The sequence below is a fragment of the Somniosus microcephalus genome, chromosome 3 (genome assembly GCF_052327205.1).
Source record: "Somniosus microcephalus isolate GS21.2 chromosome 3, FLI_Smic_1.0, whole genome shotgun sequence".
Lineage (NCBI taxonomy): Eukaryota > Metazoa > Chordata > Chondrichthyes > Squaliformes > Somniosidae > Somniosus > Somniosus microcephalus.
Window position 1 is genome coordinate 279,206,755 of NC_140989.1, and position 71,412 is coordinate 279,278,166.

Below are 71,412 nucleotides of genomic sequence, written 5' to 3' on the forward strand. Positions count from 1 at the left end.
CCCCTCTCCGACCGCGCTCTTTATTTACTGGCCTCTGCTCCGGTTCCCGGTTAGGTCTGCTCCTCCTCAGTTGCTCGCAGTGAGTTCAGGCCCCTCTCCGACCGCGCTCTTTATTTACTGGCCTCTGCTCCGGTTCCCGGTTAGGTCTGCTCCTCCTCGGCTGCTCGCAGTGAGTTCAGGCCCCTCTCCGACTGTGCTCTTTATTTACTGGCCTCTGCTCCGGTTCCCGGTTAGGTCTGCTCCTCCTCGGCTGCTCGCAGTGAGTTCAGGCCCCTCTCCGACCATGCTCTTTATTCTGGCCTCTGCTCCGGTTCACGGCTAGGTCCGCTCCTCGGCTGCTCGCAGTGAGTTCAGGCCCCTCTCCGACCGTGCTCTTTATTTACTGGCCTCTGCTCCGGTTCACGGCTAGGTCCGCTCCTCCTTGGTTGCTCGCAGTGAGTTCAGGCCCCTCTCCAACCGCGCTCTTTATTTACTGGCCTCTGCGCCGGTTCCCGGCTAGGTCTGCTCCTCCTCGGCTGCTCGCAGTGAGTTCAGGCCCCTCTCCGACCGCGCTCTTTATTTACTGGCCTCTGCTCCGGTTCCCGGCTAGGTCCGCTCCTCCTCGGCTGCTCGCAGTGAGTTCAGGCCCCTTTCCGACTGCACTCTTTATTTACTGGCCTCTGCTCCGGTTCCCGGCTAGGTCCGCTCCTCAGCTGCTTTGACAGAAGATGTACAACCCTCCATGGTTGGGAGTGAATATGAAGGCTGTTGTTTACTCCATGGGTTCTTAAACCAGTATTACACACTTGTTTTTGTTGAGCAGTATCTTACGTGAGGGAAAATCTCCAGAATGTGCTAACTTGCTGCACCCTAGAATGCAGGCCTGCGACCAAGACTCCCCACACACTGTGCTCCTAATTTCAGTTGCGTCATTGTGAGCAATTGCTAAATGGAAGCCAAGGACTTCCTCGAAATAGGGGAAAAATACTTTAGGACTAATACTTCTATTAAAATTACAGATCCCATAGTTTTACTGGAGCTCTCATTTGCTCTGTGGATGCTGGAATAGCTTTCTTTCACTAGATGGAAAAAGCAGCACTGATTTCTCAAAGCTGTTAATATCCCAAAGCTGGGAAGGCCATAAATGGAAGCTCAGAGCACATGGCTCAGCTCGTCTGCTGAGGGCCATGTGAACGGCTGCCAGTGACGTGTGGGTTAGAATATGAGAACTAAAGTATTAAACTAAGGCAGCAAAGATTGAGTGATCCTCTTTTTCTTCTCCCACCCACCCCCCACCCGCACACACACACCCACAATATTCAATCACACAAGGTCTTGGCTTTGAGGCGTAAAGAACCTGATATCATAATTCGCCAGTCTCCAGAAGGACTCAACTCAGCATGGACACTACTGTAAATGAACTAGTTTTAATGCATGGATTATACATATTTAGCTGAGGTTTGACTGAAATTTCTAAACAAGTTTTCAGATACAGTAGTGACCTGGGGTGGTTGTGTAGAAAAGGCATTAGAATCTGTCCAAAATACCAAAGTGGTTATAGAGTCAATTTCTCAATCACCGTTTTGCCTGCTGCAGAAAAGTTATGTTTATAATTTTTTGCTGGGCCACTAGGTGGAATGACTAACTGTTGACTTAAAACAAAGTTCTGTTTGTTCACTTGAGATTTAGTCTTCTGGTTATAATCATTTTATTCTTTAACTTCAGCATAAAAAGCAATTTACAAGCGGAGTAGTCACAGATAGAACATGTGAACCTAGGCATGAGTTTTTTCGTGCTCTCCGAATAAAGGAAATAGCTGACATTTATAGACTGCTTTCTTATCAAACTGGAACTGGCATTGCCTAATATGGTAGTCTCTGGTTACTGCATAGTCCAGAGACGCAAGTCTACATTTTCTTCAACATACATCAACAACGTTAGAAGCACATAAAAACATTGTGACCTTGCTGTGGTACCTTCCAGTCTCTAGACTTTCCCATCCTGACACAATATCTCTAATCTAAACATTCGATTCTATTCTATCCAAGGCTGGTTGGTTGCAAACACCAGCTGTTGCTGAGTGAAATCTCTCTCACTCTCTCGCCAATGACACCAACCACATTTTTTCCCCTATATCGAATGAACTAAACATGAACATCTTTCAGAAGCTGAATTAACCGAATTCCATATGCCAACACTAAATTTGGTGGGACAGTAACAGGTAAATCTAAAAAACGATACTGTTTTTGGCCTCCCAGTTAAATATGTGTGACATTTGGGACAAAGTTACCAAAATTGAAAAACATCCTTTTTTTTGCAGCTTTCTAACTTTTATTTTTTTTAATGAATTTTCTCTTCTCCAGAAGATACCAACTGTCAATGGGCTGTATTTTCACAAGTGGCAGAGCCCTCTGGCACCTCGGCCAGGTGTCCTTTTATCATCTGAGCCTGGATGGTGTCAGCAGGCTATTCTACCAAGAAGAGTATCACAGCCAAGCTTGCCCTCCTCCAGTGTCCACACCATGCATTTTCCAGCAGGGTGTCATTGGACAAAGAACAAGAGTAGGTATCCTGACTGATTTTTCCTCTCTGCGCAGTAGCACTGAAGCCAATTGCAGCGCCCCAAACATTACACATTAGCTAACTCAGCACAGACCAGGAATGGCCTTCAAGACCTTCCCAATCTGTTATCATTCTTTTCTTTGAATGGAGGTCACTCAAATCACGTTACAATCCAAACTTGGATTTATCCGTTCATGAAGGAAACCAACATCCATTATATAAACGGATTCGAAATTAATGCAATAAAATTTCAATATCACAGATAACGACCGGAATTTTCTGGGGTGGTAGCGGGCGCGATCGATGACGGGTCGGGTGTAAAGTTGTTATTTTTGACAGCGAGTTGGGAACCAGCTGTCATCTTGCCCCCACGCGCCTTTCCCCCAGGCGCGTTTGTCATCGTGGAGCTGACCCGATCGGCAGCGGTGGGCGACCCAATTGAAATCATTATCAGGTAGTTTACAGGCACTTAAAAGCCTTTTTTCACTTACTTTTTAAATTTCCCTGCACAGCCACGGGATTCACGCAGCTCGGGAACCACGTCTATCAACCTGAGGCGGGAGTTCCGTGGCCATTGCTCCAGCTGATTACTTGACAGCATCAAATGTACAGTAAAAGCTCCCACCTGACAGATCATCACTTTCCTCAGGCAGAAGCTGTTGCTCAGTCCATTTCCAGCACAGATTCTGCAGGTTGCAAGTGTTTCCAGCAAAGTCTCCATCCAGTGTCACTTCACTGGAAGAACTCTCTCACCATTGACAGATTGCTTCTGTCATCTGTACTTCACCTACCATCTATTCCATCAACATGGGCGCCATTAATACTGTCTCACCTTGGTCCTCAGAATCGGATCACGATTAGCCCCAACACCAGCAGCACCAACAACACCACCAACCTTCTCCACAATCACCTAATTCTGCACAGGACACAGGGCATCAACACCTGAGCACATTGCTGCCCAGGAGGCCAGGGATGGCCTCACCATGGCCAGATTTACTTCTCTTTACACTGTACACCCACATGGCTGTCACATGATGCGCCAGGTTGGCACCACCCCACACCAACACCATAAAGCATCCCTACAATGACCAAGCCATTCCTTTCACATTCATCACCGTTGCGGGGGGTACCGTTATGTCTCACCATTCACTGTAACTCGCTGAGCCACTTCCAAAGGTGCACACAGATCTGTCCAAGACCAGAAAATTTTGAAAATAAAGATTTTTATGTTTGACACCACATTAACAGAAACTTTACATAAATATTGGATAAAACACCCAAGTGGCTACCCGTGTGTGTTGTTAGTTGGTGTGATTGGACTAGGATGAGGGTGAGTGTGAGGGGTGACTGGTGAGATGGAGATGTGATAATGTAGATCGAGAGGGATGGGTGGAGGTGCAAGGTAAGTTGGTGTGAGTAAGGATGTGCAGGAGTAGGGTAGGGAAGGCAGAGTGATGGGGATGTGATGAGAGGCACAGTAGGATGCAGTTGAGTGTGGCTTTGTACTAACGTCTTCTGATCTAATGAGATCATTGAAATGTTTGCGGCACTGCACCCAGGTCCTCCTGACCACATCCCTGCTTGTGAGCTCCTCTGCAATCTGCAACCAGGCTGTCTTGGTCTCCTGGGGAGGTCTCTTCCACCCATCGGAAGGGAAGAGGGCAGACACGGTGGCATAGTGGTTAGCACTGTTGCCTCACAGCGCCAGGGACCCGGGTTCGAATCTGGCCTCGGGCGACTGTCTGTGTGGAGTTTGCACATTCTCCCCGTGTTTGCGTGGGTTTCCTCCGGGTGCTCTGGTTTCCTCCCACAGTCCAAAGCTGTGTGGGTTAGGTTGATTGGCTATGATAAATTGACCCTTAGTGTTAGGGGGATTAAATACGTGGGGTTACGGGGATAGGGTGGGATATGTGTTGGTGTAGGGGTTACGGGGATCGGGTGGGATAGCTGTCGGTGCAGGCTTGATGGGCCGAAATGGCCTTTATCTGCATTGTTGTGATTCTGTGTGACCTCCCTGCATGCTCTATAAGCATATGGAGGGAGTCAGCAGAGAACCTGGGTGCAGCCCTCTGGCTCTGTGCAGTCATTGTCAGTGTTTGCAGCACTCCAATGCTGTAGTGTACCGACAGCACTACATTACAATAAACTTCAAATCTAATGTGGCCATGGACCCTTTAAAGATCCCAGCTGAAAAAGTATCAATAATGACATCATCAGGCCGGCTCCATCTAATTGGGCCAGGTAAAACGCTGGGCAAGCTTAATAGGCCCCGTTAGACAAGTTGATTTTCAACAGCGGGATGGAGCCACGGACACGGCCCGCACCGGACCCGCCCAGGTAAGCAAAGTTCCGGCCAAAGTATTGCCAATCAGAACAAACCTTCTGAGCAGAACCCATGTTAAAGCTAGTGTAGGATCTCACTCCAAACAGGTTATTCTGACAATCCACACAGGACTACGAGCCTAGCAGTAGCATTTGTTACCAAGTAACCTGTAGGTAAACAGTTCAGGTTTCCTGTCTCTGTCTTAGGCCTGCCAATCTTCATGGCAAGACTTCTATTTTGGAAGAACTACGTTTTAAAGTACATGAATTTTGAATACAGTGCTGCTTATTAAGGTTGAGAGCTTGTACTGAAATGTGGATTCTTTTACACCAGATACTCAATGACAAGCAGTGTACATCTGGGGAAAATGCCAAGTTCAGTGGGACCATTCTTTTTGATCCTAATCAAAGTTTTAAACACTGCTTTTATACATGCGCTGACACTGCATCGGTTTCAGAATACTGTTGTCTGTGCACTGCTTCACTACTTTTACATTAGGAACTGGGTGACTGGTGCTCTGGCTTCTGTTTTATTAGCACGGCCCACGGAAGTAAAACATGGAGGACCAGATCTCCACATTTACATAACCAAAACCTTCTTGCTTATCCCAATGGCAGAATCACAAACCTACATACTGTCCCTATAAAGCAAAGATCCAACTCTTGTGTAGAACTCTAGTGAAGGCAGAGCTTAAAAGACGAGATTTTGAAAATTACTTCATTTTCAGAAATCATTCATTTTCTGCCACGTTGCTTTGACCACATCCTGCTTTTGCTCAGCTCTGCAGAAATTCAGCTCGTTACTTAATAAATGTTCACAAGGGTGATGTTATTCCTTCCGTTTTGCTCCTACAGCCTCAGTAGTTTATTAATGTGGTGGATATAGAATCGGAGGATACTAAACAGGACAGTGAGATCATACAACCAAATATCAGGAACTCTACCTCCCATCTGGGGATTTTATTACTGTTAATTTTGTCCATTATTGAATCAATTGCTCCTTCTATGTCTACAGAGTTCAGAGAGGATGAAAGTAATTGTTCTTACACCCATCCTAAAATGAGACTTGCTTGCTAAGGTTGTGTTTAAAGGTTCATCGTGTGGGAGGGCTGATGGTACCATCCCATTCAGCAGCCTCACTAGAGATTGGCACAGGCTTATTCAGGGGCACCAACTTGAGAAAACTGGGGGAGTATTATAGAGGCAGAGCTGAAGAATCCAATAGGTCTGCCTGAGTCATTCCTATTCAGACAATTCAATTATTAAATTCAATTTGTCATAGTGAACAAGGAGATAGTTGAGATACTGGATGGAATAAAAATTTATAAAGGAGGTACTAGAAAGTCTGGCTGTACTTAAAGCAGATAAATCACCAGGACCAGATGGGATGCATCCTAGGATGCTGAGGGAGGTAAGGGTGGAAATTGCAGCGATACTGGCCATAATCTTCCAATCCTCCTTAAATACCGGCGTGTTGCCAGAGGACTGGAGAATTGCAAATGTTATACCCTTGTTCAAAAAAGGGTGTGTGGTAAACCACTGTAGTTCACTGTGTTCACTGTTGTTGTTGTTGTTGTTGTCGTTCACTCTTGTTTCACTGTTGTGCCTGACTATGCCTCAGCTGACTCCGCCCCTGGGCTACCGAGTATAAGAGCGGCCGCATGGCAGCTCCTGGCATTCGGTCGTCCACTAGAGGCATAGTCCTGATCTGTCTGAAGTGCAATTCAGTAGTTAATAAAAGCCTGTTGTTCTGAACTCTGCCTAGCCTTTTATTAGAATTGATAGCGCATCAATTTTATTAACTACTGAAAAAAAAAACGATGCTGCAGATTCTTAAGATCAAGTGCCTGGAACTCGACCCGCAAGAACCGGACTCGACTGCTAAGTTCTCGCACTGGCTGCACTGTTTTGAGTCCTTTCTGACTGCATCCGGCGAGACCGTCGCCGCCGATGCCGACAAGCTCAGGGTGCTGAACTCTAAAGTAAACCACCGAGCTTTTGCCCTTATCCGGGACGCTACGAGCTACCAGGGGGCTATCGACATCTTGAAGGAGCAATACGCACGCCCGGTCAACTATGTTTACGCAAGACATCTCCTGGGGTCTCGCAAACAACAGCCCGGGGAACCCACAGAAGCATACATACGGGCGCTGAAGGAACTCGGCCGAGCCTGCGAATGCAAGCAAGTAACAGCCACGGAACATACGGAGGAGCTCATCCGGGACGCCCTCGTGGCGGGCCTCAGGTCCACTCACACACGGCAGCGACTGCTGGAAAGTAGCGAGCTCGACCTGAAGAAGGCGATTTCACTCACCCTCTCGTTGGACGTAGCCCACCGGAACATGGAGGCCTACTCCCCGGACCGCGCGGCCGCCTCATGGATGCCGCAGCCGCCGCCACCTTGGGACGTGGTGCCGCCACGGACCCTGGCCTCAACTGCTGCAGCGATGTCCCGCCCGAGCCAGAAATGTTATTTCTGTGGCCAAACCAAACACCCCAGGGCGCGCTGCCCGGCGAAAAACGCGGTCTGCTCTGCCTGCGGTAAGAAGGGACACTACGCTGGCGCCTGCAGAAGCCAGAAGACCCCTACCTCCAGCAGCGCCGCGTGCGATTCGTGGGAGCGGCCATCTTGCCTCCCTCCAGCCTCGTGGGGATCGGGATCGTCATGGGCGCCGCCATTTTGTCCTTCCTCTCCGACGCCGCCATCTTGTCCGCCATTCTGCCAACGGGCCCCCGACTCACCCACCGCCGCCTCACCGGGGTTCTACAGCGACGCTACCGACTCCACAGCGGCCTCCATCACGCTGGATCAATCCAGACCCCATCAGCTAGCCAGGTCCACGATGGACATCCAGGTAAATGGCCGCGCCACAACTTGCCTTTTCGATTCCGGGAGCACGGAGAGCTTCATACACCCTGATACAGTACGGCGCTATTCTCTCTCGGTCCGGCCAACGCGCCATCGGATCTCCATGGCCTCGAAATCCCACTCAGCAGACGTCGGCGGCTACTGCGTAGTGACCCTCTCGGTGAAGGGCTCCGTATATAAAAATGTAAAGCTATTCGTCCTGCCACATCTCTGCGCTGCCGTTCTACTGGGGTTGGACTTTCATTGTCACTTTAAGAGTGTCACCTTGACATACGGTGGACCTCTTCCCCCGCTCACTGTCTGCAACCAGCAGTTTTTAAATTGCCCACCGCGCCCCACCTGTAGTCTCTCCACCCTCAAAATCACCCCCCCCCCCCCCCGTTCGCCAACCTCACCCGCGACTGCAAGCCTATCGCCACAAAGAGCAGGCGATACAGCACCGGGGACAGATCCTTCATAAGATCTGAGGTGACGCGGCTCCTGAAAGAGGGGATTATTGAGGATAGTACCAGCCCCTGGCGAGCCCAGGTGGTAGTCGTTAAGACTGGCAACAAGCAGCGCCTAGTCATCGACTACAGCCAGACTATCAACAAGTACACCCAGTTGGACGCATACCCCCTCCCCCGCATAGCCGACATGGTTAATAAGATAGCGCAATACCGCGTTTTCTCGACCATTGACCTCAAGGCAGCATACCACCAAATCCCTATCCGCCCTGAGGACCGCCAGTACACAGCTTTCGAGGCAAACGGCCGCCTTTTTCACTTCCTCAGGGTTCCTTTTGGCGTCACCAACGGTGTCTCCGTCTTCCAGAGGGAGATGGACCGGATGGTCGACGAGAATGCGTTACAGGCCACGTTTCCCTACCTAGACAACGTGACCATCTGCGGCCATGACCTGCAGGACCATGACGCCAATCTTGATAAATTCCTCCGCACGGCCCAACTCCTAAACCTCACGTACAACAAGGAAAAGTGCATATTCCGCACAGCCCGCCTCGCTATCCTTGGTTGCGTGGTGAAGCACGGAGTCATCAGTCCTGACCCTGACCGGATGCGCCCGTTGATGGAACTTCCCCTGCCCCACTGTCTCAAGGCCCTCAAAAGGTGCCTGGGCTTCTTTTCCTACTCCGCCCAGTGGGTCCCTCATTATGCGGACAAAGCCCGTCCACTTATCAAGTCCACTTCCTTCCCCCTGACGGCGGAGGCCCGCTTAGCCTTTCACCGTATAAAAGATGACATTGCCAAGGCCACCATGCACTCGGTGGACGAGTCCATCCCCTTCCAGGTGGAGAGCGATGCATCCGACTTTGCCCTGGCCGCTACCCTTAACCAGGCGGGAAGACCCGTGGCCTTCTTTTCACGAACCCTCCAGGGCTCCGAACTCAGACACTCCTCTGTGGAAAAGGAGGCCCAGGCCATTGTGGAGGCGGTGCGCCACTGGCGGCACTACCTGGCTGGAAAACGATTTACCCTGCTTACTGACCAGCGTTCAGTTGCTTTCATGTTCAACAACAAGCAGAGGGGTAAAATCAAAAATGACAAGATTTTGAGGTGGAGAATCGAACTTTCCACCTACAATTATGACATCTTGTACCGGCCAGGGAAACTCAACGAACCCTCAGACGCTCTATCGCGAGGCACATGCGCCACCGCGCAGATCGATAGACTACGGGGCCTCCACAACGACCTCTGCCACCCGGGGGTCACCAGGTTCTTCCATTTCATTAAGGGCCGCAACCTGCCTTACTCCATCGAGGAGGTCAGGACCATGACCAGGAGCTGCCCAGTCTGTGCAGAGTGCAAGCCGCGCTTCTATAGGCCTGACAGAGCAAACCTGATCAAGGCCACCCGCCCTTTTGAGCGCCTGAGTATCGACTTTAAAGGGCCCCTCCCCTCCTCTGACCGCAATGTGTACTTCCTCAACATAGTTGATGAGTACTCCCGTTTCCCTTTTGCCATCCCCTGCCCGGACATGACCACCGCTACGGTCATTAAATGCCTGCACAACCTCTTTGCTCTGTTCGGTTTTCCCAGCTATATTCATAGCGACCGGGGCTCGTCCTTCATGAGCGACGAACTCCGTCAGTACCTGCTCATGAGAGGTATTGCCTCAAGCCGGACCACCAGCTACAACCCCCGGGGGAACGGACAGGTTGAAAGAGAGAACGCGACGGTCTGGAAGGCGGCCCTCCTAGCCTTAAAATCTAGGGGCCTTCCGACTTCCTGTTGGCAGGATGTCCGACCCGATGCGCTCCACTCCATCCGGTCACTGCTGTGTACAGCCACCAACGCAACCCCCCATGAGCGAATGTTTGTTTTTCCCCGGAGGTCCACATCCGGTAACTCACTACCACACTGGCTGACGTCCCCAGGGCCCGTCCTGCTGAGGAAGCATGTAAGGTCCCACAAAACGGCTCCCCTAGTAGAGAAGGTTCACCTCCTCCATGCCAACCCCCAGTACGCCTACGTGGCATACCCGGACGGGCGGGAGGACAGAGTCTCCATTAGAGATCTGGCACCCTCGGGGTCCACTGACCCGCCACCATTGCCCCCCACCACGACCCCCTGCGACACGGCCCAAAATTCAGTAGACCCAATTCTCACCCCTGTCCATTCCACCCCAGTAGACGGCATGCTGCGCCCCCAGGACCAGCCAGAGCCCACTCGCCCACCCAACACGAAAGGGGACGATACGCCGGTGCTGGACCCCGCTCAAGACGCGTCGTGGGAAGCTGTACCATCGCAACCGTCGCCACGAAGATCTCGACGGCAAACGAGGCCGCCCGACAGACTCGCCTACTCGAACTTTTGATACACTTCACCCCGCTGGACTTAATTTTAAACGAGGGGTGAATGTGGTAAACCACTGTAGTTCACTGTTGTGCCTGACTATGCCTCAGCTGACTCCGCCCCTGGGCTACCGAGTATAAGAGCGGCCGCATGGCAGCTCCTGGCATTCGGTCGTCCACTAGAGGCATAGTCCTGATCTGTCTGAAGTGCAATTCAGTAGTTAATAAAAGCCTGTTGTTCTGAACTCTGCCTAGCCTTTTATTAGAATTGATAGCGCATCAGGGTGCAAGTATAAACCCAGCAACTATAGGCCAGTCAATTTAATCTTGGTAGTGGGCAAGCTTTTAGACACGATAATCCAGGACAAAATTGTCACTTGGATAAGTGTGGATTAATTAAGGAAAGCCAGCACAGATTTGTCAAAGGCAAATTGTGCTTAACTAACGAGAGCTTTTTTGATGTGGTAACAGAGGGTTGATGTAATGTACATGGACTTCCAAAAGGCATTTGATGGAATCAAAAGGGACAGTGGCAGCATGGATAAGAAATTGGCTAATTTGAATTCCCTTCACGATCAGACCTCAAATCCCCACCCTCCTCCTACCTGTCAGCCACCAATTAGCTACAAATCTTTCCCAAGGAATATGTCAACATTAACATTGGGAGAGCAGTTGCAACCCAGTAGGTTGGCATCGATGTTGCTTTTAAACATTAAGTCATTGGACTCGCTGAATTCAGCTCCGAAGAAGTGAATAAACTACAGAATTAAGAGGAACAAGGTGTGTGAGAAAGTGACAAGCGAGTATCCTGCTGCCTAGGATAACAGATGGCACCAACAGTGCAAAACAATTTGCTCCATTTCACAATATGCACTAAAACTAATGACGCAGCATTGCCCAATGTGCTTTTATGTTTGCGTCCCAAGTGTAACATTGAAATTAACACATCTTTTACATTGCAATTAATATTGATTCTGCAAATTTGCAATGAAAGAAAGCCTCAGACAGAAAAATGGGATGTCAACACCATCTGGGTTAAAGATCTTTTCTTCTTCTCTATAGCTGAATTAGAGAAGTAACCAAGGAGTACTCTTACCACCCCCATGTTTATATTTGGGCAAATGTTTTGGATAAACAAAGATAACTCTTTCACACAGAGCATGAAAGAGGACTCTTTGAGCAATGAAATAGGACTGACTCATTAATGGGCTGATTCTGTGGGGTTTAGACCCAGATATTGCCATGGATAAAAAGCTCAGACTTAGTTTCTCATTTTTTAGTTTGACATTTAGAAGCACTGTGATGCTTATGCCTGTAAGTGTTACACTTGAGGAACAGCATTAACAGGGTAAGTAATGTCACTGTATAATAACTAGCCTTAGCACTCCCAATCATAGTAATGCTACAGATCAGGGCTGGGCTCTGTAGAGATTGTCCACATTCAAAAAACTCCACTAAAATCTGAAACTAACTTTAATGGGTTACTTTACTTTGGAGAAGTCTGTATAATCGACTTTGCTAAAAGTGTAAAAAACCTGGGATTTGCTCTTCATAAAGACTGAGCCTGGTGGGTAAATCAGCATTTTCTGAGTCATTATGTATTAAGTATGCACACTGCACAGCTGAATAACCAAACCTGTATCAACTTTACCAGCTAATTTAGTTAGCCATGTGTGGAAGGAATATTACTACAGGTGTGTCATGATTAACAAGAAACATAGTATAGATGGCACTAATGATGCAGCATTGCCCAATGTGCTTTTATGTTTGTGTCCCAAGTGTAATGCGGTATCAAGTCTCTAAGTATATTCGCAACCCAAGTTTCAAAAAGTATGAAGCACACCAATTCTGTGGTTTATTGTAAAATTAATTGAACCTCAGTTTAATTACACACTTAATTTAGCATGACAACAGATTGTTGAGGTACAGATCAGTCATGAACGAATTGAGTGGCGGAACAGGCTCAAGGGGCTGAAATGGCCTACTCCTGTTCCCATCTTGCCAAGAGGAGGAGGAATGCAGGTTCAATACCCACACTGAGTTCCTAATCTAAACCACTCCCCCACAAGGAGGGAGAAATTAAAATACTGTGCGTCACACCTGGTGGTCAGCTGGGAGTGGCATTGGCAGAGATTTGCAATCAGGTCGCTATCACCTGCAATTGGTGCCTGATCCAGGTAGTATTACAGAGAATTTACCCTCAAATTGAAGGTAAACCTGAGTGTATTGGTTTTAAATCCTGACCATGTAATAAAAAATTACAATAGCATTTTAATAATATTTTATTATCTTAAAAAAAGCAATAAAAAATCTTGGGAAATTTGATTAAAATAATACTTCCAACTATAACAGCAATCACTTGAACTTAAAATATTGATCACATTTAACATGTTTGTTTCAGGCATTTTAATTAGGTACAAAATAGTGGCTGAGCTATCAAAACACATTTATTTCACAATCAATAATGGGGTGTTTCATAATTCAATTATTTTGCAGACTTCCCTTAACCAGCGATTACATTTTTAACTGCTATTTAGCCCCTGTTTTACAATAGACATTGTTGCTATGGTCATAAAAAGTGAAACGGATTCTAAATCACTAAGTTTTGAGACAGAACACCACAGCCACTAATGGGTCTTCACTGATGTTTATAAATTTGTTAGTGTAAAACTAAGTTGTGCTCCTTAGTAAGCCTGTTATAATTGAATATACTAAGCACACTTCATTTGGGAGTACTAATAGTAGATATTAAACCCCGAGGTTAACAATGTTCAAGAATGGGTGAGAGTGGGAGGGGAAATCAGCCCCTGGCTAAAGGCACTAGCTTGTTAGACAACTAATAGGACAGTTGATCCACATTTAGATTTTCACTATGTGAACCCAACTTTTTTTTTTTAAATTAGTAATTTGCTGTGAAATTAAACATTAAAGTTCACCATCAGCTGAATACACCATTTTGAAATAATTACACTAGTTAGAACCTGTACACGTGGTACAAACCAAAAGGACATCAGTCATAAGCTTTCGTGCCATTTGGGAACAGAGTTCCTCAGTTAATGGACAGTAAATCCAATTGACAATTTCCATCTATTAAAAGCAGTGAAAACATTGTGTTTAAGTTTAATTCCTAAAGTAATAATTTGAAGCTTTATTTAGATATGTCTTATGTTCACTTATAATTCAGAACTGATATTAAGCCAGGCAAGTCAAGTCTGCAAAACTTGGATGAGATCATTGCTGACACGGTAGCAAAACTGACTGACCACGGTACTGTAAACCCCAGACATACTGATGCAGAAACTATCTGAATTTTGTTTGTTTGTGGTTGTTTTGGGTACTTCTGGTGCAATTCTTAATTTTAACTTAAAAATGCATTTTCAAAAACAAGTGAAACATGTTATACTGCACCTACAGATAGACAGGAAGCAATTATCTCCAAGGCCTGTTTATATCAGGATCACCCTTCATGCCAGGCATGCAAATTAATCCCCAGCATGTCAAAAACCTCACCATTCACTACCATTATCAACCGAGACATGATTTCAAACAGAAATATTTCTGGTGATTTTGTGTTTCAGCTACCATCACTCAACTACACATCCCAGCTTCAAATTTAAAACGCCCATGAACAGCTGTATGTGCGGCCAACTGCATCTGAATGCATCAAATTTTAGTCAATGGATTCACTGTCTGCATCACACATTCATATACTGTACCTTTATTCAATTAAACATTTTAAGTAAAAAAAGATACAATCAGTTTTCTGAAAAAAAAACACCCTCCAATTTCCTGGCAAGTCTGTATTTAAAAAAATAAAATAAAACGGCTTCGGAAATGTTCTTGTTTGGGTACAAAGATTGCACTAAATACTGATCTTATTAAACCAGATTGGATTGCACCTTAGATTCTGGTTAACAGACAAATGAACCACGCTAATAACAGACTGGTCATAAAAAGCAAGCCAAAAATTTTTTTTAAATGAAAGGAGGAGATTATATGACGCCAGTGTTGCACAAACTGGTTCTTTTGGTCTCGGCACCAGCAATTCCTCTGTACCAGACAGCTGCTCTTGGTTCCACTGCTTAAACAGTTTTCCTTGCTGTTAGCACTCTCACTACAGATCCCACTCCTCCAGCTGCTAACACCTAAGGAACAAGAGATTCAAAGTGGTAATAGCCGTCTCAACTACAATTTTGTTTTGAATTTTAAGCTCCAAACTTTGTGTGCGTGTGGGGGAAGGGGAGGAAACTGGTCATGGAAAAAAAGCACATAACCCTTAAAGTGCTAGTATCTTCAAATGTTTCTGTACCTCCTGACATAGGTTCTTTAAACATTTCTCCACATGGAGTGTGAGGTGCAGTTATTAATTTATATTGGTGATGATTTGAGTAACTACTACATTACTGTAACCATATTGTGCAACCTGCTACTTTTGGTCACCTCTATTGAGCAGTCGCTTTTGTATTGCAGATGCTTTTACTGGTCCTGAATAACTTCTAATCGATATTAATAGCAAATTTCCTCTATAAAACAGTGTGCTGAATATTTTAGCCATTTAATCTAAAAGCTACCCATTACTGGCTGGCTGCTTGGTTGCTCCACTGGTACTTGCTGGGATCTTTGAGCTAAAGGTTCCTTATTTGAGAGGAGTCCTATATCACTAGGCAAATAGTTACTTTCTTTGAGGATTCTATAAGACTACCTGGTTGGTCTGTGTCCTCTGATGCCAGTGGATCCCTCGTGTCAATTAAAGTTAGATTCCTTGGCAATATGGAATGCCAACTTTCATTCAGGGACCCCAAATGGGTGCGACTGGATTTCTTAGACTTACAGTACTCGTCTATCTTGCTCTGAATAATGCAACAAACATGGTGCAACTGTTGCTTATGGGCGTGTGTTGTGAACCAAGGCAAATTTGGCAAGTTGTGGTATATTTAAACAGCAAGCATTTTATGTAATGATTGTGAGCATCAACAAATGGTCTACAGTGGAATCCTGTTGTACAGATCACTGTTTGTAGTAGTCAACTATTTATAACAAAATAAAAATTGTTTGCCAAGACAAGGCATCTCAGTTTGTTACTGCAATTACTAATAGTTACATGTTCATTTCAACTGCAGTGATCCCTTTAGTGGCAGTTCCTGTTTAAGCGAAATCGCCTCGGTTATAACATTAAACTACTTGAATAGGCAATGACATTACTGATGGCCTACTAATTGTCCTTAGGTGATCCTAACTGGTTAAATGGTGAAGGATCCAGAGGACAATTCAAAAGCTTTTGCTTTTTGTGCTGCTTGCCCACATTGATGTCTAAACAATGAATGCAAACTTCCTGTGGACTGGGTGTGAGCATAATTGTGCATGTATGACAGTGCACATGCCTGAAGTACTGGTGTCATGATGACCTCAGCAAGTGGGCTTGACAAATCCGAAAACAGAATCCTCTCAATTCCTTTTATTAAATCATAGCAGCAAAATTAAAATCTGTAATGACAGATGTGTGGTTTCTCTGGTCACTTTACCTCATCTAGTTTAACAAAAACTTAAAATCAAAATTACTTAGCTAACTAAGTAAGCTCAATCAGAAATGCCAAATGAGAACTTGGGAGATTTTCCACTTGAGCGCTCCTAGCATATGGAAAACTGCACACCTTCAGCCTGTGATTTTTGGTCCATTCATTTACTACTTTTAAATTAAGGCTACAATATCCTCAGACAAGGATGCATATGTTAAATTGGGATCAACACTTTTACTGAGGATGGAAGATCGGCAGCAATGAAAATATGTCTCTTCCTAGCTGCCAGCCTTAACAAATCCATTAAGTTAATTTTGGAGTTTCCATTGCACTGCTAAGGTGCTTTAAACAGCTGAGCAATGCTTTCAGCATACCAGTTTTGGTTTAAAAGAAACCAAAGTAAAAGCATCAACATTCGGAGCAGTATTCAATCAGCTGTTTATAGTACTGATGAGTGCGGAGCAACACTGCAGTACACTTTAGATCATGGGATCAGTAGTCAGGGATTGTTACCCCCCATTATCAACTGAGCTTCTGGTTAAATTGATCACAATAGAATTCCATCATATTGCATTTTGCATAGTATTTAAAGCTTTTGACTGATATTACAGACACACCACCTACACTGTGTAGGCGTGCAATGTATTGGATGGATCAGCATGAAAGGGTACATGTAACAGCAGCCCAGCTGGGGCACGATTTGTGTTGGATGTAAAATTCCAAATAGTGCTGTATATAACCCATTGTTCATTAGTACTCTCATTTGTTTTGCTCATAATATTTTGCAAAAAAGTCATTTAGAGAGCATTGGATTAGTTGCTGGTGTTACCATACAACCCAAAAGCATAGCTTTCCTTTTAATGCTTCTGAAAATGATAGTCTAGTATATTTACTAATGGTTCATCACCAGATGCCATAATCTTAGGCTCCAGAGAAAAACAAAAAAAAGTCTGTCTAATCTAACGTACTCCTGAAGAGACCCGGTGACTTTGTCCCAAACTTTTAACAATGAAATATCCAACGTGGGGAGTAAAGAATTTTTAGTTGGAGAAAAATGAACGAGTGCAATGGTAGAAGTCAACAATATTTTCATATGTACACCAGACACGTAGGGGGAATTTTAACATGCAAGAATGGGTAGGTTGGGGTCAGGTGCATACTTAAAATTGGAGAAAAATGAAGCGCGACTGCAACCCCGCTCCAACCCCACCCCAAGGACTGAGGTGTTCGGATGTTGGCGAGAAACCTACTCGCCAAACTTTTTGCAAGCAGTCGGGTAGTCAGTGCAATTAGTGTCCTTAGGAGACGCAAGAGGTCTTTGGAAATTAATTTCAACTTCGCTCTAAATTTAACACGTGTAGCACGAGTTTCCCGGTGTTCAGGAAACTGACCAGTGAAAAGGAGGAATGTTTGAGCCGCAGTTCAGGTGGGTATTTAAAACTGGTCATTGCCCCATCTGAATAAAAGCTCATTTATTGCTGGCAAACATTTGGCAGAGCGTTCTTGTGTGAATGCAGCTTTTATCAACCTGGAAGGCTTTCAAACTAACAGGATCAGGATGGGAAACACACTGAATGCGTTTAACAGCACATAAGAGGATGACCATCACCATCCACGGCAGCGACGACATGCTGTAGTGGGATCAGTACGTGCACAGGGGAGAGGTGCACAAGAGGCGCCAAGGCTGCAGGAGGCACTTCCCACGTCACAGGGTTTACAGACAGAGTCTCAGCTTCCTTGACCTCTTGGAAGAGAAGTGCTTCCGCAGGCAGAGGTTGTCACGTCAGGTAGGGGTAGACATCTGCAGTCTCTTGGAGGAAGACCTGCTCCCTACTGGACCTGGTAGCCATGCATAACCAGTGGCTGTGAAAGCGACTACCGCCCTCAACATTTTTGCCTCTGGATCCTTCCAGGGTGCTACCAGACATATCCAGATCTCCCAGTCGGCTGCACATAAATGCATAAGGCAGGTCACCGATGGATTGTTTGCAACGGGCGGCAATTATGTAAATTTCCCTTGATGACAATAGCCAGAATAAGCAGGCACTCAGATTCACCTCTGGCTGGATTCCCACAGGTACAGGGTGGCATTGACTGCACACGTGGAAATCTAAGCACCACCACAGCAACCAGGAGTTTTTATAAACCACAAGGGATATTCGGCCATCAATGCGCAGCTGGTGTGCCACCACAAGAGTTTCATAGAGGAGTGCCAGATTCCCTGGGAGCCATCATGACACACAAACTGTGGCAGTCCAACATTTTAGTTCCAGGAAGGAGACTTAAGGGCTGGCTCGTGGGAGACAAGGGATACCGGACAAGGGAAACTTGGCTCATGACACCCGTGAGGAACCCCACCAATGAGGCGCAGGATCACTACAAGAGGCACATGGCCACTAGGTGTGTCATAGAACAAGTCATCAGAATTTTGAAGATGCTCTTCAGGTGCCAAGATAGGTCTGGAAGCGCCCTTCAATACTCGCCAGCAAGAGTGTCCAGAATAATACTGGTGTGCTGCGTCCTGTAAACATCGTGCAGCAGAGAGGATTGCAGGTGGAGGCGGGTGAAGGGTCTCATCATTCATCTTCGGACGAGGAGAATATAGAGGAAGATGGGGCACCCATCGCCAGACCAACCGCTTACATTGCTGCCCGGGATGCCCCAATATGTTTTACACTAGGTGAACCTTTGCTCCTACCACCAGGATCACCCCCACCTTTTCTTTTGCACTAAACAGTCCTTCAACCACTCATCCACCCATTGCATATCCACGCAACGGGTCCAGTCATGTATTGCCATTCATCATGAAAGTGAGAAGGCGAGTTGGCACTCGGGAAGCAATAATGGGCAAGACGTGAAAGTGGTGCTAAGCAATAAATTCTGCGGCATTATAAAAAAAGGAAACTTACATAACATTGTCAACCATGCTTGCGCATACCCTTGGTGAATTACAATTTCTTGAACTTGCGCTTCCTATCACTTCTACATAGTGCATCCCGTGTGGTTTCAGCAGAGATAGAGGCAGGCTGCTCAGATGCTTTTGGACTATGCCCTCTGGATTTTGGAGCCTAAGAGCCACGCCAAAGACTGTTCCACCTGCAACTGCACATGGGCAGACTCGGCCATGGGGAGACAAGGCAGCATGCCGTGTACTGGCTGAGGTTGGGAGGTGCCAACGGGCGAGAAGTGGGAGCGCTTCGAGTGGAGTGCTCACTTCCATGCCCTCTTTCGCCATCATCCCTCTCCTGGGCCAGCGCCACATTACTTCTACCACTCTGCTGCAGACCAGCTTGGTGGAGATCATGAGTGATACATCATAAGGCCATGGATAACGTATGTCATCCTGTTTTAAAAGGTGGCAATGAAGTTGGCATCCAAAATCTGTACGGCTATGGTCATAGCCTGCATGTACTCATTTCAAAGCCGTGCTTGAAGCTCCATGGAGGCTGCCACACTCTCCATGGCAGACGTCCTGCAATTCCGTGCGTCACCAATCCATTAGCGATCAAATTGAACTCCTCCATCCTCTCCACTATTGTGGAGTGTGTGCATGGCACGTCTGTCAGTACCTGGCTAAGTTGCTGATGCATCTCTAGCATTCTCCTTCTCCACAAAAGCCCCTGGGGTTCAGCATCTGTGTCCAGGTCACCACAGCTTGGAGGGGATTGCGCCCGAAGCAGATTCTCCACAGCTGTTCCTGCCCAGCTTGGAGACGCGAAACCCCGAAGTCAAGATTAATTGGTTCAATCAAGTTGAGATCGCAGATTCAGACCCGCTGAGTTGACCTCTGGGCTTTGCCCACGCAATTCCAGCACCCCGCCCAGAAGCTGCATTCATATTATCGGGGCCGTAGTTTCCACAGAACCTACCAAGCTGAGTTATACACCTGTGGTGTGGAAAATGCAAAAAAATTTGTCATGTTGATAAATACTATGTTATACGAACCTTTTCGTGCCACTGTAGTAAAATTGCACTGCTATTTTCTGATGGTTTTTCAAAACCTTTGTAGATGTACTTCATCAGGAGGTCAACGCTATTCTTGTCAAGGGATTGCACAGCCTTTTCAATATCATTACTTTTAAATGATGTCAAAACTTTAACAATGGTACTTTCTGCTCGATCCTGTAAAGAAAAAGCTTGGTCAGTGACATTTATATTAAATTTCAATTGTTATCGACTGCAGTTAAATGTTCCATTTGGATTTCTTTGCTTTAGACGTGGTCTGGGCAGAGGTGTTAGCTAACTGAACTACCACTGTATGAAATAGCTTGTACTGGCTAGCAAATTGTAAGTGAGGTCCCTAGATTTAGCCAACTTACGTGAATCGATGCAGTGGAAAGTTATATGGAATACTTTCAAGACAGCTCACAAAAACCTTTTTCCTCCCACTCGTGCCATGTATATACATCTGCTTGGGCAGACAGAACACGCAGTTAAATTGCATTGCAAGTATGAGGGGGATGCCAGGAGACACGATTCAGTGTCCTGTGTGCCATAGATTACGGTAGCAGATGACCAATTTGATTCTAGTGGAAACCAATCCCAAGGTGGGTCCGATTTGTAATGTGCCAATTCAAAGCACATAAGAATTTGAGCAAAAGATACTAGTTTTTAGAAGCAGTGTTTTTGTTGAGGTCTAATCAAACTTGTCATCAACGTAAAGGACTCTAAAGTGGAGTGGAATCAGCTTCAATTCACAGACCTGCCAGATATACACCCTTAATCCAACTGACATTGAACTAATCATACTCACTCCATTTCCACAGATTAATCTAAATTACACAGTTTAACCCAATTTCAATTCAAATTGAAATCAAGCTCCTGAAGTTGACAAACTTTTCAAGTATCTTTCCAAGCAAACAAAATCTCTGCATTACAGGTAAGCGAGACATTTTGTACATAAATCCTTAGGACATCTCACACGAATTGGGGCAAAACCCAAGAAACAGACGGGAGCAAAATGACCTCAGGTTCTTCGAAGTTTCAAAATGCTGCAAGGGCAAACCATTTAATACTTCCGCCTTACCTTAACAGCTTGGTTCTTTGTGTTAATTGGGGGATTTTTCAGCGCTGCTTGGAGAGCTGCATTCAAATTTCCTGTGCACAGACATTAAGGAATACTAGACTCCATATTTTTACCCACAAGAATACTTAAGAAACAGCTAAAAGACAATCAAAATTGTTATTTTTAATGGCATACAAGAATACAATTCTGGGTGGTCCTCAAGAGCACCGAACATTTGAGAATCAATACAATTATTTAAATATCAGGAGACAATTCAACTTTTCTTTGAGGAAAACACCACAATACAAGTAATTAATGTTATTGTTGATAGTTACATCAATTGGCTAAGCGGTTTGCGTGACTCAGGCTACGATAGCCAGTACTTGCAGTAAGTTACTACAATGGGTCAGGCTTCTTTCCCCTGCTTCCTAAAAACAGTTCACTCAGCTTTAAACAGAAATCCATGGATATTCTTTGCAAATTGACAGTTGGGGACGTTCAGTTTTATGGCCTATCTTTCATTTGGCACGGCAGTACACACAATCTGTACACTACTGAAAGATTTTGCATACTAAAGCACTTGAGTGACAATGATGGAATATTTTATTGTACTGTGCCACAAAACACGAGGATGCGAGTTTGTACCTATCGATTCTCCGTCTGAGTTATTTTCAGGTGCACTGTCAGAAAAGATATCCAGGTGGATGCCAGATACGTCTGCCTACAGGAGCAAATTTTTTATTTAAATTGAAAGCATAAGCTAATTCTCATTCCTTTACAACTCAGAGCAAAAGCCTGTGTGAAAATGGCCTGCCCCCACTCTCAATGTTGCGAGGAGAGAAAAAGAACTTATTTAGATGGTCTCCTATGGGGCCTTATGTCTCTCAGCACATCTTAAAGCATTTCACACCCAAAGAATCATGTTTTGAAATGTAGCTACTGTTATGTGGGTAGATGTAGCAGCCAATTTACACACAGCAAGGTTCCCCCAAACAGTAAAAGATGATTAAAAACTAGTTAATTGGTTTATGTGGCAGTGTTGATTAAGAGGGGAATGTTGGCCAGCACATGGGAAGAAATCCTTGCTCTTCGAGTAGTGCCTAGAAACGTTTACATCCACCAGAACAGGCAAACAAGCCTAGATTTAAAACCTCATCTAAATGACAATAATGCAACATTCCCTCATTAATAGGGTGAAGTGTCATCCTGGATTATGCATTGAACCCATAACCGTCTCAATGGTTTCGGTGGTGAGAATGTTATAAACTGGGCCAAGCTGTTAATACAGAGAACAAAGAGACATGGCTGTTCATATTGTCCTGCTGATACTAATACGTCAGATCACCATTAGATCGGGAATCCAGCTCAATTGTCTATTGAAACTGAAGATATCTTTCAGCCAACCAGCCTTCAGTATTCATGAACTATGATTGACATTTTGTGCCAAGAAGTGAAACTGTGCTAGTCAAATTGATCAGGAAAGGGAGAAAAGATGCTGCAAACATGAAAACGATTGGTTTATATATTTTTTTAAATAATGAATCACTTGGCAATTGCAAAGTTGAAAACTCAAAATAAAATTAAACAATGGGCCATAATTTGCTGTAACAGCATCTGCCGTTAGTTAGACTTATCTTGCACGTTTAGGTTTTTAATTGTTTTGCATGGCAAGTTGCTGAAAGTGCGAGTTGATAACGTCGCAGTGAGGGAAACAGGGCATCTCTGACCTGAGTGAACAAGGCAAGCAACCATGCATCTCCTTAACCAATCAGATTGAAGGATTGTGAAATTAACAGGACTGAAAAGGAAGTGTAAATTAGAGAGGGTGAATTCAATGTCAAATCAGGGAGAGAGAGAGAAAGATTGTAACAGAGAAAGAGACACACAAAGGAAGTAAAAAAAAAAAAATCCTAAAATCTCAAACAATTAAAACCTTAAGTAATGAGACTTCACAGTTATAAGAGTTAATTTTCAGTGCCAGAGGTTGATTGGCAGTCAATTAACACTCATCACTAAGGGTAATTCGACTTGACTTGACTTTCTGTGGAGTTTAGTTCATATCTACCGTGCAAATATAGCAACTTCAAGCCATTCAATGCACATCAATGGTGAGGCAAACAGCGAGATGCCGTTTTCACAAAGCTAACGGCCGAGTGGCGCAACCTGGACAGCAACTTCTGGAATTTGAGTTTAACCACGCATTTGCCTCTCGCCTGAACTTACTGCACCAAATAAAGACAAGCGCCATTAGCCTCACTGTTATTTTGACAGCAAAATCTGGCCCAATATTTACACATTTCTAAACAAATTTCATTTCTAAACTGTCTAAAAAAATAGTAATTTGAGATGCTGTCCAGGATGGATGAATAGAACAGCTACATCAGAGATTAAAAAGCTGTACAAGCAGAAAAGCTCACTTAGGGCAGGCAGATTTGTACTCAAGATTACAAGCTCTTCCTAAGGAACCTGAAGAACCATACTGAACAGAGTTACTAGGAGACTATTGTAACACTTCTACTTTGTGAGATATTACATTTTAATGCTTATCCACACATTTTATAATAGGTAACATCCAGTTATTTCAGCTCCCAAATATTCAAATCCCAACTCTTCCAGAGCAGTTCAGATAATCTGAATGCTCAAGTGAAGAATGGCCAGGTTACAGTGGCTGACATAACTTAGTCCTACATCTTTTGATAATCGTGGGATATTTTTTACACATCTATTTGGAGATTTAATATCCTACCTCTCCTTTACAGCTCTCAAAACATACATTTCTACCAGATATTAAAATTACTATTCTAAAACTAATGCAGCCATTTTGCTGATCCTTGCAAACAATCTGAAACATTACTCTGACCAAGATTCCTTGTGAATAAGAGATAATTTTTAAACTGCTCTTTTAAATCCCAGCAGTAATTTATCCTTAAAACAAATGCTATTCTGGTATGTACCGATACAAGCACAGGGAAGCAGTCTGGTTAACTTACAGGAACTGACTCGCCAGTCAAAGCCACGCAAAGAGGCTGCATGAAAAAACAAATCACATGTCCCTATAAGAGCACAACAGTTCCACAGCAAATAGAGCTCTACTTCACAGCACACCACACGTTGAGGCTGTGATGTCCTGTGTGGCTGGGGACAGACAGCTACAGGTCACATAGCACCATTAACTTTACAAACATCTCAAAGCAGTCTCGCACTATGCAATCTGTAAGTCATGAGCGGACTTGGAACAATTCATTACCAACACAATATACAATGGAATCCATCTCCACCATGCAGCATACAACTCCCCTTATGTCCTGTAACACATTAACAGTACAAATTACACATTAGCGCAGCCACTGATCTGCAATATGTAAAACATACATACACATTGAATTGGATAGCTTTAATTAAAAAAAGTCTCCACTAGCTGAGTTACATAACGTGCACACTTTCCCAACAACCTTCAACCTAAATTCAGAACAGGTCCTTTACTAAACTCCAATTGACAACTCAATTTTCTACATAATCCATCCAAATGACCGCTCAGTTAGATTGGCCAATTAAAAGTTATTCATTCTACATGAGGCACTGAGATGTCTGACACATGATAAGGCACTATATCAATGCACATTTCTCTTTCTAGTTTTAACCTTCTACACAAAGCAATATTAGTTATATCCCGCTACACACTAGTGGATTCCCAGTAATTTTCCCACTCTTGGTTTCGAAGCTGGCAGAGTTATATTGCATCTGCTGCAACATACAGCTACCTCATTTGTGTTAACTTGAAAAACATCAACTTAAAAATAAAATTAGTGTGTTACTTTATGTAACAGACAGATGAGGAATTCGAGTTGTGCTGGCTCCGTCTTGATTCTGGGCTTGTGCAGGCTTGACTGACAAACTATAGCTGGAGAACATGTCTGGAATTTTATATTTAATGGATTGGGGCTCTGGGCTTTCTGGAGAGAGCAAAAACTAAAGTTTATAAATTAGAGCCACAAAGTTATCAGAACTTCAGCTTCAGAATCAAGTATTCTTTTATAAAATCAATAGAATGATACAGCACAGGAGGCCCATCGTGTCTGTGTCCGCTCTTTGAAAGAGCTGTCCAATTAGTCCCACTCCCTTGCTCTTTCCTTGTAGTCTTGCATCTTTTTCCCCCTTCAAGTATTTATCCAATTCCCTTTTGAAAGTTATTATTGAATCTGCCTCCACCAATCTTTCAGACAGTGCATCCCAGCTCAGAACAACTCACTTAAAAAAAAAAACATTTCCTCATGTTGCCTCTGGTTCTTTTGCCAATCACCTTAAATCTGTGTCCTCTGGTTAACGACTCTTCTGCCACTGGAAACAATCTCTCCTTATTTACTTTATCAAAGCCCTTCATGATTTTGAACACCTCTATCAAATCTCCTCTTAACCAAGGAGAACAACCCCAGCTTCTCTAGTCTCTTCACATAACTGAAGTCCCCCATCCCTGGTACCATTCTAGTAAATCTCCTCTGCACCCTCTCTAAAGCCTTAATCCTTCCTAAAGCGTAGTGCCCAGAATTGAACACAATACTCCAGTGAGGCCTAACCAGTGTTTTATAAAGGTTTAGCTTAACTTGCTTGCTTTTGTACTCTACGCCTCAAAGGATCCCATATGCTTTAACAGTCTTCTCAACTTCTCCTGCCACCTTCAAAGATTTGCTTATGTATACCCCTAGGTTTCTGACCCTGCATCCCCTTTTAAAATTTTATAATTTAATTAATATTGCCTCTCATTTGTCCTACCAAAATGAATCACTTCACACTTCTCTGCATTAAATTTAATCTGCCATGTGTCTGCCCAGTTCATCAGTCTGTCACTATCCTATAGAATCATAGCAGTTTACAGCACAGGAGGCCATTCGGCCCATCGTGTCTGCGCCAGCTGAAAAAGAGCTATCCAGCCTAATCCCACTTTCCAGCTCTTGGTCTGTAGCCTTATAGGTTACAGCACTTCAAATGCATAGCCAAGTACTTTTTAAATGTGATGAGCGTTTCAGCCTCTACCAGCCTTTCAGGCAGCGAGTTCCAAACCACCACCCTCTGGGTGAAAAAAAATTCTCAACTCCCTCTAATCTATGCCCCCTGGTTATTGACCTCTCGAAGGGAAATAGAGTGGATAGAAAGGACCTATCTCGGTCCTCAATTTTATACACCTCAATCAAGTCTCCCCTCAGCCTCCTCTGTTCCAAAGAAAACAACCCCAGCCTACCCATTTTTCCTCAGCTAAAATTCTCCAGTTCTGGCAACATCCTCAAATCTTCTCTGTACCCTCTAGTTCAATCTCATCCTATCTGTAATGTGGTGACCAGACCAGAACTGTACACAGTATTCGAGCTGTCACCTAACTAGTGTTTTGTACAGTTCTAGCATAACCTCCCCCTGCTCTTATATTCTATGTCTTGGCTAATAAAGGAAAGTATCCCCTATGCCTTCTTAATCACCTTATCTACCTGTCCTGCTACCTTTGGGGATCTGTGGACATGCACTCCAAGGTCCCTCTGTTCCTCTACACTTCAGTATCCTGCCATTAATTGTGTATTCCTTTGCCTAGTTAGCCCTCCCCAAATGCATTACCTCACACTTTTTTTTTTTTCCCCCACAGAATCCCCACAGTGCAGATAGAGGCCATTTCAGCCCATCGAGCCTGCACCGACACATATCCCACCCGATCCCCGTAACCCCTACACCAACACATATCCCACCCTATCCTCGTAACCCCACGTATTTAATCCCCCTAACACTAAGGGTCAATTTATCATAGCCAATCAACCTAACCCGCACATCTTTGGGCTGTGGGAGGAAACCGGAGCACCCGGAGGAAACCCACGCAAACACGGGGAGAATGTGCAAACTCCACACAGTCACCCAAGGCCGGATTCGAACCCGGGTCCCTGGCGCTGTGAGGCAACAGTGCTAACCACTATGCCACCGTGCTTCTCCAGACTGAATTTTATTTGCCACTTTTCTGCCCACCTGACCAGTCCATTGATATCTTCCTGCAGTCTACAGCTTTCATCCTCAGTATCAACTACATGGCCAATTTTTGTATCATCTGCAAACTTCTTAATCATGCCCCCTACATTGAAGTCTAAATCATAGATATATACCACAAAGAGCAAGGGACCTAGTACTGAACCCTGTGGAACCCCACTGGAAACAGCCTTCCAGTCACAAAAACCCAGAGTCAACCATTACCCTTTGCTTCCTGCCACGGAGCCAATTTTGGATCCAAATTGCCACTTTCCCTTAGATCCCATGGGCTTTTACTTTTGACCGATCTGCCATGTGGAACCTTGTCAAAAGCCTTGCTAAAATCCATGCAGACTACATCAAATGCGCTACCCTCATCGACCCTCCATGTTACCTCAAAAAATTCAATCAAGTTAGTCAGACACGGCCTTCCCTTAACAAATCTATGCTGACTGTGCCTTTCTAAATGATGATTAATACTGTCCCTCAGAATTTTTTCCAATAATTTACCCACCACCGAAGTAAGGCTGGCTGTCCTGTGATTACTTGGTCTATCGCTTTCGCTTTTTTAAACAATGGCATAATATTAGCAGTCCTCCAGCACCACACCTGCAGCCAGAGAGGATTGAAAAATGGCCAGAGAGGATTGAAAAATGGTCAGAGTCTCCGCTTCTTTTAACAGCCTGGGATAATTCCATCTGGGCCTGGCAATTTACCTACTTTGAAAGATGTTAAGCCACTTAATATATCTCCTCTGTTTCTCTCAGCTAATATTTCACACTCCTCCTCAACTACAATGTCTGCATCCTCCTCACTGTTTACTACATTTCTGAGTTTCGTGTCATCTGCAAACTTTAAAATTATGCCGTGTACCCAAGTCCAGGTCATTAATATATATCAAAAAGAGCAGTGGTCCTGAAACCAACCCCTGGGAGACACCACTAGATTTCCCTCCAGTCTGAAAAACAACCATTTACCATTAATCTCTGCTTTCTGTCCCTCAGCCAATTTTGTATCCACACTGCCACTGTCCCTTTAATCCCATGGGTTTCAATTTTGCTAACAAGTCTATTATGTGGTACTTTGTCAAACACCTTTTGAAAGTCCATATATACACATCAATCGCACTACCCTCATCAACCCTCTCCATTATTTTCGCAGTTAATTTGCTCTGAGACTTCTGTAGCATATGCTTTTACCTGAAATAACTGACCGGATTATATTAAATTTATTAATTTAGTGGCTCGTAATAAATTGGACTGTGGTTCATTAAGTTTCTTCAATTAATATTTTGACATGCACAGAATCTACATCACAACAGTACAGAAGAGGAGATATGCTGTTCAGAAAAATGTAAGACAGAAGACAATCAATTACAATGTTCTGATGAAAAGGTCATCTACCTGAAACATTAACTCGGTTTCTCTCTCCACAGATGCTGAGTACTTCCAGCATTTTCTGTTTTTCTTTCAGATTTCCAGCATCCAGAGCATTTTGCTTTTGAATCAAGTACAATGGTTCCATTCAAAAGCTGTGTGTGATGGGACGGCCTCCAAAACATACTTCAAAATGCTCATTTTAAACTGTTGTTCATAAGCCATTTTAGAGACATCCTCACACACTTTACATTAATGATACTAACAGCAAGTCAGGAAACATATTGGTTACAGTTAAAAATAAAGCAATACATCTGAAAGCAGACAAAGTTTTCAAATGAGCTCAGAGTCAGAAGCAGAACCTGAAAGAGGGAAGTCATGAGTAGTGGACAGAGAATAAGCCAATGAGCAACATTACCACAAATAAGAGCATTCACGGGTTGAGTTCATGTTCACCAGCAGTATGTATGTCTACACATCACAGCACCCAAGTCCTCACTCAGTTCACACCATTGACATCACTCTGGTTGAGGTGGCACACTCCTTACATGCGTTGCTACCAAGCACCAATAAGTGTACTATTCCCTTTCAAAGCAATGAAGTGAGCCATTTTGAATCAAGCCTGATTACACACACATCCTATGAGTCTGTGTTTTCAGTCCCTCAAGACTTTTTATGTAATGTACATTAACAACTGCTGCCATTACTGTGATATCAGAAACTACTGCTCCCACTGCTAGTACAGCAAGATTGTAAAAGACGACTCATATTTATAAAACACCTCGTGTCTCTGACCAACATCTCAAAGCAGTTGACAATGGATTACTTTGAAGTGCAATGAATAAAGTCCCGGAATTTGGGGTCAGCAGTAAAGCAAAGACGTTCGCTGCTGGCCCCGAAGTACGCTTTGCACAAGGATCTCGCGATCTCCGAGTCAAGAACTTCAGGGTTTTCCGACCTTCAAGTCAAATCAACGGAAGTCAGTGGGGATTCCCTTGTGCAAACTGCTGTGACGTCAACAGGCTGAGCAGCCAATCAAAAGGCAGAATTCTCAGACAACGAACAAGGAAGTGAGTAAGCTGTTAAGAGTGCAAAAAGACTGGGGCTCTCATGGGGAAAAGACAAACCTGAAATAAAGATGGACAAACATTTAAAAAAAAGTTTAACATTTTTTATTTTTATTAAAATGGTGGACACATTTCACACTGCACAAAATTTAAATTATTTTTCCAGGAACATTTTTTTAAGCAGTAAAATCGCTGTTAAAACCCCAGTTGCACCAAATCCCCTTGGGTCTAACTTTTAGTGGAGAATTTAGCAGTGCAATTTAGCAGAGCACTTAGTGCAGAAGAGCCGACGTTTGTCAGTTTCAATGATTAGGCCAATTACAAACAGAAGAGACTGGTTCAGCCCGAGATTGTGGCTGAGGAGGGGTGGGGGGGGGGGGGGGGCGGGTGGATGTAATCAATGGCAAGGTAATGTACACAGTTTGTGGTGGGGTCCGAAGACAAAGGCTTCAGTCTTTCTAACGTTTAACAGGAGGAAATTGTAGCTCATCCAAGACTGGATGTCAGCCAAGCAGTCTGAAAGTAGAGGTCGAGCAAGGATACAAGAATATAGTAGTTAATATGTTGCTAGTAAAAGTTTGTTATGCAAAAAGCCTAATTGTACAATAGATCACTTTTTTTAACACAAGCAAAAGCATTGAGCTCTGTTGCTTCAGCACAGTTTTTAGTACAGTTGAGCAAGGAGGTGGATCTGGGTGTCGTCAACGTACATGTGGAAGCTGACCCAAAATTTTTGGATGATATCGCCAAGGGACAGCATGTAGATGAGAAAGAGGTGAGGTCCAAGGGCGGACTCCAGAAGGAACTGTGTGGGGTGGGAAGAGAAACATAGAAGATAGAAGCAGGAGTAGGCCATTCGGCCCCTCGAGCCTGCTCCGCCATTCAATGCCATCATGGCTGATCATCCAAATTCAGTACCTGGTCCCTGCTTTCTCCCCATACCCCTTGATCCCTTTAGCCTTAAGAAATATATCCAACTCCTTCTTGAATATATTTAATGAATTGGCCTCTACTGCCTTCTGTGGTAGAGAATTCCACAGGTTCACCACTCTCTGGGTGAAGAAATTTCTCCTCATTTCTGTCCTAAATGGCTTACCCCTTATCCTTAGACTGTGACCCCCCTGGTTCTGGACTCCCCGACCATCGGGAACATCCTCCCTGCATCTAGTCTGTCCAGTCCGGTCAGAATTTTAAAAGTTTCAATGAGATCCCCTCTCATTCTTCTAAACTCCAGCGAGTACAAGCCCAATCGACCCAATCTCTCCTCATACGTCATTCCTGCCATCCTAGGTATCAGCCTGGTGAATCTTCGCTGAACTCCTTCCATGGCAAGAACATCCTTCCTCAGATAAGGCGTCCAAAACTGCACACAATACTCAAGATGTGGTCTCACCAAGGCCCTGTACAACTGCAGCAAGACATCTTGTTCCTGTACTCAAACCCTCTCGCTACAAAGGCCAACATACCATTTGTCTTCTTAACCGCCTGCTGCACCTGCATGCTTACCTTCAGCGACTGGTGCACAAGGACACCCAGGTCTCGTTGCACTTCCCCATCTCTTGCCATTCAGATAATAATCTGCCTTCCTGTTTTTGCCACCAAAGTGGATAACCTCACATTTATCCACGTTATATTGCATCTGGCATTCTTCTGCCCAATCACCCAACCTGTCCAAATCATCCTGGAGTTTCTCGGCATCCTCCTCACACGCCCACCCAGCTTTGTTAGGGATGCTATGGCTATGACTGGATAGATAAGAGTGGAACCATGTGAGGGCAGTCCCAATGAGCTGGACAGAGGAGGTTGGTGTGGTCAAAGGCTGCAGAGAGGTTGAGGAGAGAGTAGGGAAAATGCATCATGGTCACAGTCACAGGGGATGGTGTTTGTGACTTTGATTAGGACTGTTTTAGTGCTGTGGCAGCAATAGAAACCTGATTGAAGAGATTCAGACATGAAGTTGCAGGAAAGTTGAACATGAATTTGGGAAGCAACATGTTAAAAGAACTTTGGAGAGGAAAGGGAAGATGAAAATGGGGCGACAGTTTGCAAGGACAGGGGTTAAAAGTGTTTTTTTTTTTGAGGAAGTGAGTGATGATGGGAGTTTTGAAAGGTAGCAATACCCAATGAGAGGGAACCACTTACAATGTCAACTGGCTGGGGTGGGGGTCCGCAGTTCAGTGAGAAGGGGTCAAGGGAGCAGGATGTGGGTCTCAGACAAGATGACCTCAAAAGAGGACAGTCTCTAGTGAAGTAAGCAGGATCAGAGCTAGGGCAGGGGACCGTTTGGCTTGGTGTGCAAGGAGAGGAGAAGCAGCTGAATGAATGGTCTCATTCTTAGTGACAAAAGGAGTCCACAAGCTCATCACACTTGTTGGAGGCAGCAAGGGGTCTTGGAGTAGTGCGCTATTAAAGTTGAAAAGCTAGCTCCAGCAGATACAATGGGCCAAATGGTCATCATCTGTGCTGTAATTTCCATAACTCCCAAGGAAACACTATAGAGCTGGATTAGTATTTCAAATAAAACAGGGACAATCTACACACAGGCAGTATGGAGGCAGCACATAAACCTCTATTTCAAACACAGTGATGCGCAAGTGAGATGCTTTCAATACCTTCCTCTATCTCAAGATTAGCTAGGTTGAGGCTGAAGACTATGTCATGACTGCGAAAAGTTATCACAATAGTTATTCCACTGGACATCAGTAACCAGGAAAAGGTGGGGTTTATATAAGCCAATTCCACACTACTAACTCAAAAACACCAAGTCCTACTCAGTGGGTATAAAATTATGCTAACTGTATTCTACCTGTGTACTCAGATATTAGACAAGACTTTCCCCAATAACTCACAAACCAGAAATCCTATCTTTATGAAACCCAGTGAAAATACGACATTCAATTCATTCACTTCCACAGATTTCACTGCAAATCATCTGATGAAATGCTAACCCCGCTGTTCCCTCTCCACAGATGCTCCCTAACCTGCTGAGTGTTTCCAACATTTTTCAGTTTTTATTTCAGATTTCCAGCATCTGCAGTATTTTGTTTTAATTTACCATAAATTCAAGTCTGGTCAGCAAACACATTGCAATACATAAAAGCAAATAAGGGTTGTCTTTTGAAAGCCTCAATATTAAGCCTTTTGCACACCACGTGTGTCAAATAAGAATTATGTTTAAAGATCTACCCATATAAAAGCTCAATCGTTACTCAACTTTTAATATTTTAAAAATCATACATACAAATAGTTTAGTCTGTGGAAAGTAAAGGCAGGTATGACAAGCAGCCATTTTAGGAAACACTTAATGTCACAATCTTGTGCTGAAAAGATACACTGGTAATGCAATGACAGGTTTCTGGCTGCATCACACAGACACACACACACCATTATCTAACTTGCTGTATGACATACAGATTGGGGTTTGTTCAACTCATTTCTAAGCTGCTGAACCATCCCTACTGGACACCATCCCCCCCATGCCATCAACATGAACAAATCCACATGCAGGTACCCATTGCACCAGCAGGTGCTGCAACCAATAACTAAAATTCTTACTTAACGAAAGCATCTCACCTTATCCTGAACAATTTCTCAGTGCTATCGGGGACTTTTCAAGTTCTAAATCCTCCTACAATGAGCATATCCTGAATTACTATTGCAAAAGCTACTCAGCAATCTGCACCAATTGTTTGCAGGTTGAGAACACACGACTAGGGTGTAGTTCTGCAGGGACCCTCCACCAACTCGATCAAGCTATCATTCTTCATGAGGCCAGAAGTATTAGCTATTTGATCATCGAAGGTATTACAGCAGAAACTGGTTTGGTACTCACTGGAATGTTCAGATGTATGTACTTTCATTGAGGTCACTGGATCAAGAGCAGGAGTGATAACCCAGGTTGATTTTTTCCCCCTTGCCCAGTCCAGAACCAACTGCAGTGCCATTATAACCCTGCCTGAAATCAGTTAACTCAGTACAGATGGAGACCTGCAATCTTCCTGGTTTATACACCTCTAACACAGAAAAAAACTTTAAAACAAGGTAAGTGTACAGCAAATGAGATACAAATTTTGAAACCCTACTGAGAATGTACTCTATAATTCATCCACGACATCATCACTAAGGCCTAAACTGGTAATGTAGACAGTTTACTAAAATGGTACAATGCAATCTTGTTTTGTCGTTTTATAATTCTTAAATAATATCCCAATCTTCTAGGGTTGCCAGACTGGATTTTCTGAATCATGAACACCCAAATTGTACTGGTTGTTTTGTTATCTAATAATATCCTCACACTGTTTTCCGTATAAGTAATGCACAAAAAGACATCATCCTCCTTCCGCATTTGAGGAAATGATTAGAATGTTTCAAACACGAGATCACTTTCTCCATCTTGAGAAACGCAACATTGCAGCCATTTGTGCCACACCCTTCCTCCAATTCCAGCCCACTCCCTGACTACTGAACCAGACAGTGTGCAACCCTAATATCCTGTTTGACCTTCAAGCTTCAAAACCTACATTTTATCCATCATCAAGACCATCTATTTCCAGCTCCACATTACCCAACTCTGGCCTTACCACTACTGAAACACTCACTTATGTCTTCATATTCCTGCGCTGTCACCTCTGGAGTCACCCAGGTCTCCATCCTCGGCCCCCTCCCATTTCTCATCTACATGCTTGCCCTTGCGCCACCCCCCCAGCCCAGCCCCATCATCCAAAAACATCAGGTTCTACATGTATGCTGATGACTCCCAGCTCTACTTCACCATCACCTCTCTTGACCTTGCCACTGCGTGATGTCGTCACGCTGCTTGTCCGACATACAGTGCTAGAAGAGCAGAAATTTCCTCACATTAAAGTTTAGGAAGACCGAAGCCAGCGTCTTCGGTCCCCACCACAAACTCCGCTCCCTATACACGACTCCATCCCTATTCCTGGCCACTGTCGGAGGCTGAACCAGACACTTCGCAACCTTGACGTCCCCTCGGACCCTGAATTGAGCTTCTGACCCCATATCCTCTATCATCAAGACTGCCTACTTCCACCTCCGTAACATCGCCCGTCTCCGCCCCAGCTCATCTGCTGCTGAAACCCTCATCCTTACCTTTGCTAGTTCTAGATTTGACTAGACCAATGCTTTCCTGACCAGCCTCTCACCTTGCACCCTAAATAAGCTTGAGCTCATCCAAAACACTGCTGCCCATATCCTAACTCGAAGTTCCGCACTAAGTCCTGTCCATCTATCCCCCAGTGCTCGCTGACCTACATTGGCTCTCGGACTGGCAACGCCTTGATTTTAAAAAGCTCATCCTTGTTTTCAAATCCCTCCATGGCCTCACCCCTCCCTATCTCTGCAACCTCTTCTAGCTCTACAACCCTCCGAGATCTCTAGGCTCCTCCAATTCTGGCCTCTTGCACATCCCTGACTTACACTGCTCCCCCATTGGCAGTCGTGCTTTCAGGCCCCAAGCTCTGGAATTCCCTCCCTAAACCTCTCCACCTTTAAATACGCTTCTTAAAATCTACTCTTCGACCAAGCTTTTGGTCACCTGTCCTAATGTCTCATGATGTGGCTTGGAATCAAATTTTCTGATAATGCTCCAGTGAAGCACCTTGGGACATTAAAAAGGTGCTTTATAAATGCAAGCTGTTTTTCCAATAACTCTAGGCTTGATTTATCCAATGCAATCCTCAGCTGTCTCCCGAATCCCGACAAAAATTCCAACCTGCCCAAAAGTCTACCACCCAAATCCCATCCTGCACGAAGTCCCACGCCTCTAGCACCCCTGACCTCATCAACCTCTTGACAATCTGAACCCCAATGCACTGAAGTAAACTAAAATCCTCATCTTCAAATCTCTCCACATCATCCCCCCCACCCTGGCCTATAAATCTTCCACTCTACCTTTTGATAGCCGAACGACAGCTGTCTGGACTCTCAGCTCTGTGACACACTCCCTCCTAGGCTCCTGCGCCTTGGCACCTCTCCACTTCAAAGCTACATCTTCAACCAGGATCCCTCAGTGACCACCCCAACTGTTCACCATTTGGGTCCATCCCAGAATGTTTTGCTACAATAAATGGCACTATTTAAAAATAAAAAAGTGTTCTTACACTAAATCCCTAAAATGAAAAGCATTTTTAAAGTGTACAAAATTGCATTAAATGCAGAAATACAAAGTATATCCTTGGTGTTTAAACCTGACACCGTTGCAATGGAAGCAAAAACCACGCCCAGACCACAGGGAAAGTGCAGCGAATGCAAAAGTCAGAGGGGAACTTCCGACCGAGTGAGTACAATGCACTCAATGGGCGGCGATAACGGTGCTGCCCGCTGCCGCTTGCTCCGGGTGCCCAGGTGTAGCCGAGCACCAGCTCAAAAAAGGATATTGCCTGATGGAGGCGTCCACCTCGGCTTCGTCGGGTCCCAGCTGGTTCTCGCCACCTTCCTCCTCGTCCACGTAGTTGTTCTCGTCGTAGTCGTCCACATTGACCCGACGGAACTTGTCGGTGCTGGTGTTCTTGGACATGTCGAGGGCCGGCCAAGGACTGTGCTGGGCTCGGGCGGGGCAGCTTTAAACCGTCAGTCGCTCGCGAGCCGGCCAAAACAAACGAAGCCAGGCACTTCCGCAAAGTGACAGCGCCAGAGGGCGGGGCACGCGGCACACGCAACGCAGCGTCCGAACGCCGGCCAACTCTGAAACTGTGCTAGGCCCGACCCACCCTGGTCACATGCCGGGGGGGAGCAGATCTCCCTGCTCACATGCCGAGGGAAGGGGGAGCCGATCCACCCTGGTCACATGCCGAGGGACGGGGAGCAGCGCCACCCTGGTCACATGCCGAGGGAGAGGGAGCAGAGCCATCCTGGTCACGGGCCGGGTGAGGGGGAGCAGAGCCACCCTGGTCATGGGCCGGGGGAGCAGAGCCACCCTGGTCACGGGCCGGGGGAGGGGGAGCAGAGTCACCCTGGTCACGGGCCGAGGGAGGGGGAGCAGAGCCACCCTGGTCACATGCCGAGGGAGGGGGAGCAGAGCCACCCTGGTCACATGCCGGATGAGGGGGAGCAGAGCCACCCTGGTCACATGCCGAGGGAGGGGGAGCAGAGCCACCCTGGTCACATGCCAAGGGAGGGGGAGCAGAGCCACCCTGGTCACATGCCAAGGCAGGGGGAGCAGAGCCACCCTGGTCACATGCCGGATGAGGGGGAGCAGAGCCACCCTGGTCACATGCCGAGGGAGGGGGAGCAGAGCCACCCTGGTCACATGCCAAGGGAGGGGGAGCAGAGTCACCCTGGTCACATGCCAAGGGAGGGGGAGCAGAGCCACCCTGGTCACATGCCGGGTGAGGGGGAGCAGAGCCACTCTGGTCACATGCCGAGGGAGGGGGAGCAGAGCCACCTTGGTCACGGGCCGGGTGAGGGGCAGCAGAGCCACCCTGGTCACATGCTGAGGGAGGGGGAGCAGAGCCACCCTGGTCACATGCCAAGGGACGGGGAGCAGAGCCACCCTGGTCACATGCTGGGTGAGGGGGAGCAGAGCCACCCTGGTCACATGCCGGGTGAGGGGGAGCAGAGCCACCCTGGTCACATGCCGGGTGAGGGGGAGCAGAGCCACCCTGGTCACATGCCGAGGGAGGGGGAGCAGAGCCACCCTGGTCACATGCCGGGTGAGGGGGAGCAGAGCCACCCTGGTCACATGCCAAGGGAGGGGGAGCAGAGCCACCCTGGTCACATGCCAAGGGAGGGGGAGCAGAGTCATCCTGGTCACATGCCGGGTAAGCGGGAGCAGAGCCACCCTGGTCACATGCCGGGTGAGGGGGAGCAGAGTCACCCTGGTCACATGCCAAGGGAGGGGGAGCAGAGCCACCCTGGTCACATGCCGAGGGAGGGGGAGCAGAGCCACCCTGGTCACATGCCGAGGGGGAGTAGAGCCACCCTGGTCACATGCCGAGGTGGAGCAGAGCCATCCTGGTCACATGCTGGGGGGAGCAGAGCCACCCTGGTCACATGCCATGGGGGGGTAGAGCCACCCTGGTCACATGCCGGGTGAGGGGGGCGCAGAGCCACCCTGGTCACATGCCGAGGGAGCGGGAACAGAGCCACCCTGGTCACAGGCCGGGGGAAGGGGAGCACAGCCACCCTGGTCACAGGCCGGGGGGAGCAGAGCCACCCTGGTCACATGCCGAGGGAGGGGGAGCAGAGCCACCCTGGTCACATGCCGAGGGGGAGTAGAGCCACCCTGGTCACATGCCGGGTGAGGGGGAGCAGAGCCACCCTGGTCACATGCCAAGGGAGGGGGAGCAGAGCCACCCTGGTCACATGCCAAGGGAGGGGGAGCAGAGTCATCCTGGTCACATGCCGGGTAAGCGGGAGCAGAGCCACCCTGGTCACATGCCGGGTGAGGGGGAGCAGAGTCACCCTGGTCACATGCCAAGGGAGGGGGAGCAGAGCCACCCTGGTCACATGCCGAGGGAGGGGGAGCAGAGCCACCCTGGTCACATGCCGAGGGGGAGTAGAGCCACCCTGGTCACATGCCGAGGTGGAGCAGAGCCATCCTGGTCACATGCTGGGGGGAGCAGAGCCACCCTGGTCACATGCCATGGGGGGGTAGAGCCACCCTGGTCACATGCCGGGTGAGGGGGGCGCAGAGCCACCCTGGTCACATGCCGAGGGAGCGGGAACAGAGCCACCCTGGTCACAGGCCGGGGGAAGGGGAGCACAGCCACCCTGGTCACAGGCCGGGGGGAGCAGAGCCACCCTGGTCACATGCCGAGGGAGGGGGAGCAGAGCCACCCTGGTCACATGCCGAGGGGGAGTAGAGCCACCCTGGTCACATGCCGAGGGAGGGGGAGCAGAGCCACCCTGGTCACATGCCGGGGGGAGCAGAGCCACCCTGGTCACATGCCGTGGGGGAGTAGAGCCACCCTAGTCACATGCCGAGCGAAGGGGAGCAGAGCCACCCTGGTCACATGCCGGGTGAGGGGGGAGCAGAGCCACCCTGGTCATGGGCCGGGGGAGCAGAGCCACCCTGGTCACGGGCCGGGGGAGGGGGAGCAGAGCCACCCTGGTCACAGGCCGGGGGAGCAGAGCCACCCTGGTCACATGCCGAGGGAGGGGGAGCAGAGCCACCCTGGTCACAGGCCGGGGGAGCAGAGCCACCCTGGTCACATGCCGAGGGAGGGGGAGCAGAGCCACCCTGGTCACATGCCGGGGGGAGCAGAGCCACCCTGGTCACATGCCGTGGGGGAGTAGAGCCACCCTAGTCACATGCCGAGGGAGGGGGAGCAGAGCCACCCTGGTCACATGCTGGGTGAGGGGGAGCAGAGCCACCCTGGTCACATGCCGAGGGAGGGGGAGCAGAGCCACCCTGGTCACATGCAAAGGGAGAGGGAGCAGAACTACCCTGGTCACATGCTGAGGGAGGGGGAGCAGAGTCACCCTGGTCACATGCCGGGTAAGAGGGAGCAGAGCCACCCTGGTCACATGCCAAGGGAGGGGGAGCCGAGCCACCCTGGTCACATGCTGAGGGAGGGGGAGCACAGCCACCCTCGTCACATGCCGAGTGAGGGGGAGCAGAGCCACCCTGGTCACATGCTGAGGGAGGGGGAGCAGAGCCACCCTGGTCACATGCCGGGTGAGGGGGAGCAGAGCCACCCTGGTCACATGCTGAGGGAGGGGGAGCAGAGCCACCCTGGTCACATGCCGAGGGAGGGGGAGCAGAGCCACTCTGGTCACATGCCGTGTGAGGGGGAGCAGAGCCACCCTGGTCACATGCCGAGGGAGGGGGAGCAGAGCCACTCTGGTCACATGCCGGGTGAGGGGGAGCAGAGCCACCCTGGTCACATGCCGGGTGAGGGGGAGCAGAGCCACCCTGGTCACATGCCGGGTGAGGGGGAGCAGAGCCACCCTGGTCACATGCCGGGTGAGGTGGAGCAGAGCCACCCTGGTCACATGCCGAGGGAGGGGGAGCAGAGCCACCCTGGTCACATGCCGGGTGAGGCGGAGCAGAGCCACCCTGGTCACATGCCGGTTGAGGTGGAGCAGAGCCACCCTGGTCACATGCTGAGGGAGGGGGAGCAGAGCCACCCTGGTCACATGCCGGCTGAGGGGGGAGCAGAGCCACCCTGGTCACGGGCCGGGGGAGCAGAGCCACCCTGGTCACATGCCGAGGGAGGGGGAGCAGAGCCACCCTGGTCACAGGCCGGGGGAGCAGAGCCACCCTGGTCACATGCCGAGGGAGGGGGAGCAGAGCCACCCTGGTCACGGGTCGGGGGAGGGGGAGCACAGCCACCCTGGTCACAGGCCGGGGGAGCAGAGCCACCCTGGTCACATGCCGAGGGAGGGGGAGCAGAGCCACCCTGGTCACGGGCCGGGGGAGGGGGAGCACAGCCACCCTGGTCACAGGCCGGGGGAGGGGGAGCAGAGCCACCCTGGTCACGGGCCGGGGGAGGGGGAGCACAGCCACCCTGGTCACAGGCCGGGGGAGCAGAGCCACCCTGGTCACATGCCGAGTGAGGGGGAGCCGAGCCACCCTGGTCACATGCCGAGGGAGGGGGAGCAGAGCCACCCTGGTCACATGCCGAGGGAGGGGGAGCAGAGCCACCCTGGTCACATGCCGAGGGAGGGGGAGCAGAGCCACCCTGGTCATGGGCCGGGTGAGGGGGGAGCAGAGCCACCCTGGTCACATGCTGAGGGAGGGGGGAACAGAGCCACCCTGGTCACGGGCCGGGGGAGGGGGAACAGAGCCACCCTGGTCATGGGCCGGGTGAGGGGGGAGCAGAGCCACCCTGGTCACATGCTGAGGGAGGGGGGAGCAGAGCCACCCTGGTCACATGCCGGGAAAGAGGGAGCAGAGCCACCCTGGTCACATGCCGGGTGAGGGGGAGCAGAGCCACACTGGTCACATGCCAAGGGAGGGGGAGCAGAGCCACCCTGGTCACATGCCGAGGGAGGGGGAGCAGATCCACCCTGGTCATGGGCCGGGTGAGGGGGGAACAGAGCCACCCTGGTCACGGGCCGGGGGAGGGGGAACAGAGCCACCCTGGTCACAGGCCGGGGGAGCAGAGCCACCCTGGTCACATGCCGAGGGAGGGGGAGCAGAGCCACCCTGGTCACGGGCCGAGGGAGGGGGTGCACAGCCACCCTGGTCACAGGCCGGGGGAGCAGAGCCACCCTGGTCATATGCCGAGGGAGGGTGAGCAGAGCCACCCTGGTCACAGGCCGGGGGAGGGGGAGCAGAGCCACCCTGGTCACATGCCGAGTGAGGGGGAGCAGAGCCACCCTGGTCACAGGCCGGGGGAGGGGGAGCACAGCCACCCTGGTCACAGGCCGGGGGAGCAGAGCCACCCTGGTCACATGCCGAGGGAGGGGGAGCAGAGCCACCCTGGTCACGGGCCGAGGGAGGGGGAGCACAGCCACCCTGGTCACAGGCCGGGGGAGCAGAGCCACCCTGGTCACATGCTGAGGGAGGGGGAGCAGAGCCACCCTGGTCACATGCTGATGGAGGGGGAAGCAGAGCCACCCTGGTCACATGCCGGGTGAGGGGGTGCAGAGCCACCCTGGTCACATGCCGAGGGAGGGGGAGCAGAGCCACCCTGGTCACATGCTGAGGGAGGGGTAGCAGAGCCACCCTGGTCACATGCCAAGGGACGGGGAGCAGAGCCACCCTGGTCACATGCCAAGGGAGGGGGAGCAGAGCCACCCTGGTCACATGCCGAGGGAGGGGGAGCAGAGCCACCCTGGTCACATGCCGAGGGAGGGGGAGCAGAGCCACCCTGGTCACATGCCGAGGGGGAGTAGAGCCACCCTGGTCACATGCCGAGGTGGAGCAGAGCCACCCTGGTCACATGCCGAGGGAGGGGGAGCAGAGCCACCCTGGTCACATGCCGAGGGGGAGTAGAGCCACCCTGGTCAAATGCCGAGGGAGGGGGAGCAGAGCCACCCTGGTCATATGCCGGGGGGAGCAGGGCCACCCTGGTCACATGCCGTGGGGGAGTAGAGCCACCCTGGTCACATGCCGAGGGAGGGGGAGCAGAGCCACCCTGGTCACATGCCGGGTGAGGGGGGAGCACAGCCACCCTGGTCACATACCGTGGGGGCGTAGAGCCACCCTAGTCACATGCCGAGGGAGGGGGAGCAGAGCCACCCTGGTCACATGCCGGGTGAGGGGGGAGCAGTGCCACCCTGGTCATGGGCCGGGGGAGGGGGAGCAGAGCCACCCTGGTCACATGCCGAGGGAGGGGGAACAGAGCCACCCTGGTCACGGGCCGGGGGAGGGGGAGCACAGCCACCCTGGTCACAGGCCGGGGGAGCAGAGCCACCCTGGTCACATGCCGAGGGAGGGGGAGCAGAGCCACCCTGGTCACATGCTGAGGGAGGGGAAGCAGAGCCACCCTGGTCACATGCCGGGTGAGGGGGAGCAGAGCCACCCTGGTCACATGCTGAGGGAGGGGGAGCAGAGCCATCCTGGTCACATGCCGAGGGAGGGGGAGCGGAGCCACCCTGGCCACATGCTGAGTGAGGGGGAGCAGAGCCACCCTGGTCACATGCCGGGTGAGGGGGAGCAGAGCCACCCTGGTCACATGCTGAGGGAGGGGGAGCAAAGCCATCCTGGTCACATGCCGAGGGAGGGGGAGCAGAGCCACCCTGGTCACATGCCGGGTGAGGGGGAGCAGAGCCACCCTGGTCACATGCCGAGGGAGGGTGAGCAGAGCCACCCTGGTCACATGCTGAGGGAGGGGGTGCAGAGTCACACTGGTCACATGCCGGGTGAGGGGGAGCAGAGCTACCCTGGTCACATGCTGAGGGAGGGGGAGCCGAGCCACCCTGGTCACATGCTGAGGGAGGGGAAGCAGAGCCACCCTGGTCACATGCCGGGTGAGGGGGAGCAGAGCCACCCTGGTCACATGCTGAGGGAGGGGGAGCAGAGCCACCCTGGTCACATGCCGGTTGAGGGGGAGCAGAGCCATCCTGGTCACATGCCGGGGGGAGCAGAGCCACCCTGGTCACATGCCATGGGGGAGTAGAGCCACCCTGGTCACAGGCCGGGGGAGCAGAGCCACCCTGGTCACATGCCGAGGGAGGGGGTGCAGAGCCACCCTGGTCACATGCCGAGGGAGGGGGAGCAGAGCCACCCTGGTCACATGCCGAGGGAGGGGGAGCAGATCCACCCTGGTCATGGGCCGGGTGAGGGGGGAGCAGAGCCACCCTGGTCACATGCCGGGGGGAGCAGAGCCACCCTGGTCACATGCCGGGTGAGGGGGAGCAGAGCCACCCTGGTCACATGCTGAGGGAGGGGGAGCAGAGCCACCCTGGTCACATATCGAGGGAGGGGGAACAGAGCCACCCTGGTCACATGCCGAGGGAGGGGGAGCAGAGCCACCCTGGTCACAGGCCGGGGGAGCAGAGCCAACCTGGTCACGGGCCGGGGGAGGGGGAGCACAGCCACCCTGGTCACAGGCCGGGGGAGCAGAGCCACCCTGGTCACATGCCGAGGGAGGGGGAGCAGAGCCACCCTGGTCACAGGCCGGGTGAGGGGGAGCAGAGCCACCCTGGTCACATGCCGGGGGGAGCAGAGCCACCCTGGTCACATGCCGGGTGAGGGGGAGCAGAGCCACCCTGGTCACATGCTGAGGGAGGGGGAGCAGAGCCACCCTGATCACATGCTGAGTGAGGGGGAGCAGAGCCACCCTGGTCACATGCCGAGGGCGGGGGAGCAGAGCCACCCTGGTCACATGCTGAGGGCGGGGGAGCAGAGCCACCCTGGCCACATGCCGAGGGAGGGGGAGCAGAGCCACCCTGGTCACATGCTGGGTGAGGGGGAGCAGAGTAACCCTGGTCACGGGCCGTGGGAGGGGGAGCAGAGCTACCCTGGTCATGGGCCGGGTGAGGGGGGAGCAGAGCTACCCTGGTCACATGCCGGGGGGAGCAGAGCCACCCTGGTCACATGCCGCGGGGGAGTAGAGCCACCCTGGTCACATGCCGAGGGAGGGGGAGCAGAGCCACCCTGGTCACATGCCGGGTGAGGGGGAGCAGAGCCACCCTGGTCACAGGCCGGGGGAGGGGGAGCAGAGCCACCCTGGTCACATGCCGGGTGAGGGGGAGCAGAGCCACCCTGGTCACATGCCGGGTGAGGGGGAGCAGAGCCACCCTGGTCACATGCCGAGGGAGGGGGAGCAGAGCCACCCTGGTCACATGCCGAGGGAGGGGGAGCAGAGCCACCCTGGTCACATGCTGAGGGAGGGGGAGCAGAGCCACCCTGGTCACATGCTGAGGGAGGGGGTGCAGAGCCACCCTGGTCACATGCTGAGGGAGGGGGCGCAGAGCCACCCTGGTCACATGCTGAGGGAGGGGGAGCAGAGCCACCCTGGTCACATGCTGATGGAGGGGGAGCAGAGCCACCCTGGTCACATGCCAAGGGACGGGGAGCAGAGCCACCCTGGTCACATGCCAAGGGAGGGGGAGCAGAGCCACCCTGGTCACATGCCGGGTGAGGGGGAGCAGAGCCACCCTGGTCACATGCCGAGGGAGGGGGAGCAGAGCCACCCTGGTCACATGCTGAGGGAGGGGGAGCAGAGCCACCCTGGTCACAGGCCGGGGGAGCAGAGCCACCCTGGTCATGGGCCGGGTGAGGGGGGAGCAGAGCCACCCTGGTCACATGCCGGGTGAGGGGGGAGCAGAGCCACCCTGGTCACATGCTGAGGGAGGGGGAAGCAGAGCCACCCTGGTCACATGCCGAGGGAGGGGGAGCAGAGCCACCCTGGTCACATGCCGGGTGAGGGGGAGCAGAGCCACCCTGGTCACATGCCAAGGGAGGGGGAGCAGAGCCACCCTGGTCACATGCCGGGTGAGAGGTAGTACAGCCACCCTGGTCACGTGCCAAGGGAGGGGGAGCAGAGCCACCCTGGTCAAATGCCGAGGGGGAGCAGAGCCACCCTGGTCACATGCCGGGTGAGGGGGAGCAGAGCCACCCTGGTCAAATGCCGAGGGGGATTAGAGCCACCCTGGTCACATGCCAAGGGAGGGGGAGTAGAGCCACCCTGGTCACATGCTGAGGGAGGGGGAGCAAAGCCATCCTGGTCACATGCCGAGGGAGGGGGAACAGAGCCACCCTGGTCACGGGCCAGGGGAGGGGGAGCAGAGCCACCCTGGTCACATGCCGGGGGAGCAGAGCCACCCTGGTCACATGCCGGGGGAGCAGAGCCACCCTGGTCACAGGCCGGGGGAGCAGAGCCACCCTGGTCACATGCTGAGGGAGGGGGAGCAGAGCCACCCTGGTCAAATGCCGGGGGAGGGGGAGCAGAGCCACCCTGGTCACATGCCGAGGGAGGGGGAGCAGAGCCACCCTGGTCACATGCCGGGTGAGGGGGAGCAGAGCCACCCTGGTCACGGGCCGTGGGAGGGGGAGCAGAGCCACCCTGGTCACATGCCGGGTGAGGGGGAGCAGAGCCACCCTGGTCACATGCCAAGGGAGGGGGAGCAGAGCCACCCTGGTCACATGCCAAGGGAGGGGGAGCAGAGTCATCCTGGTCACATGCCGGGTAAGCGGGAGCAGAGCCACCCTGGTCACATGCCGGGTGAGGGGGAGCAGAGTCACCCTGGTCACATGCCAAGGGAGGGGGAGCAGAGCCACCCTGGTCACATGCCGAGGGAGGGGGAGCAGAGCCACCCTGGTCACATGCCGAGGGGGAGTAGAGCCACCCTGGTCACATGCCGAGGGGGAGCAGAGCCATCCTGGTCACATGCTGGGGGGAGCAGAGCCACCCTGGTCACATGCCATGGGGGAGTAGAGCCACCCTGGTCACATGCCGGGTGAGGGGGGCGCAGAGCCACCCTGGTCACATGCCGAGGGAGCGGGAACAGAGCCACGCTGGTCACAGGCCGGGGGAAGGGGAGCACAGCCACCCTGGTCACAGGCCGGGGGGAGCAGAGCCACCCTGGTCACATGCCGAGGGAGGGGGAGCAGAGCCACCCTGGTCACATGCCGAGGGGGAGTAGAGCCACCCTGGTCACATGCCGAGGGAGGGGGAGCAGAGCCACCCTGGTCACATGCCGGGGGGAGCAGAGCCACCCTGGTCACATGCCGTGGGGGAGTAGAGCCACCCTAGTCACATGCCGAGCGAAGGGGAGCAGAGCCACCCTGGTCACATGCCGGGTGAGGGGGGAGCAGAGCCACCCTGGTCATGGGCCGGGGGAGCAGAGCCACCCTGGTCACGGGCCGGGGGAGGGGGAGCAGAGCCACCCTGGTCACAGGCCGGGGGAGCAGAGCCACCCTGGTCACATGCCGAGGGAGGGGGAGCAGAGCCACCCTGGTCACAGGCCGGGGGAGCAGAGCCACCCTGGTCACATGCCGAGGGAGGGGGAGCAGAGCCACCCTGGTCACATGCCGGGGGGAGCAGAGCCACCCTGGTCACATGCCGTGGGGGAGTAGAGCCACCCTAGTCACATGCCGAGGGAGGGGGAGCAGAGCCACCCTGGTCACATGCTGGGTGAGGGGGAGCAGAGCCACCCTGGTCACATGCCGAGGGAGGGGGAGCAGAGCCACCCTGGTCACATGCAAAGGGAGAGGGAGCAGAACTACCCTGGTCACATGCTGAGGGAGGGGGAGCAGAGTCACCCTGGTCACATGCCGGGTAAGAGGGAGCAGAGCCACCCTGGTCACATGCCAAGGGAGGGGGAGCCGAGCCACCCTGGTCACATGCTGAGGGAGGGGGAGCACAGCCACCCTCGTCACATGCCGAGTGAGGGGGAGCAGAGCCACCCTGGTCACATGCTGAGGGAGGGGGAGCAGAGCCACCCTGGTCACATGCCGGGTGAGGGGGAGCAGAGCCACCCTGGTCACATGCTGAGGGAGGGGGAGCAGAGCCACCCTGGTCACATGCCGAGGGAGGGGGAGCAGAGCCACTCTGGTCACATGCCGTGTGAGGGGGAGCAGAGCCACCCTGGTCACATGCCGAGGGAGGGGGAGCAGAGCCACTCTGGTCACATGCCGGGTGAGGGGGAGCAGAGCCACCCTGGTCACATGCCGGGTGAGGGGGAGCAGAGCCACCCTGGTCACATGCCGGGTGAGGGGGAGCAGAGCCACCCTGGTCACATGCCGGGTGAGGTGGAGCAGAGCCACCCTGGTCACATGCCGAGGGAGGGGGAGCAGAGCCACCCTGGTCACATGCCGGGTGAGGCGGAGCAGAGCCACCCTGGTCACATGCCGGTTGAGGTGGAGCAGAGCCACCCTGGTCACATGCTGAGGGAGGGGGAGCAGAGCCACCCTGGTCACATGCCGGGTGAGGGGGGAGCAGAGCCACCCTGGTCACGGGCCGGGGGAGCAGAGCCACCCTGGTCACATGCCGAGGGAGGGGGAGCAGAGCCACCCTGGTCACAGGCCGGGGGAGCAGAGCCACCCTGGTCACATGCCGAGGGAGGGGGAGCAGAGCCACCCTGGTCACGGGCCGGGGGAGGGGGAGCACAGCCACCCTGGTCACAGGCCGGGGGAGCAGAGCCACCCTGGTCACATGCCGAGGGAGGGGGAGCAGAGCCACCCTGGTCACGGGCCGGGGGAGGGGGAGCACAGCCACCCTGGTCACAGGCCGGGGGAGGGGGAGCAGAGCCACCCTGGTCACGGGCCGGGGGAGGGGGAGCACAGCCACCCTGGTCACAGGCCGGGGGAGCAGAGCCACCCTGGTCACATGCCGAGTGAGGGGGAGCCGAGCCACCCTGGTCACATGCCGAGGGAGGGGGAGCAGAGCCACCCTGGTCACATGCCGGGTGAGGGGGAGCAGAGCCACCCTGGTCACATGCCGAGGGAGGGGGAGCAGAGCCACCCTGGTCACATGCCGAGGGAGGGGGAGCAGAGCCACCCTGGTCATGGGCCGGGTGAGGGGGGAACAGAGCCACCCTGGTCACGGGCCGGGAGAGGGGGAACAGAGCCACCCTGGTCATGGGCCGGGTGAGGGGGGAGCAGAGCCACCCTGGTCACATGCTGAGGGAGGGGGAGCAGAGCCACCCTGGTCACATGCCGGGAAAGAGGGAGCAGAGCCACCCTGGTCACATGCCGGGTGAGGGGGAGCAGAGCCACCCTGGTCACATGCCAAGGGAGGGGGAGCAGAGCCACCCTGGTCACATGCCGAGGGAGGGGGAGCAGATCCACCCTAGTCATGGGCCGGGTGAGGGGGGAACAGAGCCACCCTGGTCACGGGCCGGGGGAGGGGGAACAGAGCCACCCTGGTCACAGGCCGGGGGAGCAGAGCCACCCTGGTCACATGCCGAGGGAGGGGGAGCAGAGCCACCCTGGTCACGGGCCGAGGGAGGGGGTGCACAGCCACCCTGGTCACAGGCCGGGGGAGCAGAGCCACCCTGGTCATATGCCGAGGGAGGGTGAGCAGAGCCACCCTGGTCACAGGCCGGGGGAGGGGGAGCAGAGCCACCCTGGTCACATGCCGAGTGAGGGGGAGCAGAGCCACCCTGGTCACAGGCCGGGGGAGGGGGAGCACAGCCACCCTGGTCACAGGCCGGGGGAGCAGAGCCACCCTGGTCACATGCCGAGGGAGGGGGAGCAGAGCCACCCTGGTCACGGGCCGAGGGAGGGGGAGCACAGCCACCCTGGTCACAGGCCGGGGGAGCAGAGCCACCCTGGTCACATGCTGAGGGAGGGGGAGCAGAGCCACCCTGGTCACATGCTGATGGAGGGGGAAGCAGAGCCACCCTGGTCACATGCCGGGTGAGGGGGTGCAGAGCCACCCTGGTCACATGCCGAGGGAGGGGGAGCAGAGCCACCCTGGTCACATGCTGAGGGAGGGGTAGCAGAGCCACCCTGGTCACATGCCAAGGGACGGGGAGCAGAGCCACCCTGGTCACATGCCAAGGGAGGGGGAGCAGAGCCACCCTGGTCACATGCCGAGGGAGGGGGAGCAGAGCCACCCTGGTCACATGCCGAGGGAGGGGGAGCAGAGCCACCCTGGTCACATGCCGAGGGGGAGTAGAGCCACCCTGGTCACATGCCGAGGTGGAGCAGAGCCACCCTGGTCACATGCCGAGGGACGGGGAGCAGAGCCACCCTGGTCACATGCCGAGGGGGAGTAGAGCCACCCTGGTCAAATGCCGAGGGAGGGGGAGCAGAGCCACCCTGGTCATATGCCGGGGGGAGCAGGGCCACCCTGGTCACATGCCGTGGGGGAGTAGAGCCACCCTGGTCACATGCCGAGGGAGGGGGAGCAGAGCCACCCTGGTCACATGCCGGGTGAGGGGGGAGCACAGCCACCCTGGTCACATACCGTGGGGGCGTAGAGCCACCCTAGTCACATGCCGAGGGAGGGGGAGCAGAGCCACCCTGGTCACATGCCGGGTGAGGGGGGAGCAGTGCCACCCTGGTCATGGGCCGGGGGAGGGGGAGCAGAGCCACCCTGGTCACATGCCGAGGGAGGGGGAACAGAGCCACCCTGGTCACGGGCCGGGGGAGGGGGAGCACAGCCACCCTGGTCACAGGCCGGGGGAGCAGAGCCACCCTGGTCACATGCCGAGGGAGGGGGAGCAGAGCCACCCTGGTCACATGCTGAGGGAGGGGAAGCAGAGCCACCCTGGTCACATGCCGGGTGAGGGGGAGCAGAGCCACCCTGGTCACATGCTGAGGGAGGGGGAGCAGAGCCATCCTGGTCACATGCCGAGGGAGGGGGAGCGGAGCCACCCTGGCCACATGCTGAGTGAGGGGGAGCAGAGCCACCCTGGTCACATGCCGGGTGAGGGGGAGCAGAGCCACCCTGGTCACATGCCGAGGGAGGGTGAGCAGAGCCACCCTGGTCACATGCTGAGGGAGGCGGTGCAGAGTCACACTGGTCACATGCCGGGTGAGGGGGAGCAGAGCTACCCTGGTCACATGCTGAGGGAGGGGGAGCCGAGCCACCCTGGTCACATGCTGAGGGAGGGGAAGCAGAGCCACCCTGGTCACATGCCGGGTGAGGGGGAGCAGAGCCACCCTGGTCACATGCTGAGGGAGGGGGAGCAGAGCCACCCTGGTCACATGCCGGTTGAGGGGGAGCAGAGCCACCCTGGTCACATGCCGGTTGAGGGGGAGCAGAGCCACCCTGGTCACATGCCGAGGGGGAGTAGAGCCACCCTGGTCACATGCCGAGGGAGGGGGAGCAGATCCACCCTGGTCATGGGCCTGGTGAGGGGGGAGCAGAGCCATCCTGGTCACATGCCTGGGGGAGCAGAGCCACCCTGGTCACATGCCATGGGGGAGTAGAGCCACCCTGGTCACAGGCCGGGGGAGCAGAGCCACCCTGGTCACATGCCGAGGGAGGGGGTGCAGAGCCACCCTGGTCACATGCCGAGGCAGGGGGAGCAGAGCCACCCTGGTCACATGCCGAGGGAGGGGGAGCAGATCCACCCTGGTCATGGGCCGGGTGAGGGGGGAGCAGAGCCACCCTGGTCACATGCCGGGGGGAGCAGAGCCACCCTGGTCACATGCCGGGTGAGGGGGAGCAGAGCCACCCTGGTCACATGCTGAGGGAGGGGGAGCAGAGCCACCCTGGTCACATATCGAGGGAGGGGGAACAGAGCCACCCTGGTCACATGCCGAGGGAGGGGGAGCAGAGCCACCCTGGTCACAGGCCGGGGGAGCAGTGCCAACCTGGTCACGGGCCGGGGGAGGGGGAGCACAGCCACCCTGGTCACAGGCCGGGGGAGCAGAGCCACCCTGGTCACATGCCGAGGGAGGGGGAGCAGAGCCACCCTGGTCACAGGCCGGGTGAGGGGGAGCAGAGCCACCCTGGTCACATGCCGGGGGGAGCAGAGCCACCCTGGTCACATGCCGGGTGAGGGGGAGCAGAGCCACCCTGGTCACATGCTGAGGGAGGGGGAGCAGAGCCACCCTGATCACATGCTGAGTGAGGGGGAGCAGAGCCACCCTGGTCACATGCCGAGGGCGGGGGAGCAGAGCCACCCTGGTCACATGCTGAGGGCGGGGGAGCAGAGCCACCCTGGCCACATGCCGAGGGAGGGGGAGCAGAGCCACCCTGGTCACATGCTGGGTGAGGGGGAGCAGAGTAACCCTGGTCACGGGCCGTGGGAGGGGGAGCAGAGCTACCCTGGTCATGGGCCGGGTGAGGGGGGAGCAGAGCTACCCTGGTCACATGCCGGGGGGAGCAGAGCCACCCTGGTCACATGCCGCGGGGGAGTAGAGCCACCCTGGTCACATGCCGAGGGAGGGGGAGCAGAGCCACCCTGGTCACATGCCGGGTGAGGGGGAGCAGAGCCACCCTGGTCACAGGCCGGGGGAGGGGGAGCAGAGCCACCCTGGTCACATGCCGGGTGAGGGGGAGCAGAGCCACCCTGGTCACATGCCGGGTGAGGGGGAGCAGAGCCACCCTGGTCACATGCCGAGGGAGGGGGAGCAGAGCCACCCTGGTCACATGCCGAGGGAGGGGGAGCAGAGCCACCCTGGTCACATGCTGAGGGAGGGGGAGCAGAGCCACCCTGGTCACATGCTGAGGGAGGGGGTGCAGAGCCACCCTGGTCACATGCTGAGGGAGGGGGCGCAGAGCCACCCTGGTCACATGCTGAGGGAGGGGGAGCAGAGCCACCCTGGTCACATGCTGATGGAGGGGGAGCAGAGCCACCCTGGTCACATGCCAAGGGACGGGGAGCAGAGCCACCCTGGTCACATGCCAAGGGAGGGGGAGCAGAGCCACCCTGGTCACATGCCGGGTGAGGGGGAGCAGAGCCACCCTGGTCACATGCCGAGGGAGGGGGAGCAGAGCCACCCTGGTCACATGCTGAGGGAGGGGGAGCAGAGCCACCCTGGTCACAGGCCGGGGGAGCAGAGCCACCCTGGTCATGGGCCGGGTGAGGGGGGAGCAGAGCCACCCTGGTCACATGCCGGGTGAGGGGGGAGCAGAGCCACCCTGGTCACATGCTGAGGGAGGGGGAAGCAGAGCCACCCTGGTCACATGCCGAGGGAGGGGGAGCAGAGCCACCCTGGTCACATGCCGGGTGAGGGGGAGCAGAGCCACCCTGGTCACATGCCAAGGGAGGGGGAGCAGAGCCACCCTGGTCACATGCCGGGTGAGAGGTAGTACAGCCACCCTGGTCACGTGCCAAGGGAGGGGGAGCAGAGCCACCCTGGTCAAATGCCGAGGGGGAGCAGAGCCACCCTGGTCACATGCCGGGTGAGGGGGAGCAGAGCCACCCTGGTCAAATGCCGAGGGGGATTAGAGCCACCCTGGTCACATGCCAAGGGAGGGGGAGTAGAGCCACCCTGGTCACATGCTGAGGGAGGGGGAGCAAAGCCATCCTGGTCACATGCCGAGGGAGGGGGAACAGAGCCACCCTGGTCACGGGCCAGGGGAGGGGGAGCAGAGCCACCCTGGTCACATGCCGGGGGAGCAGAGCCACCCTGGTCACATGCCGGGGGAGCAGAGCCACCCTGGTCACAGGCCGGGGGAGCAGAGCCACCCTGGTCACATGCTGAGGGAGGGGGAGCAGAGCCACCCTGGTCAAATGCCGGGGGAGGGGGAGCAGAGCCACCCTGGTCACATGCCGAGGGAGGGGGAGCAGAGCCACCCTGGTCACATGCCGGGTGAGGGGGAGCAGAGCCACCCTGGTCACGGGCCGTGGGAGGGGGAGCAGAGCCACCCTGGTCAAATGCCGGGTGAGGGGGAGCAGAGCCACCCTGGTCATGGGCCGGGTGAGGGGGGAGCAGAGCCACCCTGGTCACATGCCGGGTGAGGGGGAGCCGAGCCACCCTGGTCACATGCCGAGGGAGGGGGAGCAGAGCCACCCTGGTCACATGCCGGGTGAGGGGGAGCAGAGCCACCCTGGTCACATGGCAAGGGAGGGGGAGCAGAGCCACCCTGGTCACATGCCGGGTGAGGGGGGAGCAGAGCCACCCTGGTCACATGCCGAGGGAGGGGGAACAGAGCCACCCTGGTCACAGGCCGGGGGAGCAGAGCCACCCTGGTCACGGGCCGGGGGAGGGGGAGCACAGCCACCCTGGTCACAGGCCGGGGGAGCCGAGCCACCCTGGTCCCATGCCGAGGGAGGAGGAGCAGAGCCACCCTGGTCACAGGCCGGGTGAGGGGGGAGCAGAGCCACCCTGGTCACATGCCGAGGGAGGGGGAGCAGAGCCACCCTGGTCACAGGCCGGGGGAGCAGAGCCACCCTGGTCACGGGCCGGGGGAGGGGGAGCAGAGTCACCCTGGTCACATGCCGAGGGAGGAGGAGCAGAGCCACCCTGGTCACATGCCGAGGGAGGGGGAGCAGAGCCACCCTGGTCACATGCCGAGGGAGGGGGAGCCGAGCCACCCTGGTCACATGCTGAGGGAGGGGGAAGCAGAGCCACCCTGGTCACATGCTGAGGGAGGGGGAGCAGAGCCACCCTGGTCACAGGCCGGGTGAGGGGGAGCAGAGCCACCCTGGTCATGGGCCGGGTGAGGGGGGAGCAGAGCCACCCTGGTCACATGCCGGGTGAGGGGGAGCAGAGCCACCCTAGTCACATGCTGAGGGAGGGGGAGCAGAGCCACCCTGGTCACATGCCGAGGGAGGGGGAGCAGAGCCACCCTGGTCACATGCTGAGGGAGGGGGAGCAGAGCCACCCTGGTCACAGGCCGGGTGAGGGGGAGCAGAGCCACCCTGGTCATGGGCCGGGTGAGGGGGGAGCAGAGCCACCCTGGTCACATGCCGGGTGAGGGGGAGCAGAGCCACCCTGGTCACATGCCGGGTGAGGGGGAGCAGAGCCACCCTGGTCACATGGCAAGGGAGGGGGAGCAGAGCCACCCTGGTCACATGCCGGGTGAGGGGTGAGCAGAGCCACCCTGGTCACATGCCGAGGGAGGGGGAACAGAGCCACCCTGGTCACGGGCCGGGGGAGCAGAGCCACCCTGGTCACATGCCGAGGGAGGGGGAGCAGAGCCACCCTGGTCACATGCCGAGGGAGGGGGAGCCGAGCCACCCTGGTCACATGCTGAGGGAGGGGGAAGCAGAGCCACCCTGGTCACATGCCGGGTGAGGGGGAGCAGAGCCACCCTGGTCACATGCCGAGGGAGCGGGAGCAGAGCCACCCTGGTCACAGGCCGGGTGAGGGGGAGCAGAGCCACCCTGGTCACATGCCGAGGGAGGGGGAGCAGAGCCACCCTGGTCACATGCTGAGGGAGGGGTAGCAGAGCCACCCTGGTCACATGCCAAGGGACGGGGAGCAGAGCCACCCTGGTCACATGCCAAGGGAGGGGGAGCAGAGCCACCCTGGTCACATGCTGAGGGAGGGGGAGCAGAGCCACCCTGGTCACATGCCAAGGGAGGGGGAGCAGAGCCACCCTGGTCACATGCTGAGGGAGGGGAGCAGAGCCACCCTGGTCACATGCCAAGGGAGGGGGAGCAGAGCCACCCTGGTCACATGCCGGGTGAGGGGGAGCAGAGCCACCCTGGTCACATGCCGGGTGAGGGGGAGCAGAGCCATCCTGGTCACATGCCGGGTGAGGGGGAGCAGAGCCACCCTGGTCACATGCCGGGTGAGGGGGAGCAGAGCCACCCTGGTCACATGCCGGGTGAGGGGGAGCAGAGCCACCCTGGTCACATGCCGAGGGAGGGGGAGCAGAGCCACCCTGGTCACATGCCGGGTGAGGGGGAGCAGAGCCACCCTGGTCACATGCCGAGGGAGGGGGAGCAGAGCCACCCTGGTCACATGCCGAGGGGGAGCAGAGCCACCCTGGTCACATGCCGAGGGAGGGGGAGCAGATCCAACCTGGTCATGGGCCGGGCTAGGGGGGAGCAGAGCCATCCTGGTCACATGCCGGGGGGAGTAGAGCCACCCTGGTCACATGCCGGGGGGGAGTAGAGCCACCCTGGTCACATGCTGAGGGCGGGGGAGCAGAGCCACCCTGGTCACATGCTGAGGGAGGGGGAGCAGAGCCACGCTGGTCACAGGCCGGGGGAGCAGAGCCAACCTGGTCACATGCCGAGGGCGGTGGAGCAGAGCCACCCTGGTCACATGCTGAGGGCGGGGGAGCAGAGCCACCCTGGCCACATGCCGAGGGAGGGGGAGCAGAGCCACCCTGGTCACATGCTGGGTGAGGGGGAGCAGAGTAACCCTGGTCACGGGCCGTGGGAGGGGGAGCAGAGCTACCCTGGTCATGGGCCGGGTGAGGGGGGAGCAGAGCTACCCTGGTCACATGCCGGGGGGAGCAGAGCCACCCTGGTCACATGCCGCGGGGGAGTAGAGCCACCCTGGTCACATGCCGAGGGAGGGGGAGCAGAGCCACCCTGGTCACATGCCGGGTGAGGGGGAGCAGAGCCACCCTGGTCACAGGCCGGGGGAGGGGGAGCAGAGCCACCCTGGTCACATGCCGGGTGAGGGGGAGCAGAGCCACCCTGGTCACATGCCGGGTGAGGGGGAGCAGAGCCACCCTGGTCACATGCCGAGGGAGGGGGAGCAGAGCCACCCTGGTCACATGCCGAGGGAGGGGGAGCAGAGCCACCCTGGTCACATGCTGAGGGAGGGGGAGCAGAGCCACCCTGGTCACATGCTGAGGGAGGGGGTGCAGAGCCACCCTGGTCACATGCTGAGGGAGGGGGCGCAGAGCCACCCTGGTCACATGCTGACGGAGGGGGAGCAGAGCCACCCTGGTCACATGCTGATGGAGGGGGAGCAGAGCCACCCTGGTCACATGCCAAGGGACGGGGAGCAGAGCCACCCTGGTCACATGCCAAGGGAGGGGGAGCAGAGCCACCCTGGTCACATGCCGGGTGAGGGGGAGCAGAGCCACCCTGGTCACATGCCGAGGGAGGGGGAGCAGAGCCACCCTGGTCACATGCTGAGGGAGGGGGAGCAGAGCCACCCTGGTCACAGGCCGGGGGAGCAGAGCCACCCTGGTCATGGGCCGGGTGAGGGGGGAGCAGAGCCACCCTGGTCACATGCCGGGTGAGGGGGGAGCAGAGCCACCCTGGTCACATGCTGAGGGAGGGGGAAGCAGAGCCACCCTGGTCACATGCCGAGGGAGGGGGAGCAGAGCCACCCTGGTCACATGCCGGGTGAGGGGGAGCAGAGCCACCCTGGTCACATGCCAAGGGAGGGGGAGCAGAGCCACCCTGGTCACATGCCGGGTGAGAGGTAGTACAGCCACCCTGGTCACGTGCCAAGGGAGGGGGAGCAGAGCCACCCTGGTCAAATGCCGAGGGGGAGCAGAGCCACCCTGGTCACATGCCGGGTGAGGGGGAGCAGAGCCACCCTGGTCAAATGCCGAGGGGGATTAGAGCCACCCTGGTCACATGCCAAGGGAGGGGGAGTAGAGCCACCCTGGTCACATGCTGAGGGAGGGGGAGCAAAGCCATCCTGGTCACATGCCGAGGGAGGGGGAACAGAGCCACCCTGGTCACGGGCCAGGGGAGGGGGAGCAGAGCCACCCTGGTCACATGCCGGGGGAGCAGAGCCACCCTGGTCACATGCCGGGGGAGCAGAGCCACCCTGGTCACAGGCCGGGGGAGCAGAGCCACCCTGGTCACATGCTGAGGGAGGGGGAGCAGAGCCACCCTGGTCAAATGCCGGGGGAGGGGGAGCAGAGCCACCCTGGTCACATGCCGAGGGAGGGGGAGCAGAGCCACCCTGGTCACATGCCGGGTGAGGGGGAGCAGAGCCACCCTGGTCACGGGCCGTGGGAGGGGGAGCAGAGCCACCCTGGTCAAATGCCGGGTGAGGGGGAGCAGAGCCACCCTGGTCATGGGCCGGGTGAGGGGGGAGCAGAGCCACCCTGGTCACATGCCGGGTGAGGGGGAGCCGAGCCACCCTGGTCACATGCCGAGGGAGGGGGAGCAGAGCCACCCTGGTCACATGCCGGGTGAGGGGGAGCAGAGCCACCCTGGTCACATGGCAAGGGAGGGGGAGCAGAGCCACCCTGGTCACATGCCGGGTGAGGGGGGAGCAGAGCCACCCTGGTCACATGCCGAGGGAGGGGGAACAGAGCCACCCTGGTCACAGGCCGGGGGAGCAGAGCCACCCTGGTCACGGGCCGGGGGAGGGGGAGCACAGCCACCCTGGTCACAGGCCGGGGGAGCCGAGCCACCCTGGTCCCATGCCGAGGGAGGAGGAGCAGAGCCACCCTGGTCACAGGCCGGGTGAGGGGGGAGCAGAGCCACCCTGGTCACATGCTGAGGGAGGGGGAGCAGAGCCACCCTGGTCACAGGCCGGGGGAGCAGAGCCACCCTGGTCACGGGCCGGGGGAGGGGGAGCAGAGTCACCCTGGTCACATGCCGAGGGAGGAGGAGCAGAGCCACCCTGGTCACATGCCGAGGGAGGGGGAGCAGAGCCACCCTGGTCACATGCCGAGGGAGGGGGAGCCGAGCCACCCTGGTCACATGCTGAGGGAGGGGGAAGCAGAGCCACCCTGGTCACATGCTGAGGGAGGGGGAGCAGAGCCACCCTGGTCACAGGCCGGGTGAGGGGGAGCAGAGCCACCCTGGTCATGGGCCGGGTGAGGGGGGAGCAGAGCCACCCTGGTCACATGCCGGGTGAGGGGGAGCAGAGCCACCCTGGTCACATGCTGAGGGAGGGGGAGCAGAGCCACCCTGGTCACATGCCGAGGGAGGGGGAGCAGAGCCACCCTGGTCACATGCTGAGGGAGGGGGAGCAGAGCCACCCTGGTCACAGGCCGGGTGAGGGGGAGCAGAGCCACCCTGGTCATGGGCCGGGTGAGGGGGGAGCAGAGCCACCCTGGTCACATGCCGGGTGAGGGGGAGCAGAGCCACCCTGGTCACAAGCCGGGTGAGGGGGAGCAGAGCCACCCTGGTCACATGGCAAGGGAGGGGGAGCAGAGCCACCCTGGTCACATGCCGGGTGAGGGGTGAGCAGAGCCACCCTGGTCACATGCCGAGGGAGGGGGAACAGAGCCACCCTGGTCACGGGCCGGGGGAGGGGGAGCACAGCCACCCTGGTCACAGGCCGGGGGAGCCGAGCCACCCTGGTCCCATGCCGAGGGAGGGGGAGCAGAGCCACCCTGGTCACAGGCCGGGGGAGCAGAGCCACCCTGGTCACATGCCGAGGGAGGGGGAGCAGAGCCACCCTGGTCACATGCCGAGGGAGGGGGAGCCGAGCCACCCTGGTCACATGCTGAGGGAGGGGGAAGCAGAGCCACCCTGGTCACATGCCGGGTGAGGGGGAGCAGAGCCACCCTGGTCACATGCCGAGGGAGCGGGAGCAGAGCCACCCTGGTCACAGGCCGGGTGAGGGGGAGCAGAGCCACCCTGGTCACATGCCGAGGGAGGGGGAGCAGAGCCACCCTGGTCACATGCTGAGGGAGGGGTAGCAGAGCCACCCTGGTCACATGCCAAGGGACGGGGAGCAGAGCCACCCTGGTCACATGCCAAGGGAGGGGGAGCAGAGCCACCCTGGTCACATGCTGAGGGAGGGGGAGCAGAGCCACCCTGGTCACATGCCAAGGGAGGGGGAGCAGAGCCACCCTGGTCACATGCTGAGGGAGGGGAGCAGAGCCACCCTGGTCACATGCCAAGGGAGGGGGAGCAGAGCCACCCTGGTCACATGCCGGGTGAGGGGGAGCAGAGCCACCCTGGTCACATGCCGGGTGAGGGGGAGCAGAGCCATCCTGGTCACATGCCGGGTGAGGGGGAGCAGAGCCACCCTGGTCACATGCCGGGTGAGGGGGAGCAGAGCCACCCTGGTCACATGCCGGGTGAGGGGGAGCAGAGCCACCCTGGTCACATGCCGAGGGAGGGGGAGCAGAGCCACCCTGGTCACATGCCGGGTGAGGGGGAGCAGAGCCACCCTGGTCACATGCCGAGGGAGGGGGAGCAGAGCCACCCTGGTCACATGCCGAGGGGGAGCAGAGCCACCCTGGTCACATGCCGAGGGAGGGGGAGCAGATCCAACCTGGTCATGGGCCGGGCTAGGGGGGAGCAGAGCCATCCTGGTCACATGCCGGGGGGAGTAGAGCCACCCTGGTCACATGCCGGGGGGGAGTAGAGCCACCCTGGTCACATGCTGAGGGCGGGGGAGCAGAGCCACCCTGGTCACATGCTGAGGGAGGGGGAGCAGAGCCACGCTGGTCACAGGCCGGGGGAGCAGAGCCAACCTGGTCACATGCCGAGGGCGGGGGAGCAGAGCCACCCTGGTCACATGCTGAGGGCGGGGGAGCAGAGCCACCCTGGCCACATGCCGAGGGAGGGGGAGCAGAGCCACCCTGGTCACATGCTGGGTGAGGGGGAGCAGAGTAACCCTGGTCACGGGCCGTGGGAGGGGGAGCAGAGCTACCCTGGTCATGGGCCGGGTGAGGGGGGAGCAGAGCTACCCTGGTCACATGCCGGGGGGAGCAGAGCCACCCTGGTCACATGCCGCGGGGGAGTAGAGCCACCCTGGTCACATGCCGAGGGAGGGGGAGCAGAGCCACCCTGGTCACATGCCGGGTGAGGGGGAGCAGAGCCACCCTGGTCACAGGCCGGGGGAGGGGGAGCAGAGCCACCCTGGTCACATGCCGGGTGAGGGGGAGCAGAGCCACCCTGGTCACATGCCGGGTGAGCGGGAGCAGAGCCACCCTGGTCACATGCCGAGGGAGGGGGAGCAGAGCCACCCTGGTCACATGCCGAGGGAGGGGGAGCAGAGCCACCCTGGTCACATGCTGAGGGAGGGGGAGCAGAGCCACCCTGGTCACATGCTGAGGGAGGGGGCGCAGAGCCACCCTGGTCACATGCTGAGGGAGGGGGAGCAGAGCCACCCTGGTCACATGCTGGGTGAGGGGGAGCAGAGTAACCCTGGTCACGGGCCGTGGGAGGGGGAGCAGAGCAACCCGATCATGGGCCGGGTGAGGGGGGAGCAGAGCTACCCTGGTCACATGCCGGGGGGAGCAGAGCCACCCTGGTCACATGCCGCGGGGGAGTAGAGCCACCCTGGTCACATGCCGAGGGAGGGGGAGCAGAGCCACCCTGGTCACATGCCGGGTGAGGGGGAGCAGAGCCACCCTGGTCACAGGCCGGGGGAGGGGGAGCAGAGCCACCCTGGTCACATGCCGGGTGAGGGGGAGCAGAGCCACCCTGGTCACATGCCGGGTGAGGGGGAGCAGAGCCACCCTGGTCACATGCCGAGGGAGGGGGAGCAGAGCCACCCTGGTCACATGCCGAGGGAGGGGGAGCAGAGCCACCCTGGTCACATGCTGAGGGAGGGGGAGCAGAGCCACCCTGGTCACATGCTGAGGGAGGGGGTGCAGAGCCACCCTGGTCACATGCTGAGGGAGGGGGCGCAGAGCCACCCTGGTCACATGCTGAGGGAGGGGGAGCAGAGCCACCCTGGTCACATGCTGATGGAGGGGGAGCAGAGCCACCCTGGTCACATGCCAAGGGACGGGGAGCAGAGCCACCCTGGTCACATGCCAAGGGAGGGGGAGCAGAGCCACCCTGGTCACATGCCGGGTGAGGGGGAGCAGAGCCACCCTGGTCACATGCCGAGGGAGGGGGAGCAGAGCCACCCTGGTCACATGCTGAGGGAGGGGGAGCAGAGCCACCCTGGTCACAGGCCGGGGGAGCAGAGCCACCCTGGTCATGGGCCGGGTGAGGGGGGAGCAGAGCCACCCTGGTCACATGCCGGGTGAGGGGGGAGCAGAGCCACCCTGGTCACATGCTGAGGGAGGGGGAAGCAGAGCCACCCTGGTCACATGCCGAGGGAGGGGGAGCAGAGCCACCCTGGTCACATGCCGGGTGAGGGGGAGCAGAGCCACCCTGGTCACATGCCAAGGGAGGGGGAGCAGAGCCACCCTGGTCACATGCCGGGTGAGAGGTAGTACAGCCACCCTGGTCACGTGCCAAGGGAGGGGGAGCAGAGCCACCCTGGTCAAATGCCGAGGGGGAGCAGAGCCACCCTGGTCACATGCCGGGTGAGGGGGAGCAGAGCCACCCTGGTCAAATGCCGAGGGGGATTAGAGCCACCCTGGTCACATGCCAAGGGAGGGGGAGTAGAGCCACCCTGGTCACATGCTGAGGGAGGGGGAGCAAAGCCATCCTGGTCACATGCCGAGGGAGGGGGAACAGAGCCACCCTGGTCACGGGCCAGGGGAGGGGGAGCAGAGCCACCCTGGTCACATGCCGGGGGAGCAGAGCCACCCTGGTCACATGCCGGGGGAGCAGAGCCACCCTGGTCACAGGCCGGGGGAGCAGAGCCACCCTGGTCACATGCTGAGGGAGGGGGAGCAGAGCCACCCTGGTCAAATGCCGGGGGAGGGGGAGCAGAGCCACCCTGGTCACATGCCGAGGGAGGGGGAGCAGAGCCACCCTGGTCACATGCCGGGTGAGGGGGAGCAGAGCCACCCTGGTCACGGGCCGTGGGAGGGGGAGCAGAGCCACCCTGGTCAAATGCCGGGTGAGGGGGAGCAGAGCCACCCTGGTCATGGGCCGGGTGAGGGGGGAGCAGAGCCACCCTGGTCACATGCCGGGTGAGGGGGAGCCGAGCCACCCTGGTCACATGCCGAGGGAGGGGGAGCAGAGCCACCCTGGTCACATGCCGGGTGAGGGGGAGCAGAGCCACCCTGGTCACATGGCAAGGGAGGGGGAGCAGAGCCACCCTGGTCACATGCCGGGTGAGGGGGGAGCAGAGCCACCCTGGTCACATGCCGAGGGAGGGGGAACAGAGCCACCCTGGTCACAGGCCGGGGGAGCAGAGCCACCCTGGTCACGGGCCGGGGGAGGGGGAGCACAGCCACCCTGGTCACAGGCCGGGGGAGCCGAGCCACCCTGGTCCCATGCCGAGGGAGGAGGAGCAGAGCCACCCTGGTCACAGGCCGGGTGAGGGGGGAGCAGAGCCACCCTGGTCACATGCCGAGGGAGGGGGAACAGAGCCACCCTGGTCACAGGCCGGGGGAGCAGAGCCACCCTGGTCACGGGCCGGGGGAGGGGGAGCAGAGTCACCCTGGTCACATGCCGAGGGAGGAGGAGCAGAGCCACCCTGGTCACATGCCGAGGGAGGGGGAGCAGAGCCACCCTGGTCACATGCCGAGGGAGGGGGAGCCGAGCCACCCTGGTCACATGCTGAGGGAGGGGGAAGCAGAGCCACCCTGGTCACATGCTGAGGGAGGGGGAGCAGAGCCACCCTGGTCACAGGCCGGGTGAGGGGGAGCAGAGCCACCCTGGTCATGGGCCGGGTGAGGGGGGAGCAGAGCCACCCTGGTCACATGCCGGGTGAGGGGGAGCAGAGCCACCCTGGTCACATGCTGAGGGAGGGGGAGCAGAGCCACCCTGGTCACATGCCGAGGGAGGGGGAGCAGAGCCACCCTGGTCACATGCTGAGGGAGGGGGAGCAGAGCCACCCTGGTCACAGGCCGGGTGAGGGGGAGCAGAGCCACCCTGGTCATGGGCCGGGTGAGGGGGGAGCAGAGCCACCCTGGTCACATGCCGGGTGAGGGGGAGCAGAGCCACCCTGGTCACATGCCGGGTGAGGGGGAGCAGAGCCACCCTGGTCACATGGCAAGGGAGGGGGAGCAGAGCCACCCTGGTCACATGCCGGGTGAGGGGTGAGCAGAGCCACCCTGGTCACATGCCGAGGGAGGGGGAACAGAGCCACCCTGGTCACGGGCCGGGGGAGGGGGAGCACAGCCACCCTGGTCACAGGCCGGGGGAGCCGAGCCACCCTGGTCCCATGCCGAGGGAGGGGGAGCAGAGCCACCCTGGTCACAGGCCGGGGGAGCAGAGCCACCCTGGTCACATGCCGAGGGAGGGGGAGCAGAGCCACCCTGATCACATGCCGAGGGAGGGGGAGCCGAGCCACCCTGGTCACATGCTGAGGGAGGGGGAAGCAGAGCCACCCTGGTCACATGCCGGGTGAGGGGGAGCAGAGCCACCCTGGTCACATGCCGAGGGAGCGGGAGCAGAGCCACCCTGGTCACAGGCCGGGTGAGGGGGAGCAGAGCCACCCTGGTCACATGCCGAGGGAGGGGGAGCAGAGCCACCCTGGTCACATGCTGAGGGAGGGGTAGCAGAGCCACCCTGGTCACATGCCAAGGGACGGGGAGCAGAGCCACCCTGGTCACATGCCAAGGGAGGGGGAGCAGAGCCACCCTGGTCACATGCTGAGGGAGGGGGAGCAGAGCCACCCTGGTCACATGCCAAGGGAGGGGGAGCAGAGCCACCCTGGTCACATGCTGAGGGAGGGGAGCAGAGCCACCCTGGTCACATGCCAAGGGAGGGGGAGCAGAGCCACCCTGGTCACATGCCGGGTGAGGGGGAGCAGAGCCACCCTGGTCACATGCCGGGTGAGGGGGAGCAGAGCCATCCTGGTCACATGCTGGGTGAGGGGGAGCAGAGCCACCCTGGTCACATGCCGGGTGAGGGGGAGCAGAGCCACCCTGGTCACATGCCGGGTGAGGGGGAGCAGAGCCACCCTGGTCACATGCCGAGGGAGGGGGAGCAGAGCCACCCTGGTCACATGCCGGGTGAGGGGGAGCAGAGCCACCATGGTCACATGCCGAGGGAGGGGGAGCAGAGCCACCCTGGTCACATGCCGAGGGGGAGTAGAGCCACCCTGGTCACATGCCGAGGGAGGGGGAGCAGATCCAACCTGGTCATGGGCCGGGCTAGGGGGGGAGCAGAGCCATCCTGGTCACATGCCGGGGGGAGTAGAGCCACCCTGGTCACATGCCGGGGGGGAGTAGAGCCACCCTGGTCACATGCTGAGGGCGGGGGAGCAGAGCCACCCTGGTCACATGCTGAGGGAGGGGGAGCAGAGCCACGCTGGTCACAGGCCGGGGGAGCAGAGCCAACCTGGTCACATGCCGAGGGCGGGGGAGCAGAGCCACCCTGGTCACATGCTGAGGGCGGGGGAGCAGAGCCACCCTGGCCACATGCCGAGGGAGGGGGAGCAGAGCCACCCTGGTCACATGCTGGGTGAGGGGGAGCAGAGTAACCCTGGTCACGGGCCGTGGGAGGGGGAGCAGAGCTACCCTGGTCATGGGCCGGGTGAGGGGGGAGCAGAGCTACCCTGGTCACATGCCGGGGGGAGCAGAGCCACCCTGGTCACATGCCGCGGGGGAGTAGAGCCACCCTGGTCACATGCCGAGGGAGGGGGAGCAGAGCCACCCTGGTCACATGCCGGGTGAGGGGGAGCAGAGCCACCCTGGTCACAGGCCGGGGGAGGGGGAGCAGAGCCACCCTGGTCACATGCCGGGTGAGGGGGAGCAGAGCCACCCTGGTCACATGCCGGGTGAGCGGGAGCAGAGCCACCCTGGTCACATGCCGAGGGAGGGGGAGCAGAGCCACCCTGGTCACATGCCGAGGGAGGGGGAGCAGAGCCACCCTGGTCACATGCTGAGGGAGGGGGAGCAGAGCCACCCTGGTCACATGCTGAGGGAGGGGGTGCAGAGCCACCCTGGTCACATGCTGAGGGAGGGGGCGCAGAGCCACCCTGGTCACATGCTGAGGGAGGGGGAGCAGAGCCACCCTGGTCACATGCTGATGGAGGGGGAGCAGAGCCACCCTGGTCACATGCCAAGGGACGGGGAGCAGAGCCACCCTGGTCACATGCCAAGGGAGGGGGAGCAGAGCCACCCTGGTCACATGCCGGGTGAGGGGGAGCAGAGCCACCCTGGTCACATGCCGAGGGAGGGGGAGCAGAGCCACCCTGGTCACATGCTGAGGGAGGGGGAGCAGAGCCACCCTGGTCACAGGCCGGGGGAGCAGAGCCACCCTGGTCATGGGCCGGGTGAGGGGGGAGCAGAGCCACCCTGGTCACATGCCGGGTGAGGGGGGAGCAGAGCCACCCTGGTCACATGCTGAGGGAGGGGGAAGCAGAGCCACCCTGGTCACATGCCGAGGGAGGGGGAGCAGAGCCACCCTGGTCACATGCCGGGTGAAGGGGAGCAGAGCCACCCTGGTCACATGCCAAGGGAGGGGGAGCAGAGCCACCCTGGTCACATGCCGGGTGAGAGGTAGGACAGCCACCCTGGTCACGTGCCAAGGGAGGGGGAGCAGAGCCACCCTGGTCAAATGCCGAGGGGGAGCAGAGCCACCCTGGTCACATGCCGGGTGAGGGGGAGCAGAGCCACCCTGGTCAAATGCCGAGGGGGAGTAGAGCCACCCTGGTCACATGCCAAGGGAGGGGGAGTAGAGCCACCCTGGTCACATGCTGAGGGAGGGGGAGCAAAGCCATCCTGGTCACATGCCGAGGGAGGGGGAACAGAGCCACCCTGGTCACGGGCCAGGGGAGGGGGAGCAGAGCCACCCTGGTCACATGCCGGGGGAGCAGAGCCACCCTGGTCACATGCCGGGGGAGCAGAGCCACCCTGGTCACAGGCCGGGCTGAGCAGAGCCACCCTGGTCACATGCTGAGGGAGGGGGAGCAGAGCCACCCTGGTCAAATGCCGGGGGAGGGGGAGCAGAGCCACCCTGGTCACATGCCGAGGGAGGGGGAGCAGAGCCACCCTGGTCACATGCCGGGTGAGGGGGAGCAGAGCCACCCTGGTCACGGGCCGTGGGAGGGGGAGCAGAGCCACCCTGGTCAAATGCCGGGTGAGGGGGAGCAGAGCCACCCTGGTCATGGGCCGGGTGAGGGGGGAGCAGAGCCACCCTGGTCACATGCCGGGTGAGGGGGAGCCGAGCCACCCTGGTCACATGCCGAGGGAGGGGGAGCAGAGCCACCCTGGTCACATGCCGGGTGAGGGGGAGCAGAGCCACCCTGGTCACATGGCAAGGGAGGGGGAGCAGAGCCACCGTGGTCACATGCCGGGTGAGGGGGGAGCAGAGCCACCCTGGTCACATGCCGAGGGAGGGGGAACAGAGCCACCCTGGTCACAGGCCGGGGGAGCAGAGCCACCCTGGTCACGGGCCGGGGGAGGGGGAGCACAGCCACCCTGGTCACAGGCCGGGGGAGCCGAGCCACCCTGGTCCCATGCCGAGGGAGGAGGAGCAGAGCCACCCTGGTCACAGGCCGGGTGAGGGGGGAGCAGAGCCACCCTGGTCACATGCCGAGGGAGGGGGAACAGAGCCACCCTGGTCACAGGCCGGGGGAGCAGAGCCACCCTGGTCACGGGCCGGGGGAGGGGGAGCAGAGTCACCCTGGTCACATGCCGAGGGAGGAGGAGCAGAGCCACCCTGGTCACATGCCGAGGGAGGGGGAGCAGAGCCACCCTGGTCACATGCCGAGGGAGGGGGAGCCGAGCCACCCTGGTCACATGCTGAGGGAGGGGGAGCAGAGCCACCCTGGTCATGGGCCGGGTGAGGGGGGAGCAGAGCCACCCTGGTCACATGCCGGGTGAGGGGGAGCAGAGCCACCCTGGTCACATGCCGGGTGAGGGGGAGCAGAGCCACCCTGGTCACATGGCAAGGGAGGGGGAGCAGAGCCACCCTGGTCACATGCCGGGTGAGGGGTGAGCAGAGCCACCCTGGTCACATGCCGAGGGAGGGGGAACAGAGCCACCCTGGTCACGGGCCGGGGGAGGGGGAGCACAGACACCCTGGTCACAGGCCGGGGGAGCCGAGCCACCCTGGTCCCATGCCGAGGGAGGGGGAGCAGAGCCACCCTGGTCACAGGCCGGGGGAGCAGAGCCACCCTGGTCACATGCCGAGGGAGGGGGAGCAGAGCCACCCTGGTCACATGCCGAGGGAGGGGGAGCCGAGCCACCCTGGTCACATGCTGAGGGAGGGGGAAGCAGAGCCACCCTGGTCACATGCCGGGTGAGGGGGAGCAGAGCCACCCTGGTCACATGCCGAGGGAGGGGGAGCAGAGCCACCCTGGTCACAGGCCGGGTGAGGGGGAGCAGAGCCACCCTGGTCACATGCCGAGGGAGGGGGAGCAGAGCCACCCTGGTCACATGCTGAGGGAGGGGTAGCAGAGCCACCCTGGTCACATGCCAAGGGACGGGGAGCAGAGCCACCCTGGTCACATGCCAAGGGAGGGGGAGCAGAGCCACCCTGGTCACATGCTGAGGGAGGGGGAGCAGAGCCACCCTGGTCACATGCCAAGGGAGGGGGAGCAGAGCCACCCTGGTCACATGCTGAGGGAGGGGAGCAGAGCCACCCTGGTCACATGCCAAGGGAGGGGGAGCAGAGCCACCCTGGTCACATGCCGGGTGAGGGGGAGCAGAGCCACCCTGGTCACATGCCGGGTGAGGGGGAGCAGAGCCACCCTGGTCACATGCCGGGTGAGGGGGAGCAGAGCCACCCTGGTCACATGCCGGGTGAGGGGGAGCAGAGCCACCCTGGTCACATGCCGGGGGGGAGTAGAGCCAGCCTGGTCACATGCCGAGGGAGGGGGAGCAGAGCCACCCTGGTCACATGCCGAGGGAGGGGGAGCAGAGCCACCCTGGTCACATGCCGGGTGAGGGGTAGCAGAGCCACCCTGGTCACATGCCGAGGGAGGGGGAGCAGAGCCACCCTGGTCACATGCCGAGGGAGGGGGAGCAGAGCCACCCTGGTCACATGCCGAGGGAGGGGGAACAGAGCCACCTTGGTCACAGGCCGGGGGAGCAGAGCCACCCTGGTCACGGGCCAGGGGAGGGGGAGCACAGCCACCCTGGTCACAGGCCGGGGGAGCAGAGCCACCCTGGTCACATGCCGAGGGAGGGGGAGCAGAGCCACCCTGGTCACATACCGTGGGGGCGTAGAGCCACCCTCGTCACATGCCGAGGGAGGCGGAGCAGAGCCACCCTGGTCACATGCCGGCTGAGGGGGGAGCAGAGCCACCCTGGTCACGGGCCGGGGGAGGGGGAGCAGAGCCACCCTGGTCACAGGCCGGGGGAGGGGGAGCACAGCCACCCTGGTCACAGGCCGGAGGAGCAGAGCCACCCTGGTCACATGCTGAGTGAGGGGGAGCAGAGCCACCCTGGTCACATGCCGAGGGAGGGGGAGCAGAGCCACCCTGGTCACATGCCGGGTGAGGGGGGAGCAGAGCCACCCTGGTCACAGGCCGGGGGAGGGGGAGCAGAGCCACCCTGGTCACAGGCCGGGGGAGGGGGAGCACGGCCACCCTGGTCACATGCCGGGTGAGGGGGGAGCAGAGCCACCCTGGTCACAGGCCGGGGAGGGGGAGCAGAGCCACCCTGGTCACATGCCGAGGGAGGGGGAACAGAGCCACCCTGGTCACAGGCCGGGGGAGCAGAGCCACCCTGGTCACGGGCCGGGGGAGGGGGAGCAGAGTCACCCTGGTCACATGCCGAGGGAGGAGGAGCAGAGCCACCCTGGTCACATGCCGAGGGAGGGGGAGCAGAGCCACCCTGGTCACATGCCGAAGGAGGGGGAGCCGAGCCACCCTGGTCACATGCTGAGGGAGGGGGAAGCAGAGCCACCCTGGTCACATGCCGAGGGAGGTGGAGCAGAGCCACCCTGGTCACATGCTGAGGGAGGGGGAGCAGAGCCACCCTGGTCACATGCCGGGTGAGGGGGGAGCAGAGCCACCCTGGTCACAGGCCGGGTGAGGGGGAGCAGAGCCACCCTGGTCATGGGCCGGGTGAGGGGGGAGCAGAGCCACCCTGGTCACATGCCGGGTGAGGGGGAGCAGAGCCACCCTGGTCACATGCCGGGTGAGGGGGAGCAGAGCCACCCTGGTCACATGGCAAGGGAGGGGGAGCAGAGCCACCCTGGTCACATGCCGGGTGAGGGGTGAGCAGAGCCACCCTGGTCACATGCCGAGGGAGGGGGAACAGAGCCACCCTGGTCACGGGCCGGGGGAGGGGGAGCACAGCCACCCTGGTCACAGGCCGGGGGAGCCGAGCCACCCTGGTCCCATGCCGAGGGAGGGGGAGCAGAGCCACCCTGGTCACAGGCCGGGGGAGCAGAGCCACCCTGGTCACATGCCGAGGGAGGGGGAGCAGAGCCACCCTGGTCACATGCCGAGGGAGGGGGAGCCGAGCCACCCTGGTCACATGCTGAGGGAGGGGGAAGCAGAGCCACCCTGGTCACATGCCGGGTGAGGGGGAGCAGAGCCACCCTGGTCACATGCCGAGGGAGGGGGAGCAGAGCCACCCTGGTCACAGGCCGGGTGAGGGGGAGCAGAGCCACCCTGGTCACATGCCGAGGGAGGGGGAGCAGAGCCACCCTGGTCACATGCTGAGGGAGGGGTAGCAGAGCCACCCTGGTCACATGCCAAGGGACGGGGAGCAGAGCCACCCTGGTCACATGCCAAGGGACGGGGAGCAGAGCCACCCTGGTCACATGCCAAGGGAGGGGGAGCAGAGCCACCCTGGTCACATGCTGAGGGAGGGGGAGCAGAGCCACCCTGGTCACATGCCAAGGGAGGGGGAGCAGAGCCACCCTGGTCACATGCTGAGGGAGGGGAGCAGAGCCACCCTGGTCACATGCCAAGGGAGGGGGAGCAGAGCCACCCTGGTCACATGCCGGGTGAGGGGGAGCAGAGCCACCCTGGTCACATGCCGGGTGAGGGGGAGCAGAGCCACCCTGGTCACATGCCGGGTGAGGGGGAGCAGAGCCACCCTGGTCACATGCCGGGTGAGGGGGAGCAGAGCCACCCTGGTCACATGCCGGGGGGGAGTAGAGCCAGCCTGGTCACATGCCGAGGGAGGGGGAGCAGAGCCACCCTGGTCACATGCCGAGGGAGGGGGAGCAGAGCCACCCTGGTCACATGCCGGGTGAGGGGTAGCAGAGCCACCCTGGTCACATGCCGAGGGAGGGGGAGCAGAGCCACCCTGGTCACATGCCGAGGGAGGGGGAGCAGAGCCACCCCGGTCACATGCCGAGGGAGGGGGAACAGAGCCACCTTGGTCACAGGCCGGGGGAGCAGAGCCACCCTGGTCACGGGCCAGGGGAGGGGGAGCACAGCCACCCTGGTCACAGGCCGGGGGAGCAGAGCCACCCTGGTCACATGCCGAGGGAGGGGGAGCAGAGCCACCCTGGTCACATACCGTGGGGGCGTAGAGCCACCCTCGTCACATGCCGAGGGAGGCGGAGCAGAGCCACCCTGGTCACATGCCGGCTGAGGGGGGAGCAGAGCCACCCTGGTCACGGGCCGGGGGAGGGGGAGCAGAGCCACCCTGGTCACAGGCCGGGGGAGGGGGAGCACAGCCACCCTGGTCACAGGCCGGAGGAGCAGAGCCACCCTGGTCACATGCTGAGTGAGGGGGAGCAGAGCCACCCTGGTCACATGCCGAGGGAGGGGGAGCAGAGCCACCCTGGTCACATGCCGGGTGAGGGGGGAGCAGAGCCACCCTGGTCACAGGCCGGGGGAGGGGGAGCAGAGCCACCCTGGTCACAGGCCGGGGAGGGGGAGCAGAGCCACCCTGGTCACAGGCCGAGGGAGGGGGAGCAGAGCCACCCTGGTCACATGCCGGGTGAGGGGGGAGCAGAGCCACACTGGTCACAGGCCGGGGGAGGGGGAGCAGAGCCACCCTGGTCACAGGCCGGGGGAGGAGGAGCAGAGCCACCCTGGTCACATGTTGAGTGAGGGGGAGCAGAGCCACCCTGGTCACATGCCGGGTGAGGGGGAGCAGAGCCACCCTGTTCACAGGCCGAGGGAGGGGGAGCAGAGCCACCCTGGTCATGGGCCGGGTGAGGGGGGAGCAGAGCCACCCTGGTCACATGCTGAGGGAGGGGGTGCAGAGTCACCCTGGTCACATGCCAGGTGAGGGGGAGCAGAGCCACCCTGGTCACATGCCGAGGGAGGGGGAGCAGAGCCACCCTGGTCACATGCCGAGGGAGGGGGAGCAGAGCCACCCAGGTCACATGCTGAGGGAGGGGGAGCAGCGCCACCCTGGTCACATGCCAAGGGACGGGGAGCAGAGCCACCCTGGTCACATGCCAAGGGACGGGGAGCAGAGCCACCCTGGTCACATGCCGGGTGAGGGGGAGCAGAGCCACCCTGGTCACATGCCGGGTGAGGGGGAGCAGAGCCACCCTGGTCACATGCCGGGTGAGGGGGAGCAGAGCCACCCGGGTCACATGCCGAGGGAGGGGTAGCAGAGCCACCCTGGTCACATGCCAAGGGAGGGGGAGCAGAGCCACCCTGGTCACATGCCGAGGGAGGGGCAGCAGAGCCACCCTGGTCATGGGCCGGGGGAGGGGGAACAGAGCCACCCTGGTCACATGCCGGGTGAGGGGAAGCAGAGCCACCCTGGTCACATGCCAGTTCAGGGGGAGCAGAGCCACCCTGGTCACATGCCGAGGGAGGGCGAGCAGATCCACCCTGGTCATGGGCCGGGTGAGGGGGAGCAGAGCCACCCTGGTCACGGGTCGGGGGAGGGGGAGCAGAGCCACCCTCGTCACATGCTGAGGGAGGGGGAGCCGGGCCACCCTGGTCACATGCTGAGGGAGGGGGAGCAGAGCCACCCTGGTCACATGCCGGGTGAGGGGGAGCAGAGCCACCCTGGTCACATGCCAGTTCAGGGGGAGCAGAGCCACCCTGGTCACATGCCGAGGGAGGGGGAGCAGATCCACCCTGGTCATGGGCCGGGTGAGGGGGGAACAGAGCCACCCTGGTCACGGGCCGGGGGAGGGGGAACAGAGCCACCCTGGTCACGGGCCGGGGGAGGGGGAACAGAGCCAACCTCGTCACAGGCCGGGGGAGCCGAGCCACCCTGGTCACATGCCGAGGGAGGGGTAGCAGAGCCACCCTGGTCACATGCCGGGTGAGGGGGAGCAGAGCCACCCTGGTCACAGGCCGGGGGAGGGGGAGCAGAGCCACCCTGGTCACATGCCGGGTGAGGGGGAGCAGAGCCACCCTGGTCACATGCCGAGGGAGGGGGAGCAGAGCCACCCTGGTCACATGCCGGGTGTGGGGGAGCAGAGCCACCCTGGTCACATGCCGGGTGAGGGGGAGCAGAGCCACCCTGGTCACATGCCGAGGGAGGGGGAGCAGAGCCACCCTGGTCACATGCCGGGTGAGGGGGAGCAGAGCCACCCTGGTCACATGCCAAGGGACGGGGAGCAGAGCCACCCTGGTCACATGCCAAGGGAGGGGGAGCAGAGCCACCCTGGTCACATGCCGGTTGAGGTGGAGCAGAGCCACCCTGGTCA

At 56.7% G+C, this 71,412-nt stretch overlaps 1 protein-coding gene across 1 annotated transcript; it reads right to left on the minus strand.

Moving 5' to 3' along the window:
- Positions 1-12,377: 12,377 nt before the first annotated feature.
- On the minus strand, positions 12,378-36,162 carry LOC147121995 (actin-related protein 2/3 complex subunit 5-like). Its single transcript, XM_085982613.1, has 4 exons — positions 35,879-36,162; positions 21,066-21,137; positions 19,985-20,161; positions 12,378-14,668 (listed from the first exon to the last, which is right to left on the minus strand). The coding sequence occupies exons 1-4, from the start codon at positions 36,017-36,019 to the stop codon at positions 14,606-14,608; spliced, it is 453 nt and encodes a 150-aa protein (XP_085838739.1). The 5' UTR covers positions 36,020-36,162; the 3' UTR covers positions 12,378-14,605.
- Positions 36,163-71,412: the final 35,250 nt, after the last annotated feature.

Bases quoted from the DNA above. Each gene is read 5' to 3' on its own strand.
- LOC147121995 (XM_085982613.1), bottom strand. From the start codon at position 36,019: ATGTCCAAGAACACCAGCACCGACAAGTTCCGTCGGGTCAATGTGGAC. The intron at 21,138-35,878 runs TATCCTTTTTTG...TGTCTGTGCACA, and splicing joins TGGACGCCTCCATCAGGCAA to GGAAATTTGAATGCAGCTCT. The intron at 20,162-21,065 runs GTAAGGCGGAAG...TTTTCTTTACAG, and splicing joins CAAAGAACCAAGCTGTTAAG to GATCGAGCAGAAAGTACCAT.